Genomic DNA, 54,711 nt, shown 5'->3' with positions numbered 1-54,711 from the left:
TGTTGGTCCTATTTATGACCTTACAACTCACACAAGATGAATTTCTGCTCACAATCTTGTGTCTTTATTGGCTATAGCAAACCCCACATGGGTTATAAGTGTTTGCATGTTGCAACTGGGCGAGTGTACATTGCTTGACATGTGATTTTTAATGAACATGTATTCCCTTTCAAAGCAATTGTAAAGACCAAGAAAAATAAATAGGGAGTTTTGCAATTAATAAATTATATTTATTAAATAGATGAGACTAATAATAAGTTCTGAGTTGTATTTATATGATGTTAATAAACATTAATAACTAACCCTAGTGTAGTAAATAATTAATTATAAGTGTAAGTTTAATTGAATTAGATATTGTGGATTAAATATCAATTAACAAATGAAAGAATTAATATGTTATGAGGAGCTACCGTAATTTATAGGGAGTTGAGGCTTTAAAAATAAAAGATATCCCACCATTGCCACGTGTTGGCCTGTGGCTGGATGGGAGAAGATAAGGTTATCTTCTCCCTCACTTTTCAGCCACACACACACACTTACACGTCACTCTTCCTCTCCGTCTTTCTTTTCTTTTCCTCTCTGCTCTCTATTCTTCACGCACGCTCTCTTCCTCTTCCTTTCTTCTCCTTTTCTTTTTTTTCCTCTTTCCTCTATTCCGCACACCCCACTTAGCCGAATCTCTCCTCTCCCCATTTCTTCATTCTCCTTTCTTCTGCATACTATCACGCACATGGAGATATAGAGACCGTGAGAGAGATTGATCGAGTGAGAGAGAGAGCTCTAGTCGAGAGTGGTCGGAGACCCGAAAATCCATGGGTCCCGATGGTTGATGCTGTTGACACCGTGGAGCAAAGGCATCGGTGTTCAGTGGGTGGGTTGTCTTCGGTGACCAATTTTCGGACAAGACTTTCAGCAATTTTTCCGGTGAGTGAGGTAGATGTTTTTCGGTGAAATCAGAGGTGCTGTCCGGCAATTTTTTGTGTAATTCTCCAGTGGCTTGGGGGATGATGTTTGGTGGATGTTCAGACGAAAATCCTCAAGGTAATATACCAATTTCTTGAGCTAATTAGTTCACTATTAGCTTGACATTTTGGATTGTTATTTTGGTTGTTAAATTTGAAATTTGGGATGGAGTGGATTGGTAGTAGCCGAATGGGTCTTTTCCTTAGGGTACTTGTAGCAACCAGTTGATGAGTGGGTCTATGCTTACTTGTTTCCATTTTGGTTCTAAGGGTATGATGTTGGAATTTTAGTTAGGTTTCCAAACAGATTGGGTGTTGTTTCTCTTTGAGTTTTTGAGCTTTCGATGGCTGATGTTTATGGATCGATTATTAATGGGGTTGATTGGCTTGGTTTTGTGGGCTGAATATTTGTATGTGAAATTAGTGATTTTGTTAGTGCTATTTTGTAGAATAGGTGCTGAAATTTGGATTGGGTTCCATGGAGATTGGAACCGATTGGGTTGAGTTATGGAAGGGTTTGGTTAGTCTCTCATTGTGGCCGTGTATGGAAGTAATGCTGAAAGGGTGTTTGATTGATGCTTGTGGTTGGTTAAATTTTGCTTTTGGAGTGCTTTGGTGAGCTAATATGGAATGGCCGGATGATGTTTTCATTAGGTTGTTAATTTTCTAACGAGATGAAGTTTTGGAGTATTTTAATAGGTTGATTTAGAGTGATTTATAATGGTGCTGAATTGTTAAATGTGGTTTGAGTATTGGTTTGTTGTAAAGAGTTGAAGTTAATAAAGTTAGATCCTTTTGCGTAAAGGCAAATACGGTTAAAATTGAGAATAGATTGTTGTGACGTCTAATAGAATGAAAATGAGAATAAAATAGTTAAAGAAAAGAATAAATAAAAGTAAAGTGTAACAATGGAATAAGTAAATAAATTGATGTAAAAGAAATACAAAAATTGATAATCGAGTTAGTCAAATAAACATAGATAGCGAGTTAAATATTGAAATATTAACATAACTAATATCAAGGTAGAAGTCCTAAGAGATATGAACTAATAACAATAGGTTTAATACCTAGTTTAGAAGTCTATGCATATGCTTCAAGCCTTAGTAAACAGATATGTTACAAATAGAATTATAATCTAATCTAATAAAAGTTATTAAATAAGAATAAGGTTCTATAATTTAAACTACTTAGATGGTTGTAGCTAATAAAAGATAAAGTATAAAATATGAGAAATGATCCCTACACTCATTTCTCACAACAGCCCCACAACAAACTGATGTGGCTGGTAATATTTTATTGCTCTTTTTGTTTTGTTTTGTTTTGTTTTTGTAAAAAAATAATAAAATACTACCAGCCACGTCAGCTTGTTGTGGGGCTGTTGTGAGAAATGAGTGTAGGAATCATTTCTCATAAAATATACTAATAGTTGTATTTAAAGATTAAGAAACGAAATAAGTTACAAACCTAAAGCCTAAGATTAATATCATAGGGACAAATAATAGGTGGATAAAATAAGTGAATAACTAAATATAATATAAATTCAAGAATTGTATCAAACAAACATAGATAATAGTTTGAATATTAAAATAGACATAATATGGTACATAAGAGTAATTGACTAATAGCAAATTGATCCTAAGTATAATACTAAGCTTTGAGGTTTATGTTTATACCTTAAGCTCTAATAAATAAATAGGCAAAGTGTAATAAAAGAATGTATATTACAATATGTGATTATAAGTTAATTTAATAAGAGTTATTAGATTAACATGTTTTATAAGATTAAGGTCTTATAGCATAAATTACTTTGATGGTTAATAGTTAATAAAGATTAAGTTCTAAGTATAATAGTTAAAATGAGAATGTTGTAAAATGGTAAATTGTCCAAATAACCCCAAGACAACAAACATAAAATAGTAATATTATAGAAATACATGAATAGGTTCCAAAATCAATTAGTAATGTAATAATATGACTGATGTGTTTATCTATGTATAACAAAATACCTAAGTGTGTTATAAGGCTATGTTTAGCTTAATAAGCATTGTACGTGCATACGTATATACATAAACATACATATCCATGTATATGACTTAAGTATGTATGGTTAACTTAGTAAATAAGTAACAAGCCATTAAGGGTTAACAATGATAATAAGATATAATAATAATAAATAAACAAGATAAGATACAAACCTATAACTAATGATTAACCTAATAATAGTTTAGGATATTTAGCTAGTCTTAGAAGCGAGTGAAGCGACGTGTGAGCAGGTGGGTAGTTTATGTGTTGTACAGGTATAAGTTCAATAGAGTGGTCTAACGTTACCAATGTTTGCAGGATCGTGTCCGAATTGGAGACTTTAATTGGTTCTTCAATGTAGAGTTTGAGTAACTAGAATCCAAGCGAATATTCGAGTCAAAAGTCCAATGCAGCCAATGTGAGTATTCTACTCACTGAGAAGTATTATTTTCATATATGATGAATTGCAAAATATATATTGTTTTACAAACCTGAACCAACTGTATGTTGATTATGATCTGTTTTGGATGATTTGAGTACTTTTGAATATATTGAAATTATGATGATGTTTTGAAGTATGAATATGATATGTGATTTTAGAGTGAGTATATGTTGGAGATTTAAGTTATGCAAATTGTCTAAGAAATGATATGTTGGACTCTTTATGTTTTATAAAGGAAGCATGTGTTAAAGGCATGATTATGAAATTAAATATATAGTATTTAAGCATGAGCATTGAGCACGAAATATGAACGCATAAACAAACTATTGGGGGACCTACGCCCTATACGAACATACGCATGAACTATTGGGGGACCTACGCCCCATATGTACGTACGCATGAACTAGTATTGGGGGACCTACGCCCCATAGGAATTCAACAGAAACTTACATAAGCATGTATAACATTGTTTTCATGAGTGATTTTTTTATATTATGAGTAATTTTGCTAGACGTATTAGTATGCATAAGAGTCTCAATAGAAAAGAACTTATGTATATTTCTATCGGATGGTTGCATGATTTAAATGCCATTGTTTTCTAAGTCTCACTGAATCAAAAGTAATATAGTAGGTGATGATGTATGTAGTTGTTTCCAACAATGAAACTTCTACGTATAAGCTCAGCTGCGTAGTATGCTTTAAATGTTTTCTATTAGTCGGTGTTTGCTATATCAGCTATGGGGATTTTCAAACAAAAGTTTATAAAATTGGTGGCTGTTATAGTGTATGCATGACTAGAAAAGAAAAGTTGATTCTTTACGAAAACTCAGTGAATAGTATACCTCTGAGGTCTTAGTGTATTTATTTATGCTAAGACGGTGGGCTCATAATTCTACCTATACGGATGTGGCAAACCCCCACAACCGTATAGATGTTCCTCTGGCTGCAAGTATTTCGGTCGTAGTTGATGATGTTGTAGAAGTATGCTTGGGATATTATGACTGAAGCACGCCGCTACGGTTGTAATTGTCGGACCATGGGTTGTCCACTATTTTATAGGTTTGTTTATATCTTGTGATGCATGTGTCACTTGTTAATGTATAAAGTCATTTATGTTATGTATTTAATTTGAGGAAAGATTTAATCATATAGTTATTTAATGGCTCTTTGTTGTAAATATTTGTGATAGATGTTTAAGAGGTGATTTCTGCTATTAGGTTTACATTTCCCGCTGCATAGTAGATAGATGGAATACTCTGATTTACCAGGTACATATTATAGGGTATGTATCATATGTTGGCTTTGCGACATATCGTCGTGCCACTGTGAAGATCCGTTTGTATTTTAAGAGATTAATGTTTATAAAATATTTTGTATATAAAAAAGGGGGGGGGGGGGGGGGTCGTCACATCAATGGTCACCTTTGCATCTACCCCTGCACTTGCTCCTCTAGTACTTCTTGGAAATTTACGAATTCCAGCAGCTATAGCTCCGTGCTCAGGTTCTATGACGACAAAATTTCCTCAACTACACCCTGCTTCCTCAGGTAGCAGTCATGACACTACCATTCAGCATCATTGGTTCCCAATTTAGCTCAGTCCAGCCTCAATGAGCCATGGCATTTTGCAGCAAATTTTCCTGCCCTTGCTACTCAATCTAACAGAGATGAGCCACGGCATCCTGTTGCCAACATTCCTGCCCATGCTGCTCAATCAAACCAAGATGAGTCCAGGTCTTCTGCAGCTAACACTCCTGCTGCTACTACTTCTCCATCTACCATGGATGCACCTACTAGCCTACATCCCATGGTGACAAGAGCTCGGAACCAAATTCACAAACCAAAGCTGTACACTGATGGCACTACAAGGTACCCTCTACCCCATGCTTTGACAACCACCATTGCTTCTGCAGAAACAGAACCCACTTGTGTCACCTCTGCACAATATATATATATTGAATTATATTATCACTAAGCGAAGGATGGTAAAAGGGAAGGACCTAGATTCCATATAGAATTTTGGAGGCATCCAAGTAATTGCAAAGGCTCTAGATACTGATTTAGAGAATGGAATCCGTGGAGATGAGCAAGACATACGCACTCGACGCATAGCGAGCACACTTTCCACACCACAGGCTCCTAAGCAAGGCTTCTTTCAATTTCTCGTAACATCTTGCAACAGCTACAGTATTGTCCTTCTGTCCGTGTCCGCAGTGCTCTCACTTGGCTTTGGGATCAAGGAGGAAGGCTGGAGGACTAGTTGGGAGGCTGGAAGGAGTAGTCATAATTGTTGCCATCATCATTCTTGTACTTGATCCTTGGCTAGGTGACTTCTGGCTCGAACATTCACAGAAGACGTCACAAAAGCAGAAACCACTGGAATAATTAGTTCACGTCTTCAGAGGGGGTATGCCCACAGAAAGTATCCATCGGTGATGTTTTGAAGGGTGACATAGTCTGCTTGGAAGGGGGAACTCAGATTTCAGCTGATGGCTTGTTCATATCTGGTGAACAGCTTCTAAAACTAAACTATGATGGTCTAGAGTCCACCATCGATGATAGGAACCCATTTTGTTCTACGGCGCAAAGGTGATTGATGGAACTGGTCGCATGCTAGTTACATCTGTGGGCATGGACACCATATGGGGTCAGTTGATGAAACTGGTTACTCAAGCCCTCGACGACAAGGCCCCATTACTAGCTAAACTTGACCGGGAGAGCACTGGCTTACAAATTATTGGGCTCTCAATCTCTAGCCTCATCCTTATACCACCCAGATTTCAAGGGGAAACCAACTGCAAGCAAAGAGATAATGGATGCAATCAAGAGAATTGTCATCAAACCAAATGGGAAGACCAGTACCTTAACAACTTCACTTACTATGCTGCTGGTTGGAGTAATGAAAGGAATTCCTTTGGCAATTACGCTTGCCATCACTTATTGGAATAGGAAGATGCTGTCTGACAAAGCCTCTGCTCAAGAACCTTGGGCTTGTATCACCAGGAGTTCAATCACAACTATTTGCATTCACCTGCTGGAGGTTGACATGTTCTGGACAAAAAAGACAAGAAAAACAATAAAAGCTTGGACAAATGCTGGAGTTAGTGTCATACTTGTTTCAGAAGCTAATGTCTCAAGTTTGGAAGGCATAACTCTCGAGTGTGGACTGCTTCCCAACTCAACTAGATTGGTGCTTGAAGGTGAAAACTTTTGAAACTACAGCAATAAGGAGAGGATGAATGAAGTAGAAAAAATCAACGTGATGGGAAGCTCCTCCCCTTCAGACAGGCTCATCCTAGTGGGACATCCCGGCCCTAAAGGAAGCTGATGTGGGGATTGTGGTAATGTGGCAGTGAAATGGCCAGAGAAAGTTCTAGCATCATCATCAAGGAAGGCGATTTCAGTTTCTTGGTCACCATTGCAGGGTGCGGAAGATGTACTTATGACAACATTCGGAAGTATATCCAGCTTTAGCTTACCATGAATATCGCAGGGCTGTTGATAACCTCCATCACAACCATGTCCTTTGGATATTCTCCAATTTCGGCAATCCAATTGCTTTGGGCTAACTTCATCGTGACCCTTCTAGGTGGCCTTGCATTACTGACTTAGGGTGCAATGCATAGTGGTGAGTTAACCAGGGCTATAGCCTTAACCTTAAATAGGCCATATTGCCAGATAAAGAGCATAGACAAAGAGAGATTCATTGATTCTCAATCTTCAGGTAATTCCTTTCTACATTTCTTTATTTGAATCAACTTCTCTTTATGTTCTTCATTCTATTTTTCTCTCCTTTTACGACAGTACTATAGTTTTTTTTTTTTTTTTTTTTTTGTTACTGATTGATCTATTTGGTTTTGATATACTTTATTTGCAGAACTCCTATATATAGCTAGCCCACATGTCAACTACGAGCTCCGACCAGGATGGGGACCTCGAGTCTAATCTCATATCCATGGCAAATAAAGCTGATCAGGAGGGTTCTCTTGATTTTGACAGAGACTCATCATCCACTTCCTCCAGCTTGGATGAAACAAAAGCTGTAAGTTTTAATCGTCTCCCTAGGATTAATTTGTGTGTTGCATGATAGTGCAACTTTGGTTGGTCTTGAGTTTACACTCACTTACACTGTCACTTATAGTTTGGTTGGTCGTTCTAAACATGGACAAATTTTTTCAGGTTTTTTTTTTTTTCTCCGATTCTGATAAGGAATTACTGGTTTTGAATACACACTTTCCTTTTAGAGGCCGTTAACATGGGGTTGGTTGTGTTTGCTTATTGAAGCATTTAATGTGATGTTTCTGTAAAAGTATATGAGCCTTACTCACTCTCAAGAGATGCATTGAGAGAGGTGAGGTGTTTATAGCTTATAAAGTGCCCAAGTCATATATCTCTTGACGATGTGGGACACTTTAATACGCCCCTTCATGTGTGACAACATTAGTCAAACACGTATTTAACATCAGGAAGAAAATGCCTATCATCGTCCAAAGAACCTGCTCTGATACCATGTAAAAGTCCATGGGCTTTACTCACTCTCAAAAGACGCATTGAGAGAGGAAAGATATCCATGATTTATAAAGTGCTCAAGTCATATATCTCTTGACAATGTGGGACACTTTAATAGTTTCATATGCAATAACTTGCGTCTGAAGCTAACTGTTCTTTTCATGAAAAAGAAAAAAAAAATCATAATTAAGAATTGTGAGAAATTAAACATATTGCATTTAAGAAGTAAAAGAAGGATTTATAGACGCATCGTGTAACAACCCACCCCAACGACACAATATTGTTTGCTTTTGGCTTTCCCGAACCAGACTTCTCAGGACCATCTTGGTACTACTATCGCAGAAGCACGCTTAACTGCAAAGTTCTGATAAGTTCATGGTCATCACAGCTTTAAAACGAGTTGTGACAAGAAGTATGTGAATATACATATAAACACATCCCCATTCCTAGGTGATATGGGACGTCACAATCACCCATTCTTGGCACCCAGCATTTCCGCTGGCAATCCTCTTGGGATCCCCTAATTCTTGGCGTCCCAAAAAGTGCATGCTGGCGACCCTCAAAGGCTTGTGCACGCTTCCCCATCTTAAGCTGGGCAACGACTCTGATACCATTTGTAACGACCCACCCCCAACGACACAATATTGTCCGCTTTGGCTCCCATAAGCCAAACTTCCTAGGATAATATTGTGTCGTTAGGGTGTATTGTTACACATCGAACGTGTCTCTTTCAAGATTTGAACCCCATTTCTTATCAGTTTTCTTTTTCTTTTCTTTTTTAAATTTCAGAACCCACAAACAGTACTGCCAATTGTGGAAATTGAAATCTCTTTAGCAGTCCCTCGTGTTTTTCATAAATATGGATTCAAATGATGCAAAACTCCAACAAGCCCACGCTGCCAAGATTGCAGCGGAGAAGGGTTTGGATTCCTTACAGAATTTTGGAGGCGTCCAAGGAATTGCAGAGTCTTTGGATCCTGAATGAGATCAGAACGGACTCCCTAGCGATGAGCAAGCCAGCACAGTATCCCTAACACAGAGTCCTGAACCGGGCTTCTTTACATGTCTCCTAAATGCTAGCAATGATTAAACTGTTTGGCTTCTAGTCTTGGCTGCAGGGCTGTCACTTTTCTTTGGTTTCAACGGCATGACCAATGGTTTCTCTACGGGGTCAACACAATTGCTATTATCATCGTGATTGTGGTACAAAACTACTTAGAGCTCCACCTTTCGCAAAATATGTTAGGAAAACAAAACCCATCAAAAATGCCTTGAAAATTTGTAGTCAAGAGTGGGGGACACGAAAAAGAAGTGTCAAGCTCTGATATTTTAGTAGGTGATCACGTACGTAGTGCCCCTCGAGAGGGAGCCTCTAGTACTCCAAAGGTGCAAAGGCGAATCCTTAGAACTAGATATGGATCATTGTTCCACCATTGATGCTAATAAGCCATTTCTTTCTATAGTGCAAAGATGATTGGTGGCATGCTGGTTACAGAAGTGGGCACGAATACAACATTGGGTCAATTGATGAGTCAGGTTAGCCGAACCCCCGGCATGACCCCATTACCAGCAGAACTTGACAAAGTGAATACTGTATTACATATTATTGGCCTTCTAATCCCTATCCTCATCCTTTTAGTATTGTTTCTCCGTTTAAAGCTTGGAGATGAAGATGTTAAATCTAAGCTCCCACAGCTCAAGGGGAAACCAACTCCAATAATGGATGCGATCAGCGGAATTTTCATGAAGTCAAATGGCAAGTTCAGTACCTTAATAGCCACACTTACTATGTCACTGCTTGGAGTAAAGGGAGGAATACCTTTTGTAATCTCGCGCTACATTGACTATTGGTGAAGAAGATGTTGTCTAACAAGGCCTTGGCACAAAAACCTTTGGCTTGGCTCACCATGGGTTCGGTCTTAACTATCTGCATTGACAAAGATGCATGGCTAACACTAAAGCTATGAGCAGTACTATTTGACATGGGCTAGACAGAGACAAGCAAAGCAATAGAAGGTTTGAAAAATGCTGGAGTTAACATCGATCATACTGGTTTTAGATGATGAAGTGTCATGGTTGGTGATAAAGTCCATTGAGCTTTACTCTTCCACAAAAGGCACATTAGGAGAAAAAGAGACACTTAACATGCCTCCTAACGTGTGGCACTATTGTCCAAACAAGTGTATTGAATCAGAACGGCAGTTGGAGGGAAGGCCCAATCCTTTCCCTAAAGGCACCTTAAGGAAAGTGGTTTGCTCAAGGCTTATAAAGCCCACAACCCAGGTATACCTTGGTAATGTGGGACTCTTAATACACCTCCTCACGTATGGCACTATAGTCCAAACACGTGTACAATGGGAGGGAAAGCCTAACATTGTCTAAGGCCCTGAATCTCTGATACCATGTAAAAATAAAATATAAGGAGAAGACAGAGCGAAGAAGAAGAGGAGAACAAGAAACAGAAGAGAGGAAGAAGAGAAGACAAGGTAACAAAAGACTACATCTTTACTGATTTTGCTACTTCTTCAGTTACAAGAGTGAACAATATATAGGCTCATTAAGGGGAGCACATCCCGTGAATCATGCAGTAAAATATGGAGGAAAAGATGGAAATAATGAAGAGGAAATCAGGGATGAGATTCTGCAAGTCGATGCTGTCAGGCGGCTGAGGAAAATCCGGAGGAAATCAAGGAGAGGGAGTAAGCTGCTGGAGGATTTTCTGCTTATCTGGAGGATTCTTTGACCGAGGATATTTTATCCTCTAACACTTTGATAAGCATTGAATGTTTACATTCAAAGCCCCTTAATTTGCATATGTTAAACCTTAAAATGTGTTGTTAAATAATGTGTTATTATGTTTTAGTGTTTCATCTCTTTTTTAGGTCATAATTGGAAACAGGAGCAAAAATCAGCAAGTTAAGCCTCATGAAGACATTTGAAGTTCAAGTGCTCCTGCAGGAAGAGGAAAATCCATCAAGTACTTTTGATCGATCGAAATTTCCTTGCGTGAAAAGTCGATTGATCGATTCTGCAGTTGAACTTAAAGCGATCGATCTACATTCGATCGATCGAAACATTCAAGGCAAAATAAATCGATCGATCGACATCGGATATTTCAGAAAGATCTTCAGATGTCGGCAGATTTTTGTGTGGCATAAAATCATCCTCAAGTTGTGCGGTTCTAATCAAATGTGGTCACCATCATTTTGTGCGACTGAGAGTGATTGTTTGAAGTAGATGTGTTGTACCAAATCCTCTATAAATAAAGGAGGGACATGAGAGTTAGAAAAAGGAGAGTTTTTAGTTGTTTTTCTTAATTTTTGTTTTTGTGCATTCATGTGATGCACCCTTTTCTTCATGTTTTCCAGAGAGCTTAGTTTTAAGGTATGTTGATGTTGTAACTTATTTTAAATCTGTTTTTAGTAAAGTAAAGTTTGAATCTAGTTGATGCAAGTGTTCTTTACATTTTCCAGCAACTTCTTTCTTCTTCTTTCTCTTGTTTGTGTCATTTTATGTTTAATACAACTCTGGAATACTAAAATTCCAGAGTCTTTAGCTAGTTCTTTAATGCTTTTCTTAGATTTTCTTTCCTTTAATGCTTGTTTTTTTATTATTCTTAGTTGTTAGGTTAGATTCCTTCATTAAATTAAGTTGTTTTTCATCTTGTTGGTGTGATTTGTAGTTCCTAGACGTCTTAGAGAAATGGGTTCTTCTTCTCCTATAAGAGAATCCCATATCTCTATGAGTAGCTAATTTAGTTGTAGGGTGTTGATGAATTCTTTCTAAGTACCATGGTTTGATTGTACTATTCTTGGATTTCCATACAAGTGTAATGATTACATAGCCTAGATTTGGTTATGTAATGATGCTTATGACATAATTTATGTGAATTTGATGAATCATGCTAGGGAACATGTATTACTCTATACTCTTTTAGTTTAACTATTGCTTTGATGCTTTTCAATTCTAGTGTAATTTTATGTGGAGATTATGTGCTAACTTAAGATGATTTATACTTTTTCCACAGATGTGTATGCTTATTAAAAAGGTCTTATAGTCCATACTAGGGAGCATGAATCATTCAACCCTAGATTTTAGTTGAATGACTAACGTATAAGTAGATGGATTATCATTATCTTTAAATTAAAGTAATTTCATGTTGAGATCGTCGTGTGATTGACAATCATTACGCGCTCATATTATACTTGTGAAGGAAATCCGAGAGGAATATAGTATGCCATGTGTATGAAGATTGAGTGAAATCAATGCCCTATACTTTTCTTTTTCTTAAAATCTCTCCATTTTAATTGTTTTAGTTCATATTATCTTAGTGATAAACCTAAACAAATCTTCTTTTTCAAAATTAAATTAGGAAACGTCTTGAGTATTTCATAGCAAAACAACCTCCAATCCTTGTGGGACGATACCCTCCTTAGTCCAATTCTGCAAAGTCTCGTACTATTGCGGTTATAAAAATTAAAATCCACGTAGTTGTGAAAACCGATTAATTTACAAAACCAAAATTCTTATTTTTAATCATCAGTTGGATTGCTACCACACTCCCCCGCAAACTGATGGGAGAAACTTCTATCAGTTTGTCTGCTTCTTCTGATCATCATCATCATTTTTTATTTTTATTTTAATTGGCCGGGTCTTCAAATTGTACCTCAAAGCCAGAATTAGGGCCAACTATGGGCCAAGATGATAACCAACTATAGGCTGAAAATAGCCTGGGTTTTTAACAATACCAAAAAAGCTAGGCCTAAGTCTTTTTAACAATACCACAAAGTCAAAGATTGGCCAACTATGGGCCAAAAGAAAATAGCCAACAAAGGGCTTAAAATGAGCTTGGGTTTTAGACATTACCACAAGTAAGAGATTGGGCCAACAATGGGCCAAAAAGAGATAACTTTTATTTTTTACTTTTTTGCACACCGAGCAACTTCTAGCCTTCTAGATTTTCTGATTCCCTTTTTTTCTTTTTCTTTTCTTTTCTTTCTAGCATCTTCTCTTACATAGTACAATACAAAAAAAAAAAAAGAAGGAGAAAATGAAATTAAACAAATATAAAAACACGATAGTAACAAGAATCAAAAACCAAAGAAACTCCAAAAACTGGAGGATTTGCAGCCGCCAGAGGTGGAAAATTTGGCCGGAGAAGTAGCCGAAGAGGGGACCGGAGGAGACACCTGGACTGGGAACAATGGTGCGTCTGAGGTTGATGGAGGCGACTCGTGCAGTAAGTCGTTGGCGGAGACTGGAAGGTCAGAGATCTCATGGTGGTGGTACGACCCTCTACGACGGCGACAAAGGACTAGTGATCTGTATTTTTTTTTTGTGAGTGAAAGAGAGAAAATGGACATGAAAACTGAGATAGATTAGAAACTGGGAGAGTTTCTGTGTGGATGGAGTTGGGATGTTGGGGCTTGGGAGTGGCAGAGATGAAGCTCTGTTTTTAGGCAGAACCATGTGATGGGTGAGACATGTTTCATAAAAGGGCTAAAAGAGTGTGCTGCAGCGAAGAAGAAACCAAGATCGTGAGGTGTTAGCCAAAGTGCTCTGATACCATGTAAAAATAAAATATAAGGAGAAGACAGAGAGGAGAACAAGAGGAGAACAAGAAACAGATGAGAGGAAGAAGAGAAGACAAGGTAACAAAAGACTACATCATTACTGATTTTGTTACTTCTTCAGTTACAAGAGTGAACAATATATAGGCTCATTAAGGGGAGCACATCCCGTGAATCATGCAGTAAAATATGGAGGAAAACATGAAAATAATGAAGAGGAAATCAGGGATGAGATTCTGCAAGTCGATGATGTCAAGCGGCTGAGGAGAATTTAGAGGAAATCAAGGAGAGGGAGTAAGCTGCTGGAGGATTTTCTGTTTATCTGGAGGATTCTTTGACCAAGTATATTTTATCCTCTAACCATGATAAAGTCCATTAAGCCTTCCTCTTCCATAAAAGGCAGCTTAGGAGAAAGGGGGACACTTAACAGTTGGAATCCATAGCTCTCGAGTCAAATGTATTGGTGCAAATGTATTGGCTTGGTGGTCAAAAGCTCAAGGCTTCTAGGGTTTGATACCCGTGATGTTGCGAGTTCGAGACCCACCAAGTGCAAACTGCCTCTTAGGGCTAGCCACCTCAAGTAAAAAGCATGTGACTCAACGCCCCGTACTCTTAGTGGCTGGGGATTAGTCTAGGGATGTTCATGGACCTTTACACACGGACAATCTACTACTGTGTGTGGGACAGCTGGACCCGTGGTCTCGTCTACAAATGAGCCCTCTGGGATACCCTGAATCCTTGTGAGTCCTACAAATTCAATAGTTGATTTAGAAAAATGATGTACAAAAGATGTACAAGTGGTACGTAAAAATTATTTTTCAACGAAATGTCAATTAAGACCCGGCTGGAAAAAACAAAAACAAAAACAAATTTACTCCTTTAATTTTCATTCAATTTTAATTTAATTTTTATGTTTTTAATTTCAAAATTAAGTTCTCAAAAAAAAAATTTCTTCTAATTTTAAATAAGTCTCTATGTCAACTTATCATGTCAAAGTATTCATTTTATGATCATGATTTAAAAGGTTAATGTATTTAACTATGTATATGAAGTCAATATTGGTAGGCCTTTTAAAAATTTAAATAATGTGAAATTATGTACATCATTAGATGTACTAACTTTAAATTTTGATCATGATATAAATACTATCCATTTCATTTGAAACAAAGATGATCATATTACTCATTTAACATGTCATGTGCCAACCGTATGTGTCACGTAACACAATTATATGTTTTAAATTACAAATATACTCTAAATAAAAAAGTTAAAAATAAAATTTCTCATCTATAATAAATTAATATTTTAATGTTATTGTGTCATGTGACACATATAGATAGCGTATAACGTGTCAAGCAATAGTCATATAACACATTATTAATTAGTTAAACAGTAAATCGACGAAGATGCCTATTTAAATTTTTTTAAAAAAAATTAAAGACCTAATTATTGCGAAAACAATGTTGATGGTATTGCCTAAAACTATTTTTCCAAACTATTCTGATTATCAAATGACATGGACGCTCACCATACTCACTGATAGCTTGAACCACCATGCAAAGCCAAAAAACTTGTTTCCGCATGCTCGCCGCCATTGAGCTTCAACTATTGTGCTCATGTTGGAGACACAGAAATTGCGCAAATCCAAAAAAAAAAAAAAAAAAAATTGGTGAGGAATTGTAGTAAATCCAAAAAACTATGGAAGTTTTTGTGATTTTTGTTTTTTTAGGATTACGATCCCCTCAAATTATTTGTCAAAATTTGAGAGAATTTGGATAGGTGATTGTGAGATACTACTTATGAGACCCACCTGACCGGATAAGTAGTTGGGCAACTCAATTTTTATTAGGGGTGGGCAAATTATCCACCTACCGCTTACCGAACCGAACCGTCATCGACCGCCTACAGACTAATTTTTAGTTTGGTAGTCGGTATAAAATTTTGTTTCAAAAGTCAGTTCGGCAACCGAACCGCTTTTTAAGCGGTAACCGAACTGAACCTTCTTTTATTCCGGCCGATTAACCGAACCGACATAAAACGAAATGACGTTGTTTTAGTAATAATGAAATGTTTGATCTCTTCTTCTTATTCTTCTTATTTTTTTTATTTTTTATTTTTTCCTTTAAAAAAATCAAAACAACGTCGTTTCGTTACCTATGTTAACCGAATGTTAACCGATTTAACCGACCTCCTATTAACCGCATTACCGACTTAATTGACCGCTTATTAACCGCTTTACCGACTTAACCGATAGCCTATTAACCGTTTAACCGACAGCGTATTAACTGCTTAACTGACTTAACCGAAATAAATTCACCGACTGCATTCTGACAAAAGTCGGTTAACCGACCGAATTAACCGCCTACCGAACTGATGCCCACCCCTAATTTTTATTTGGTTAGGTGGCTCCCATAAGTGAAATCTCATAATCACATGCCTGAATTCTCTTAATGCTCCGTTTGTTTCGACGTAAAATGATTTTCGTCGTAAAATGGTTTCAGGGAAGTCATTTTTCTAGAAAATATTTTTCGTCGAAAGCATTTTTCGGTGTTTGGCGCGTACAGAAAATCACAAATATTTTTCATATTTTCATTCAATCATATTAACCTATAAAAATTAATTTTTATTCAAAACATATAAATATTAATATAAAATAATATAAAAATCATCGATGACGAGATTCGGTCACTGACCGACAAGATTCTGACCATTTTTACCTGATTCCAACTAATATAACTAGAATTCGAGATAAAGGCCGGAATCCGAACAGTTTCGTCGGAATCTGGAATAGTCGGATTCCAGCCATCTGGCCAGAGAGGCCGGATCTAGCCAGATCCGTCCGGCTAGCCAGCCGTTCTGGCCAGATTCGGCCGGGATCCGGTCTCTCTGGCAGAGCCGGTCGGGAACCGGCCTCTCTAGCTAGATCCGGCCAGGATCCGACTCTCTGGCCAGATCCAGCCAGATGGCCGGAATCCGGCTCTCTGACCAGATCGGGCCAGATTGGTCGCCGGAATCTGGGCTGACCGGATTCCGGCGACATTAACCGGATGTTGTCGGATTCCGATACCGGCAATATTTCGATGATGGTCGGCTGTTTGAACGTAAACGTCGACTGTGTCGTTTAAAATAGATCGACCGCGTCTGGCGTCTTCGGAAAAAAAAAAAAAAAAAAAAAAAAAAAAAGCGTAAATCATTTTCCAAAATTTACTAAGCATTTTTTGTCAAACAGAAATCATTTTCTGGTTGACTATTATTTTCGCCCCTACCAAACACCGAAAAATGTCGAAATCATTTTCCAGAAGTCATTTTACGCCGAAACAAACGGAAATTCGAATAAATAATTTGAGAGAGTCTAATTTGGGTTGGAGCTAAATTTTGACTAAAAAAATCATTAAAAACCATCTATAAAAAAAACCCAATCTATTAGTGGCCGGATGAAAATGGAGACGATCCGCATTGACTGCTTTGATCGATTGGTTAGATTGGCCCGTTTATAGCCCACTCCATAGTCCATTACAAAGCCGATCTGAACCCATGATGAGGCCTATAAGCCTATTGTCTTTTTGTTTATTGGCACACATGCATTGTTGCAGAGAGAGAGAGAGAGAGAGATGAACACTGACATCACAGCGTCGGCGAAGCCCTATGATAGATCGGAAGTCGAAGCCCTCCGTTCACTAAAGTTGTCAGCAACTTTAGCTCCCTAGCCTCTACTAGGTACCTTCGCTTCATCAACATCACAGGCATCTCCATCAACCTTTGTTGCCTCTCTGGCGAAGGTCGTCCAAGCATTCCCAATTTTTATTTTTTAGATAAGCATTCCCAATTTTAGATAGGCGATTTGATCCCCGCGCGGGTGCACGTGACAACCGCCTCCTTGTTAGTTGCGTTTTACTCCCATTTCATTGACTGCGAGAATAAGGCCCACATTACATTCGATCATTGGCCAGCCCACATATTTTGGAACTACATACCCAAGGCCTGTTTTGGTGAATTTGAATCCAGACCTAACACCTGGCAAGAGATTTCCTCTCTTTTCCAATACACAGCTTTTCTTCAGCAGCCTTACGTGTCTAGTGTCCTCAATATTCCCTTCACATGTAAATATTTGATCACTTCGGTCTCGTTTGGTTCGCGAAATAGGCCCCTGGAATGAAATGACTATTCTATAGGAATAACTATTCTTTAGTTTGGTAGGGGTATATTCCATAGAATAGCTATTCCCATTGGAATAACTATTCCCTTACGAAGAAGAATACATATTCCTCTAAAAAATTAGAGAAATAGCTATTATTTAGGGTAAAGACGACATTTTTCAAAAAAAAAAAAAAAAAAAAACTCATTTTTTTATTTTCTTTCAAATATTTTTTTATAAAAAAGATATAAAAATAAAAAAAAAATAAAAAAAAAAGTAAATCTAAAACCCAAAGTGGTTGGCCGACCACCCCAAAGCCACTATGGAGAGCCAGGGGTGGACGTCGCACCACTCCTGGAATGCCTCGGGGGGACCACTGAGGCGTTCCGAGGGTGGTACGACCATCCCTGGAGCAAGTGGGGGTGGCATAGGCCACTCCTAATTCTTGTCGGGGGTGGCTGGCCACCCTCGATGGGCTTTAGGGGTGGCCACAGCCAACCCCGGAGGCCACTCGGAGGTGGTTGTGGCCACCTTCGGTTCAACAGTGGGTGGCCAGCCACCCCAATGGGTGGTCAGCCACCCACTAGTTTATTTCAATTTTTTTTTTTTGGTTTTTTTTTAATTTGATTTTTTTAAAATATATATATATATAATGTAGGGTTTTTTTAGTAATTTTTTTTGAACTCCGATTAAAATGTGTGAATTATTACCAACCAAAAGAATAGGAATAGCCATTACATTCCATTACATTTTATTCTCAGGAATAACTATTCATTTTTCTAATGGAATGACCATTCCGCAAACCAAACGAGGCCTTCATGCATTCACATATTGAGCCGCTATGTTTATTGTCGCATACCTTATGGCATGTTTGTATGAGAAAAAAATTTAATTTGTTTTTAAATACTATTTTTTAAATATTAAATTCTCTATATATATATATATATATATATATATATATATATATATATATTTTTTTTTTTTAATTTTGTCTCAAGTTTTTTAAACCGTCCAAACATAATTTCAAAAATCAAACTCTCTTGGTATTCACAATTTTTTTAAAAATCGCACACCCAATCGAGCCATTAATTTGACAATACCTGCGATTATTCAATGTCGATTCCATATAACAATATCACTCCTTGCATTCCAAATATTCCCTCCCCCGTGATCGTCGGCATGCCCCGTAACTTGTATATAGATCTAAAAAGAAGCAGAGGACCACTGGTGATGTGTCTTTACTTTGATTTAATTGGTGTGAGAGATGGTCGAAGGGAGAGGTAGAGAGGCTGGAAGCAAGAGCTTGTTGGTGGTCAAGCAGACGAGCTGGTAGTGGCAGCCCCAGGCCTCTTATATCTTGCTTGCCGAAAGAAATTGTGACGGATTTTATGAAGTGATTCTAATAATTTGTTGGATAGAAATTGTTCAAAGAATTATAAGATTTGTGTGGTTTTTTTTTTTTTAAAAAAAAAAAAAATAATAATAATATACGTGTTCCTAGGCTTCTATGATATTTATGTGTAAGAGATAATGCACTTTATTTATTTATTTATTGTGCAAAATGGTTGTGTACTATAATTAGTGCCTAATCCATTATTTTTTTTTCTTATTTTCTTTATCAATATTATCAATAATACTATTATTTGGGGGCTTATTCCACTTGGGGCACTCTCCAGCTATGAAAGAATCACCTGGAAACTGCAACAAGAACTTTATCCATTTTTTGTAATGCATATATATATATATATATATATATATATATATATATAAAAGAAACTTCGAGGAAGGACAGAAATTTCCTACAAACCAATTTATAGGAAATTTCATATAACCCACATATAAGAGTGACATGTATCTTTTAAACATGTGAGAAACACTTTTTTTTTTTTTAATACTATTAAAAAAGTATGTGAGAAGCACGTGCTATTAAAACAACATGTGTTTCTCACATGCTAATGGACACATGTCAATCTTATATGTGGGTCGTATGAAATTTCCTACAAACTAGTTTGTAGGAAACTTTTGTCCTTCGAGGAAACCTCCTAGTAAAAACTTTGTTCAAAAGAGAAAATAATAATAATAATAATAATAATAATAATGAAAAAAGGAACTCCAATGAGCATCAATATGGTTAGCATAGACATTATACGTATGTTTTGAGTCAAGGATCGGAAATCCGAAGCGGCTTTCAAACCATTTGTATTTGCCACAACTACTTCGAGAACTTTGACCAAAGAAATACACAAGTACTCGAACCAGACCTTCGAGGAAACGTCCGGGAAGATGGCAAGCAGGGTGGAAAATTTAAAATGTTTCAAAAAATTATATATTTTTGTACATATTGTAAGTTCGTAACATATGTTTATTCAATAGATTGAATTGAAAACCCCAATCCCAGTTAGAAAGAAAAATTTATGGGGAACTCTAGTTACCGCTCTTGTAATTATTCCATGAATTTCAAAAACTCTCAATTTAGTTTATTTATCTTTAATTTTTTTTTTAAAAAAAAAAAAAAAAGAAATCCTGTCAAAATTCTCAAAATACTCATGTTTATATATATTTTAAAGATTCAAGCGTGAGTATTTTTGCAAATTCTATTAAATTCTAGACAATGCCTAAATTCTTGCAATTTTTTTTTCCTAATAAAGAATAGTATTTTGAGAATTTTGACACCTATCTATTAAGATTTAAAAGAAAATCCTAACGGAATGATGAAATTTAAAAAAAAAAAAAAAAAAACCCTGAAAGATAAATACACAAAATTGAGAGTTTTTTAAGCTTATGGAAGTAATTACATATGTGATGAAAGATCACGAGGTTAAGTAAAGTTTCTTTAAAATTTATCCTTATTAAAATAATGCTCTTCTCTTTTAAATTTCATTTATTCAAATCAGCAAAAACAGTGTAATAACTCAGATTAGGCCTTTCAACGTTGTGATAATTATGCTCCTAATTATTTTGTAGGATTTGGCTTAATTATTTGCTATAGTTTTTTCAACCCTTTAAATTTAATTCCAAGTTCTTTATGAAAAAGAAAGTAAAATTAAATCTGAATTGTTAAAAAACTACAACACATACTGTAATTTTTTTCACAATACTTAAGCCAAATCCTGTTTTTGCAAGTATATATATATATATATATCTTTTTTTAGGGAAATGGTAGAAAAACTTCAAAGTGCAGAACATGTGCACTCTCCCCCCCACCCCCTCACATGAGGGTGAGTTATTAGTTGCGTTTTTATCCCACGCGTTTTCATATATGCACGTATAAAAAAGGCGAGACGGCACGTCCGTTTCTTCAACGTAATTTCCCCACGAGGGATTGCCCCGCTATAAATACCGCGCGCCTTACATTCTAAAACATGCGTGCCCATCAGACAACCAGAATTTAACAAAGCGAACTCTCTGATCATCCTCACCGAAACCTTCATATTCACTTCAATATCTTAATTTCTATCAGACATGCATATACAGTAGTGTCTACATATTGCATATTGAGCTGGTGCAGAAAGCCCTGTATAATTTCTTGGCAAATTTTTTTTTTTTGGATGAATATTTCCGGGGAAATTCACACAAGCCAGATGTCAACCAACATCTCTAGCCATGATGGAGATCTGGAGTCTCAGCAAGCGGTTTTGCTAATACCCAGTAACACCCCAAGTACCCATTGGAGCAGGATTTATCTCATTCTTAGGGTGCGACTTCTCATTCTTAGGGAGCGAAATCGCAAATTGAGAGCAGATAGAGCCAACAAGGCTTCTCTTGCTCTTGACAGATCAAGTACTTCATCATCTACTTCTTATTACAGTATCATCAGCACCGATGGCACAGCAGAAGCAGTAAGTTTTCTGTCTGGTCTCTCCTGGATAAATTATTTCTATGGTGCCCGACTATAATTTAAGTTTGGTTGGTCTAGGCTTAGCCTTATACTTGCTTCAGCACTCACAGCCACGACAAAGAATCTGATATAATCTTAAGAAATTCAAGGAAACACACTTTTTAGTGCAATTTATGACTAACCCTACTGACCACCGAAGATGATTAATCTTGTCAGTTATCACTACATTTCTTTGCTAGGCCTTGCATGCATGTGCTTCTGTATGATTTCAGAAATTAACAGAAATGAAGAAAATCACAGGAAGACCCCATCGCCCACCAAACAATGACAATATTAAGATTAAAAAGATAAAAGAAAAACCACAGTCAGCAATGAACTCCATACACTTTCAAGACAATTTAGAAAAACAAAATTAAAAAACCCATTAAAAAAAACTTCACTTTTCTTATCTATCAAGCAACAAATACCCCTCCAGCGCATTTTGAAAGCTTTTTCTATGGGAGTTGCTACTTGACGAGATTCATTTGAAATCTTCTTTACGCTAGCTTGAACAGAAAAAGTTCCTTCCCCCAGGAGACTCATCTATGGGTGAGGTCAGAGCCATCCTTCTCGCCGTCAAACAGGCGGCGGCGGAGATAGGATCCAATAAAGTCACTTTTGAGCTAGGGAGACTCGCATGCATGTGATGGTGTCTGCATTTCTCAACCAGGGGCAGGGCCTACCTCTTGAGTTGTTTAGTGGCGCCTAGAACCATTTATCTCCGAAGCTCGAACTCTTCTATGTAGAATCCCCAATTGGTCTGTTCGTAAAGTTCACAGTGGGCTGCGCATAACCTAGCTAGCTAGATGGGATGCTTTCTATTAGAAATGAGAACAAAGGGAATTTGGGAATTTGGAATTGTATTCAATCATCGATCAAGAGTTTACAAAACTGCATATATACAATCTGCAGAAAAGAAAAAACTAACTAACTGAAGTAAAACTAACTAGTTAAGTTAACTAACCAGCCAGCTAATCTGCTAATCTAACACGTGTTTTACAGCTAATCAAACACGTGATTTACATGTGTAACTCAATACCTCCCTCAAGATGAACAATGGATGTTGAGAATGTTCATCTTGGATAACAAAGACTGAAAAACAGTAGAGCCAAGAGGCTTAGTAAACAAGTCAGCCAACTGATTAGAGGAAGTAACATGTAAAGTCCGAACTAAACCATGTTGGATTTTTTCTTGCACAACATGACAATCGATCTCGATGTGTTTAGTTCGTTTGTGATAGACCGGATTAGCAGCAATGTGCAAAGCAGCCTTGCTGTCACAAAATAAAAGAGCAGCTTGAGGATGCAAAATATGGAAATCTTTGAGAAGCTGGAACAACCAAGTAATCTCACAACAAGCAGCAGCCATAGACCGATATTCGGCCTCAGCAGAAGAACGAGAAACAATAGTTTGTTTCTTAGATTTCCAAGAGATCAGAGAATTTCCCAGAAAAACACAAAACCCGGAAACTGATCTGTGGGTGTCAGGGCAACTGGCCCAGTCAAAATCACAAAATGCCTTTAAATGACAAGGGGAAGAAGCTGGAAAAAACAAGCCCTGACCAGGAGCAGCTTTGATGTAACGAAGGATCCGAAATACAGAATCTAAATGAGGCTTTCAAGGGGCCTGCATGAACTGACTTAAGGTATGGACAACATAGGTTAAGTCAGGACGAGTAATAGTGAGATAGAGTAGCCTACCAATCAACCTGCGATAGGACTTAGGATCATCAAGCAACTCACCATCCGAAGCAGAAAATCTAGCATTAGAGTCCATCGGAAAAGCAGAAGGCTTAGCAGCCAAGTGACCAGTATCACTTAAGATGTCCAAAGCAAACTTGCATTGGCACAAAGAAATTCCAGCATTAGACCGAGCAATCTCCAAGCCAAGGAAAAACTTCAAAGGACCCAAATCTTTGAGTTTGAAATGAGTATTCAGAAACACAGTAAAATCAGTAATAGATTGTGTATCATTGCTTGCCAAAATGATGTCATCCACGTAAACAAGGAGAGCCATAAAAGAGGATCCTGTGGACTTAGTAAACAGAGAGTAATCGGATTTAGATTGTGTAAAACCATGAAGAAATAAGGTGGAAGAGAACTTTGAGAATCACTGCCGAGAGGCTTGCTTCAAGCCATAAATGGATTTGTTCATTTTACAAACCCGAGTGTCCCCCTTAGAGATGAAACTGGGAGGAGGCTTCATGAAGACTTCTTCATCAAGATCACCATGTAAGAAGGCATTATTGACATCTAAATGATGAAGATGCCAATTATTAATGGCTGCCAATGCTAATAAACACCGAACAGTGGTCAATTTTGCCACTGTAGAGAAAGTCTCAAAGTAATCCAAGCCTTCACATTGAGTAAATCATTTTGCTACAAGCCGGGCCTTATGCCTTTCAATGGAACCATCAGAATTGTGTTTGATCTTAAACACCCACTTGCAACCTATAGGAGTTTTGTTAGGAGGTAAAGGCATAAGGGTCCAAGTATTGTTATCCTCAAGGGCCTTGATTTCAGCTTGCATAGCATTACGCCAGCAAGAATGCTGAACTGCTTCGTGATAAAAAGTAGGCTCAATGGAAGACGAAACCGAAAGAACAAATTGTTTATAAGAATGAGACAATTTATTGTAAGAAAGAACAGAGGAAAGAGCATAAGGATTACCTGAAGAACTTGGAAAATAACATGGAGAAGAGTGAGAAGATGTGGCCAGTTGACAATGAAAATCCTGAAGATAACTAGGTGGATGTTTAATCCGGGAAGACTTTCTAAGAGAAGGAACAGAATCCGCAATGGTAGGAAGGACAGGAGACGGATCAGAAACAGGAATAACATGATGCAGATCAGAATTAAAAGAAATATCAGCATTAGAAGGTGAAGAAAGAGAAGGATGATTAGAAGAAAAAATAGTCTCATCATCAGAAATGGGAACAGGAAGAACAATGTTATGAAAAAAAGGATGAGAGGAAAGAAATTCAGGATGATATGGAAAAATGGTTTCATGAAATATAACATCTCGAGAGACAAAAACAGTATGAGTAGAGAGATCAAACAATTTGTAACCTTTGATGTTATAAGGATAGCCAATGAAAAGACAAGGCTTAGCCCGGGGATCAAACTTAGAATGATTTCTTGCAAGAGTAGAGGCAAAACATAGACAACCAATCACACGAAGATGTGAAAAAGTAGGAAGAACAGAAAATAGGCATTCAAAAGGAGTTTTATTAGACAAAGTAGGTGTAGGAATACGATTGATGATATGAGCAGCCGAGAGAACACACTCACCCCAGAAAAACAAAGGAAGATTAGCCTGAAATCTTAATGCGTGGGCAACATTGAGAAGATGCTGATGTTTTCTCTCCATAACAGAATTCTGTTGAGGAGTTTCAACACAGCTGAGTTGATGTATAATGCCATTGAATTGATAAAATTCAGGCATATGAAATTCAATACCATTATCACTTCTTAAAGTTTTAACTTTGGTATTGAATTGAGTTTCAATAAGATTGATAAAAGACACAAGTAAATGTCGGGTTTGAGACTTAGTAACCATTAGATGCACCCATGTGAATCTAGAAAAATCATCAACTATGGTGAGAAAATATTTAACATCATTGAGTGAATCAGTGGAATAAGGGCCCCAAATATCACAATGAATCAAATCAAAAATTTTATTGGATATTGAATCACTTACAGGAAAAGGTAAGCGATGTTGCTTAGCCAATGGACAAACTGTACAGCAATTATTGGTATTAACAGAAATGCTAGAATCATATTGACTAAGCAATTTTAGTCTAGAATCAGACAAGTGTCCCAAGCGAAAATGCCATACATCCGAAGAAACTTGTTTAACAGAAAGGCTATGAGCTAAAACATTAGGGAAAGTAAAGGGAGGCAATTCTGAATTGTTAAGGAGGTAGAATAGACCAGCATTTTCTCTACCCACTCCAATCATCTTCCAGGTCAACAGGTTCTGGATGAAGAAAAAATCAGCAAGAAAAATGAGACAACAAGAGAAAAATTTTGTGAGTTTACTTGCTGAAATAAGATTAAAAGAAAAAGAAGGAACACATAAGACATCAGTTAGAATTAAAGAAGAAGATATTCTAACAGTACCTACATGTGTAACCGAGACAAGCTGTCCATTTGGTAGTTTGACAAATTTGGAAATGGTGGCAGTAATAGTAGTAAAAAAAGAAAGAGAGCAAACCATATGATCAGTGGCACCCGTGTCAATGATCCACGGTTGATTAACAAGTCGAGAAGCAACTTGAAAAGTGGAAATTGAAGAAAAAACAGAATGTTGTGAATGGTTATTGAAAGAAGCAAAAAATGTGGAAAGGTTACCTGACATATTTGGAACCAGATGATTTTGAGGTATTCCAACCTGATTCACTGAGGAGACCACATCAAAATTTTTTGTTTTGATCATGGCAAAGCAATTGCTGAATTTGCTCTTGGATAAGAGGCAGGGGCAGCAGTGGATGAATCAGCCTCAGATACTTGATGAACAGAATGGTGTTCTGCAGCTTGCTGTCCTTTGGTAAATTTAAAACCAGGTGGGAAGCCGAGTAGTCTATAGCATTTCTCCATGGTATGACCATAAACACCACAGTGTGTACATGTGGGACGATCTTTACGGATGGCACTTGGTTTACCATGCCGAGGATTAGAGAAATTGGTAGTAGGTCGAATATGTGAAGATGGAGAAGAAGCAGGACCTTTTGTGAACAGAGCAGAAGCATTATTATGCATTGTGCTTAATGAACCAAATATTTCTTTTTGTCGTTCATGTTGAACAACTAAGGAGAAAACCTTGTTAATGGGTGGAAGAGGATCCATTAACAAAATTTGTCTCTTCACATGGGAAAAAGACTCATTCAATCCCATAAGGAATTGAAGAACATACTCCTGATGGTGATACTCGATAAGAGTCTTCAACACACCACATGAACATTTTCCACAAAGACAAACAGGTAAAGGACGATAAATGAGAAGCTCATCCCATAGTCCTTTGAGAGCAGTAAAATAACTGCTTACCGATTGATCCTCTTGAGACATAGCAGAAATAGCCTTCTGAATTTGGAAGATTCGAGGTCCATTTTGCTGAGAAAAACGGTCTCGAAGATCATTCCACATAGTTTCTGCAGAGTCAACTGAAATAACACTTGCTGCAATCTCCTTAGAAACTGAATTGATAATCCATGACAGCACCATATTATTGCAACGAGTCCATGCAAAGAAATCTGGATCAGAAGAGTGAGGTTTCGGCAAAGCTCCATTGATGAATTGAAGCTTGTTCTTGGCTGTCAAGGCCATGAACATTGATCGGCTCCATGTGTAGTAATTGTCGCCTGTGAGAAGTTGAGTAACTAGGATTGAACCAGGGTTGTCGCCATGGTGAAGATACAATGGATTAGAATCCATTGTAGAAAGTGTTGAAATCGAAGAATTTGATTCCATGGACAAGATGAAATCAGATTATAAGAAGAAGATTAGATGTTTGAGCGGAAGGAAAAGTTAGGGTTTAGGAATGCTTTGATACCATATTAGAAATGAGAACAAAGAGAATTTGGGAATTTGGAATTGTATTCAATCATCGATCAAGAGTTTACAAAATTGCATATATACATTCTGCAGAAAAGAAAAAACTAACTAACTGAAGTAAAACTAACTAGTTAAGTTAACTAACCAGCCAGCTAATCTGCTAATCTAACACGTGTTTTACAGCTAATCAAACACGTGATTTACATGTGTAACTCAATACTTTCACTCATGATATTAATGAAAGCATTCGCTTTACCTCACTGCCCATTGTCGATGTCCATATTAGCGATATATATTAACCCCCCCCCCCCCCCCCCCCCCCCCCCCTAGCTTAGGGAGGTTTTGTCTGCTTTCTTTTTCTGTTTTGTTTTGTGATTTTTTCTTTCCTTTGTTCTAATTCCTAGCAAAACTCATTTATCTATTCTACCCTACAAATAGACCATACTGGAACACAAGTACTTACAACGGCTAAACCACCTCAAATCCCTTCTCTTTTCTCTATATTTACTTCCGCGCATAATTTTTTTATTTTTTATTTTTTTGAATTATTTTATCAGTATGTATCTTCTAATTGATATTTTGCAGGATATTAAAAGCAAAAGAGGGGAGGAAATCTCGTCCGCATCAAATGAAGTTTCAATAAATGAAAATTTGGATGGGGCAAGTAATGCAGAACTCCAACAAGAAAACATAGCGAGAATGGTAAAGGAGAAAGACCTAAATTCCTTACAGAATTTTGGAGGCATCCAAGTAATTGCAAAGGCTCTGGATACTGATTTAGAGAACGGAATCCGTGGAGATGAGCAAGACATGCGCTCTCGACGCATAGCCAGCACGCTCTCCACAGCACATGCTCCTAAGCAAGGCTTCTTTCAATTGCTCGTAACATCTTGCAATAGTTACATTATTGTCCTTCTGTCCGTGTCCGCAGTGCTGTCACTTGGCTTTGGAATCAAGGAGGAAGGCTGGAGGACTGGCTGGGAGGAAGGAGTACTCATAATCGTTGCCATCATCATACTTGTACTTGATCCTTGGCTACGTGACTTCTGGCTCGAACATTCACAGAAGACGTCACCAAAGCAGAAACCATTGGAATTAGTTCAAGTCTTCAGAGGGGGATGCCCACAGAAAGTATCCATCGGTGATGTTTTGGTGGGTGACATAGTCTGCCTGGAGGGGGGAACTCAGATCCCTGCTGATGGCTTGTTCATATCTGGTGAGCAGCTTCTAAAACTAAATTATGATGGTCTAGAGTCCACCATCGATGACAGGAACCCATTTCTGTTCTACGGCGCAAAGGTGATTGAGGGAACTGGTCGCATGCTAGTGACATCTGTGGGCATGGACACCACATGGGGTCAGTTGATGAAACAGGTTACTCAAGCCCTCAACGACAAGGCCCCATTACCAGCTAAACTTGACCGGGTGAGCACTGGCTTACAAATTATTGGGCTCTCAATTTCTATCCTCATCCTTATTGTGTCGTTCCTCCAATTTGAGCTTGGAAAGGAAGATTTTGGCTCCAACCACCCAGATTTCAAGGGGAAACCAACTGCAAGTAAAGAGATAATGGACGCAATCAAGAGAATTGTCATCAAACCAAATGGGAAGACCAGTACCTTAACAACTTCACTTACTATGTTGCTGGTTGGAGTAACGGAAGGAATTCCTTTGGCAATTACGCTCGCCATCACTTATTGGAATAGGAAGATGCTGTCTGACAAGGCCACTGCTCAAGAACCTTGGGCTTGTCTCACCATGAGTTCAGTCACAACTATTTGCATTCACCCGCTGGAGGTTGACATGTTCTGGACAGAAGAGACAAGAAAAGCAATACAAGCTTGGACAAATGCTGGAGTTAGTGTCATACTTGTTTCAGAAGCTAATGCCTCAGTGTTGGAAGGCATAGCTCTCGAGTGTGGACTGCTCCCCAACTCAAATAGATTGGTGCTTGAAGTTGAAAACTTCCGAAACTACAGCAACGAGGAGAGGATGAATGAAGTAGAAAAAATCACCGTGATGGGAAGCTCCTCCCCTTCAGACAGGCTCCTTCTAGTGCAGTGTTTGAAAGAAAAAGGCCACAAAGTAGCAATTGTTGGAGGCAAAATAAATGACATTCCGGCCCTAAAGGAAGCTGATGTGGGGATTGTGATAGAGAGTTGTAGCAGTGAAATGGCCAGAGAAAGTTCTGACATCATCATCCGCGACGGCGATTTCAGTTTCTTGGTCACCATTGTCGGGTGCGGAAGATGTACTTATGACAACATTCGGAAGTATATCCAGCTTGAGCTTACCATGAATATCGCAGGGCTGTTGATAACCTCCATCACAACCATGTCCTGTGGATATTCTCCAATTTCGGCAATCCAATTGCTTTGGGCTAACTTCATCGTGACCCTTCTAGGTGGCCTTGCATTACTGACTGAGCCACTGACAGAAAAACTGATGGACAGGCCGCCACTGAGACAAAGTGAACCACTTATCACCAAGGCTATGTGGAGAAACGTAGTCAGTCAAGCTCTATATCAGGTTGCCATCTTACTGACCTTCCAATTCAATGGGCAAGCTATCCTGGGCATCAGCAAGAAGGTGAGTAAAACCATTATCTTCAATGGTTTCGTTCTCTGCCAAGTATTTAACCAAGTAAATTCAAGGGAGCTGGAGAAGAAGAATGTTTTTAGGGGCATTCATCGTAACCCATTTTTTTGGGTGGCGGTGGTTGTTATTCTGGTGCTTCAGGTGTCTTTTATTGAGATTGCACATTTCCTTACCGGCAACCCAAAATTGAATTGGTTGCAGTGGTTCGTCTGTCTTCTAATTGGAATGATATCATGTGCTAATGATTGGGCTACAAAGTGGGCAGTAGGTTGCATCATGGGTTGGTTTACCGGACCATTTTGCTCAAATATGGGAACCATTAGCATGACACCCTCTGCTCCCTCAGAATCTGCAACTCTTGAGCTGCCACTAATGGAAACTTGACACCAGTCTCATCATAGTTTATACTAATTTCTACTTTTAGTATACTAAAAAGGCATGTAGAAACATGACTACCAGCAGTTATATTTATGTTATAGTTGTATATATATATATGGATAAAGTTTTTCTCCAATCTGGGTGATGTAGGACAACCGGGGAGTGTAGGCACTCTGCTGGATGTCCGCTCGAGCGGATCGAGGTCGGTGCAGAACACTCCACTGGCATTAAATGTCAACTTAACCTCCGCTCGAGCAGAGGTCAAGCAATATTGAGCGCTCGACCACCGCTATTCCGGTGGTCATACAGAGTCAAGTACTGCTCGACCAAGATCTGCCAGCTGCATAATGGGAAACACCACGATTTGATCTGTTTACCAAATTTAGATGATTTTTCCAGCATTTTGGTTTTCTTTGATTGTTCTAAGTTTTCTTCTTTGATGATTCTTCCATATTAGGAGGTTTAATTTTCTTACCTTTTATTAAACTCAGAATCAAAGAGGAGCAGAGGATACAAATGACATTACCTGAGGGTTGATTGGCACACTGGCGTCTGTGTATAAGTCGAACGGTACTTCATGACCGGCAACCCCCTACGGCCCTACCCTATCTCTCTCTCTTTCTCTCTCTAAAGAGTAGCTGCAGAGCTTGACTTCGGTTGAAGAAGACGAGACTTATTGACTTAACGTTCGTACGCCTCGTGTGTCTGCGAGTGGTAGATAGTGCATGCGACTTATTGACGCCAAACCTTTCGTCCTATTAAAAGATCCGACTTAAAAGATTTGTTTTATGTAATAGCTTAATAGCTTTGGGCTGAGTTGGGCTTTTGTTGATGGCTTTTGTGTAATAGCTTTGTGCCTCATGGGCTGAATTCGGCTTCATGATGGACTGGCTTAGTGGCCTCGTTTAATTTGTCAAAGTAATTGCCCCGCAATCATGGTACCAACATCATTTGGCAGTAGCACTTGGGGTGAGGTTGATAATTTTTAACACGATTCATAAATTTGACATAAACTTAATATAAAATTTTAGATGATTGAACATATCTCTTTTTATTAAACATGACTTGATTTAATAATCACGTGTTACTCATGATTGGAAACTTTCTTCTTGAAGTAGATGCTCTTTCGGTGATTCATGCTGTGAATCAACCACATATTTTTTTTACTTGGTATTTTGCTCCCTATATTTCATATATTAGATTAGAATTCACCGTCTTTCAAAGATGGAATGCTTCGAAAGTTTCTAAGTGTGTCAATTTTTCGTACCCATGTTTTAGTTAAATAAGTTGTTACCCACCTTGTCTTCGGTAGCATTTCCGCAGGTTTTTTTATTCTCTCTTCCATCAAGATCAAGAATGAAAAAGATCCCTCCTATAACCTTTTCCTTATTCAACTAAAAAAAAATCCTGGTGTGACAGTAAAGGAGGCAATTTTTTGGATAATAATTAATAAATTAAGTAGTGCACTTGCCTTATTGAGGTGGGATCCACACACGTGGGTCCCTCTCATTATGTTTTGGTGATGTACAACTTGTAATTCTAGCATTTTGGTGGCATGTTGTATATGGCCCGCTCTTTAATCAGCCTTTAAAGCAGTTTATAGCCTACTTTAGTTCCTATCAATTATCATAAAGCATTACTCAGCCCATGAGGCCCAAACAAGCATCTAGTAATAGTGTTTCTCTCTCTCTCTTTTCCGTTAGTAGGCGGATTCATTTCTGCCTCTTCATAACGGCGGGGTACTGGAAAGTAGTAAAAGTACAGTTTCCCCATTCCACCGCAGGTGATGTGCGAACTTTCTCCGTCCGGCCGTTTACTGCTACTGTGCTACGTATACACGTTGGCATTCTAACCTCCTGATGTCTGATGATATATCCTTTAGACATGCATGCCGGTGACGGCAGTAGGCTACAACTGCTGCAGAAACAGTTGATTTTTCAATATATCTCTTCATATATAATCACTCAACCATAAAATATATGTCTGTATGACTACGTATATTCACTCGGACAAAGAACAATATTCACTTGTATTCACTCAGACAAAGAACATGTACGCCTGTGAATGACACATCTATCTTTGTCGCTTTTTTTTCTTTCAGTGGTCAAAAAAGTGAACCCTCCCATGAGCCCGATCAGACCCCAGTCACGTTCGTAAAGTCTCCTTGGGAGCTAGAGCGTAAGCAGAGTGTCATCTTCTTCACGCTTCTTTATTTGTTTTTCCAACTTCTTATCGCTTCCTTAATTCTCTATTATTATTGAGTACGTAAAGTCTCCTTGGGAGACCCTAAGCAGAGTGTGATCATCTTCTTATCGCTTCTTTAAATTCTCAATTATTATTGTACGTGTACGTAAAGTCTCCTTGACGGAGAAGTTTTTGATTTTGTGAAATTGGTGATGTTGGAAGCTGACTCAAAATTATATAATTTTGTATTTCACAACAATTAATTTTCTAGTTATAACGTCTAGTCAAAATTATATATGAACCACCATATATCGACTCCTCTATTCACATAATTCTATAATATATGTAAATTTTTAAATATAAGAAAACAAAAAATGACAACAATTAATTAGTCAAATCCTACTTTTTAATTGTCAAGTTGTTTTCTTTCCTTCAGTAGCATGCGCCTTCAGGCTATACTTTTGTTCAAAAGGTGAGAGGCCTCCTGGAAACCTCATGAGCAAAATCCTAAACAAGCAGGGTCATCATTTATCTCCTCACCAACCGCATCTGTAAAATTACCACAATTTTACAGTGGAAATGTGTGAGTCCACCACTCAGCAAGTATAAAATATTCTGACCACACATGTGTGATGTGAGCACCTCTTTTTCCTTTGAAAATCTCTATCTTAAATTTACTAAACAATAATCTTTGTAAGGTTTTCATAAAAGTGTTTACTTTTTAAAATTTCATAATCGTTTTGTAAATCAAGCCTAGAGTTTTGTTAATATACACTTAATAAATACCCAAAATGTTTTTCTTTGCATTTAATACCTATCAAACTCATATCTCATACCATGGAGTATTAAAATAATTTATATCAAGTTAATGAAAAATGATAAATATAAATATAAAACAGTATATATCACATTATATGCTTGATTCACTTAATAAATGCATTAGCAAGTTTATTTAAAACAGTATATATCACATTATATGCTTGATTCACTTAATAAAAGAACACTCAAAAACCAAACAAATGATAGCCAATACAGAAAGATGCATCGATGTACTCTTATAGCCAAATACTTAGAAACTATTGAATGATTTTGTTGGAATTTTCTTCTCTCACGATTGGTCTTCTTTGGTTCATTTGGTTGTCAAGCATTTAATGTAGCGTACCTTTTATTATAATCTTGTCTGAAGGTGGCATGTGTATTTTGAACTTATCAAAACATTGACAAAGAATGTGTATTTTTACAGACAAAACGTGGAGATGAATTAAACGAAGAGAGACTCGTGCTTTATCTTTCATTTTTTCTACTGACAGAAAGTTTATCTATAATAAATGCAAGACACACCTTCTTCTTTGATAAAACCTTGTAACAATTTTTTTTTTTTTTTTCTCACCAACTTTCATGCCGTGATAGCTGGCCTTATTTCTGCAACATTTACATCTTGATTGTGAATGTTGCGGAGAACTAACATTAAATACATCTCCATGCTTTGTTGACTTCTTTGATTTTTGAATTTTATTTATTTATTTATTTATTATTCATGTCATTTCTCTTCAATGGAGAGAGCTACAAAGCCAAGACTTCCTTTTCTAATAAGAACCCACGTGAACCTCTCTTCTTCTTCTTTTCCTTCAAACTTTCATGTCTACAAAGCTAAGCCTTAGCCTTGTCTCCTATATGTTTCCTACACCATTTTCTTTTATTTTTCTCATAGACACTTTTGTTGACCAAATCAAATGTTTATTTTTTATTTAACATTCTAGTATTATTTTCTAAATCACTTCAAAATATTATCTATTACTAGCTTTAACTACTAGCCACTAACCTTAAACTAATTAACTAACACTTTCTTTGATTAAAATAATTAATCCAAATATTACCATAATAAATACTACTTAAATTTAAATATTACGTTTTCATTAATTATTTATATTTACAATTATTTTATTCTGGGCGTTACAACATGCGGTGATGTGAAAGCTCTATTCAACACGCGTTACCGCTATAATGAGAGATATGATATTTTGCTATTCTAAGACACAATTCTTGACTACCTTACCTATGTGGCAAGGTGATCTGCTAACTAGCTTTAGGGTTTTTTTTCTTGGAAAAAAAAAAAAAAAAAGAAAGAAAAAAGAAAAAAGGGTAAAAGTAAAAGTTGCCACGTGGACAAAGGTGGTCAAGAGTTTTAAACTTGGAGTGTTAATGTTTTATCTCTCTTAGAGTTTTGGTTATTGTTTAACTATCAACCTTTAACAATTGAAGCCAACCAGAATTCCGGTTAAGGAGATCAAAAAGAAGAACTCTCAAAAGGTTTTGGGAAAGAAACAGATAAGTAAGTCACTTGTTGTAATTCAAGAGTGTGATGAGTACTGTAAATGTTTTGTGAGTATTAATGTCTTGTAATTCACGGATTCTTTGTTATTAGATTGATTTCTTAGTACTGTAAAGCTAGCTCACACGTGTTTATGTACACACAATGCATTTGGCAGCATGGGATGGTGTCAAATGCATTGTGTATACACTTGATGTACATCTAATTGATGTACAAATAATATATATCTTTTTAATAAATATGACTTGATCTAATAACCATGTGACAGTCATGCATGATTGCTAAAGTTAATGAAAGGAGTACGAAATAAGCGAGTCAATTAATAAGAATGTGAACTTTATCTATCAAAGCAATTACTGCAGATTAATTGTCTTTGTTTTCATCATCAAGATTCAGTTTGATGGATGGTGTGAATTCAGATGATCAGATGAGTAATTGCCTTGTTAGAATTATCCTAACATCAACATGCCTGGTGTGATAATGTGATAGAAAAGGAGTCAATTTTTTTGGGTAATAGATTAATCAAAGTCTTTTGATGGCATGTTATATATGGCCCGCTCTTTAATCAGCCTTTAAAGCCCACTTTAGTGCCTATCAATTATCAATTATCAATTATCAATTATCAATTATCAATTATCAATTATCAATTATCATAAAGCCGAACTCAGCCCATGAGGCCCAAACAAGCATCTAGTATTTCTCTATCTCACTCTTTTCCGTTAATCGGCGGTTTCTATCTCTTCATAACGGCGGGGTACTGGAAAGTACAGATGATGTGCGAACTTTCTCTGTCCGTTTTCTATGTTGGCACCAATAACTACACTCCATCTGACGTCATGGACGACATTTTAGACGTGCCGGTGACGGCAGTAGGCTACAACTGCTGAAACAGTTGATTTTTGAATATCATATTATCGTATCTCTTCATAATCACTCAACCATAAAATATGCATGTATGACTGTACGTACATTGACTCGGACAAAGAACATTCACGTATGAGAAATGTTAATGGTTCGTTTGGGGATTGAATTTTTAGTATTAGAATTAAATTTTAATTCTATTTACAAATATCGAGATAAAAAATTGTGTTTGGGTGTTGAATTTTGAGATTGAAAAATATTATATTTTAATGGTAAGAAATGATTAGAAGTTTAAAAAGTTGTGTATAATGATTGGTATTTTGAAAAGTTGTGTGAAATAATAATTTAAATAATAATAATTTATTATATATTGATTATTTAATTAAAATTTAAAAAAAATAATTGAAATTAAAATTAAAAAATAAAATAAAAAATGAAGCAAGGTTGGCAGCCACCCCCAGAGGAGGTTGGGGGTGGCCGCGCGACCTCCCCCAAGGGTCGGGGTGGCCGCGCGGCCACCCCCAGTACTCAAGAGAGGCCGCGCGGCCTCCTCCAAGAGGGTCAGGGGTGGCTGCCGGCCGGCAGCCACCCCTCTGTTTTTTTTTTTTAATTTCATTTTTTTTTATTTAAATTATTAATATTTTTTTATTTAAATGTGGGACCCACGCGTTTTTTGAGTCAACTTTTCCTGCGCGTGGGTCCCACCATTAATCTGAAAAGACAGCCTTGAGAATAATAGAATTCGGGTTTTTATTCGGGTTTTTTGCGGGTGTGATGCGGGTTTTCGAATTTTGAACAAATACCCGAGAAGAATAAGTTTTCTTCTCTGTATCCAAACCAACCATAAGAATTTGTCTTATTAGAGACAGAATTAAAATATAATAATAAATAATTTTTTTATCATATTTTTTATTAAATTATTAAAAATTCAAAATATCAACAAAGAATCACCAAAAAAAAAAAAAAAAAAAAAGATAAATGTTCTCACGGTTCATTCTCTCATTCAAGGCTGTCTTCAACTTTTTCTTATCACTTTTCATATTCACTTTTATGCAGTTTTCACTCACAGCCTACTCTTCTTCCTCTCTTTCTTATCATTGTCTTTTTTCTTTTTTTTCTTTTTTTTGTCTGATCGTCTCTTTGACTCTTTATGTGATGATACTCAAAAGTTCACAGTTTAAAATAAAAATCAGAGACAGAGAGACTCAAATATTATTTTTGGAATTAGAATTGAATTCTTATTCAATCGTTTTGGTATTGAATTTTTGAAATTAGAATTTAATTCTTATTCTAATTGTGAATTTCGAGGCAAAAAAATGTGTTTGGGTGTTGAATTTTTTAGATTGAAAAATATTATTTTTTAATAGTAATAAATGATTAGAAGTTTGAAAAGTTGTGTATAATGATTGGTATTGTAAAAAGTTGTGTGAAATAATAATTTAAATAATAATAATTTATTATATATTGATTGTTTAATTAAAAAATAAATAAATAATTTTTTTTTAAAAAAAAAATTAAACTTAAAAAAAAAAAAATTAAAATGGATTCAAGGGGTGGCGCGCCACCCCAGAGGTGACCGGGGGTGGCGCGCAGCCACCCTTCTGCTTTTTTTTAATTTCTTTTAATTTTTTTTTAAAGTTTTTTTTATTTTATTATTTAAATATGGGACCCACGCGTTTTTTTGGAGACAACTTCTCCTGCGCATAGGTCCTAGTCATTAATCAGAATGTCAGAATTGAACTACAAAAAAAAAAAAGGCATTTCTTGACATTTATTATGTGTCAAAAAATATGTATTAAATGTCAAGAAACAATTCTTGACTTTTAATTCTTCACATATCTCTAATGTCGCAGCTTTGTAGTCAAGAAAGTTTATTTCTTGACATATAACTTATGTGTCAGGAAAATTTCCTGACACATAAGTTATATGTCAGTAAAATTGATTTTCTGACACATGATATATGTGCAGGGAATTAATTTTGCTAGCACATAAATCATGTGCCAAGAAACTCAATTTTCTGGCACATATATATGTGCCACGAAACATAATATATGTGCCATAAAATCGTGTTTCATTGCACATGATTTATGTGCCACTAAACCTTAGGCCTCGTTTGGTTTGCGGATTAGACCCATGGAAATGAATAACTATTCCTACTGAATAGCTATTCCTTTGTTTGGTTGTATATTATTTAAGGGAATAGTTATTCCCACGGAATAGCTATTCCCTTACGAAGATGAATAGGTATTCCACTCATTTTTGAGTGGAATACCTATTCCTTTCTTGTGGGAATAAATAAAATTCGTCTTTTACCCAAAAACTCCAACCCTTTCAACATCCAAGTCTCTTATCCCTCTCTCTCTATGTTTCTCAACTCATGGTGTATTTGGATACGAAATTTTGAAAATAAAATATAATTCTGATTCTACTTTTTTCAAAAATAAATCATATTTTATTCAACTTTTTCTAAACAAATCATATTTTATTCAATTTTTTTTTTTTTTTTTCTAAAAAGTCAAATCTCAAAATTCGCAAACAGAATAAGAATTTAATTCTGATTTCAAAAATTCATTACTCAAATGCACCATCAGTATCTCTCTCCATCTCTGCAATTATATTATCATCCCCCTCTCTCTGTTTTTCAACCCAACTTAATTTGTTGTGGGTTAGTCTTTTTTTTTTTTTTTTTTTTCCTATGATTTAGCCTACAGAATGCACTTAGACGTAGCAAAACGAGTACCTCTTAATATCGGGAGGACTCCAATTGCCTGGCGGAGGTTTGAGAAAAACTTTGTAAGCAAAGAACGAATGTTTGTTGCTGAAAAACAAATAAAAAATAATAAAATAAAAAGGGCTTTGCAGATGATTTATTTTTTTTATGATGATTATGTTTTTTTTTTTTTCTTATAAATTATTTTACTTTGTAAGCAAAGAATAAATGTTTTTTGCTGGAAAACAAATAAAAAATAATAAAATAAATAGGGTTTTGTAGATGATCTATTTTTTTTCTTTTTATTTTTTTATGATGGTGATATGATGATTATATGTGTATGTGTGTGTGTGTGTTTTTTCCTTACAAATCATTTTGTAGCGTAATTGTATATGAAAAAAAAAAAAAAAAAAAAAAAAGCCATGAACTCTATGAAATTAAAAAAAAAAAAAGAAAAAAAAGAAAAAAAATGTCCTTAAGAATATAAATTATATTTTTATTATAAGGGTGTTTTAGGAAATTTGATTATAATATGATTCCATTCACCAATGTATTGCACTGTACCAAACAAAAGAATACATATGCAATGTTCTATTCCACCGTTACAACCAAACAAAAGAATAGGAATAGTTATTCCATTCCACCTTCATTTATTCCCAGGAATAGTTATTCATTTTCCTAATGGAATAGACATTCCGCAAACCAAACGAGGCCTTAGTTTCCATTAGTTTACTGGCACATATATCATGTGCCAGGAAAGTTGATTTTCAATTTAAAAAATTTGATTATACTGGAATTATTCCAATATAATCAATTTTTTTAAAACCTTATAAAATATATAATCAAAATTGACAAATAACCAAGGGAAAACATATTATATATTTAATTAATATAACAAAATAGCATCAAACAATCCCAACTATTAATTAAGAAACATCCAAGTACTATACTAGTTGTTACAAAAAATTAATATGATCAATCTCATAGTCATCAACAAGCTACAAAAGTATTTAGTTAGATTTTTAATCAATCCGGACTGTGTCTCCCCATTCCTGAAGGTGTATATCCCAAGTCCTTGCATTTTGTCTGCAAAATATTCCCCAACATGTATTCTCATTCCTGCATTTTCATATGTAGTTTATCATCAGTAGTTTATCATTCTCTGAAATATGACTTGTATGGAAGATATCGAGAGAGAGAGAGAGAGAGAGAGAGAGGGGTAACATACCGATGGAGTTCGAGGGAGGAGATCGAGTCGATGAGGGCAGCGCTGCATCCGGAGAGAGAGAGAGAGAGAGAGAGAGAGAGAGATCAGTACTGAGATGGAGAGATATGAGGGGGAAAAAAATTGAAAAAAAAAAAAAAAAAAAAAAAAAAAAAAAAAAAATGCTACTTACAGGAGATGAGGGAAAGATATGAGGGGAAAAAATTGGAAAAAAAAAAAAAACAACAAATAATGCTACTTACGGGAGATGAGGGAGAGATATGAGGGGAAAAAGAGCAAAAAGATAGGAAAAATTTATATTAATGCGTACGTGTGCATAAGTTAGTAAAGGAAAACTGATTGAATCGTGAAAACAAAATTAGAATTAGGCGGGCTTTTAATTTTGCCAAAAATATTCATGTCATATGTCTAAATGTCAGGAATTTAAAATTATATGACATTAAATTATAATTTTCTGGCACATATTTAAAAGCCACAAATTTTTTTACAATTTTCTTGACCAATAAAATTATGTGTCAAGAAAGTTTAACATTCCTGGCACATTGTGAAATGTCAGGAATTTTTTTCTTTTTTCCTGACATTTTTTGACAATGTGCCACAATAAAAAATATTATCCTGACATTTATATAAATGTCAAGATTAAAACGTCAAGAAAGGCATTTTTTTTTGTAGTATATTTTAATTCAATTCGGGTCAAATCTGGGTTTTAGGCGGGTGGACGGGTTTTAGAAAAAACCCGAATGGAATAATTATTCTTTTATAATGCCAAACACTCTCTCACCCATACATGTTCTTTATATTTTATTATGTTGTCATTCACAGGCGTACATGTTCTTTGTCTGAGTGAATATACGTGAAGGGGAATGCTAGGCATCCCAAATTTTTTTTCCAAAAGTTTGTTCTCAAATGATGTGTCAACACCTCATGTGATCTATCATTTTAAAAAATGTGCCACAATCTCATGGGATTGTGACACATCATTTGAGAACCAACTTTTGTGAAAAAAAATTTAGAATGTTTAGGCTTTCAACATAAGAAAAGCGTAGCAGCTCAGCCTCGACGACAGGGGATTGATTCCAATTGAAGAACTAAAGAAGAAGATTTGAGGAAGATTTGCGCGTAGAATAAGATTTGCTAGTACTGTAGTAGGGTGTAGAGGAAGATTTGAGACATGTCGATAATTCATGGTGTCTAATTTTGGCTTTGGGTTGGTTTTTTTAGTTTAATATCAGTCCAAATTTCAGAGTAACTTCCTTTTAAGGGTACTGGAAGGGTTGAGCTAAGCTGTCTTGAATTTTATTATTTTTTTTTATTTTTTCTGATGAACAAATATAATGGAATGAACAAATATAGTTTTATAGGAGCATTATTATAAGGAGAGAATAGAGTTTAAATTAAAAAATTACGTAGTTTATTTTTTTTAGACAGGCCCGCCCGCCCGCCCGCTCACCCGCCTTTATTTCCGCCGCTGTCTGTATATGGTCCAAAAAGTGGTCAAAAAAGTGACCGCATCTTTGTCATCTTCATTCGCATCTTTTAATATTTACAATTTAATGATAAGGTTTGTTTACTTTTTTAGTAACGACATCAACAAGATCTCCAATATTCTTCCTCCAAAAATTTCTCTATGATTATCGTTGACGTAAAGTCTCTTTGGGAGGCGTAAGCACTCCTCTGTCAGCAATGTTTTTGATTTTGTGAAGTATTAACATATTAGAAATGTTAGGCATGGATCTTTTTAAGTTATTATTATTATTATTATTATTTTTTTTTTTAAAACAAAAAACAAGGAGATGGATGAAATTAACATAAGTAGAATCTGTATGTGGGTCTTTAAATATAAAGAATATTCTCTTATGTGGGTCTTCAAATATAAAGAATCTGTTATGTTCAGTGTATTTTGCTGCCCAGCTACTGAAGCCTTTCTAGACGTGCATGCTCCGACCCAAAAAAGTCAGAGCACTTCTAGAAGGAAGCTACCAAGCACCACGTAAGAGAAAAATTGGTGGTAGGGAAATTAAGAGAAAGGAAGCTACCAACAATGGTGAGTTAACCAGGGCTATAGCCTTAACGACCTTAAATAGGCCATTGCCAGATAAAGAGCAGAGAAAAAGAGAGATTCGTTGATTCTCAATCTTCAGGTAATTCCTTTCTGCATTTTTTTTTTTTTTTTTTTTGGGATGAATATTTAATGCATTTCTTTATTTGAATAAACTTCTCTTTATGTTTTTCATTCTTTTTTTGTCTCCTTTTACGACGGTACTATTGTGTGTGTATGTTTTTTTTTTTTTTTTTTTTTTTTTTTTTTTTTTTGCTGATTGATCTATTTGGTTTTGATATACTTTTATTGGGACAAGAATTATAAAGACTCAAGGGACAAGAGTTACAAAATGATAATTAGATTTATTGTTGTTAATGTAGAAATAGAAGGTACTTATAATGTTTAGACTATTTTCTCTATAAATAGAGTCTCGTACACAATCAAATAGATTAAGAAAATATGTAGCTAAAAAAAGGCTTTGTCATGTGGACGTAGGTCATAGATCAAATCACCTTAATTCTATGTATCCATCTTTCTTATTTCTCAACTCTTCCCCAGATAGGTAAAACTACAGAGGATATGATGTTTAAATTATTAAGAAGTTTATATCTTATTTCAGTGTTACACGTTTTTCTTCCGACAACTTTTTACTTATGTTGCTATTTGTCTCCCCTCAACTAATCATTTTAATTCGATTGGAAAATATTACTTACTGAGCCTTTCGCTCACCCCTTACTTTCTTTTCCTTTTCAGGTTTTGAAACATATGGGTAGGTGGTCAGAATGCTTAAATTTTTGGAGGTCATCATACCATCCGCTATGTTACTTTTATTGCATTTATATTCTGTCAAACTGTGTTTTATGTTAGTAAGTGCATCGGGCACAAACAAAAAAAAAAAGAAAAAAAAGATTACTTAACTTATTAAGTTGTGTTATTATGTACTATTATGCTAAGAGCTTATACTTTTGCAAAAATATTATTTTCTCGTGGTATGTATATAGTAGTTTACAAGTACTATGGCTTCCTAATAAGTAACCTTGCGCCTTTGAAGCTTTAAGGCTAACAGACTAGGCTCTTTTGAGTTTGGGCGTTACATATTTTGTCTCCTGTGATCGTCAACATGCCTCGTAACGTGTATATAGATCTAAAAAGGAGCAATGGATTATTGGTGGTGTGGTTTTACTTTGGTTCAATTGGTGTGAGAGATGGTCGAAGGGAGAGACAGAGAGATCAACCGGAAGCAAGAGCTTGTTGGTGGTCAAGCGGACGAGCTGGCCGGTAGTGGCAGCCCTAGCTAGGCCTCTTATATTTTGGTTGCCGGAGGAAATTGTGACAGATTTTAGGGAGTGATTCTGATAATTTGTTGGATGGAGACTGTTAAAAAAATAATAATATTTGTGTGGGTTTTTTTTATAAAATAAAATTGTGTTCCTAGCTAGGCTTCTGTGATACTTCCGTACGTGTAAGAGATAATGCACAAATTTTTTTTTTTTGGGCAAAATGGTTGTGTACTACAATTAGGGCCTAATCCATTATATTATTTTTTTCACAAATCTGTTTTATTTTCTTTATCAATATTATCAATAATACTATTATTTGGGGGCTTATTCCACTTGGGGCACTCACCATAATGAAAGAATCAGCCCGAAAACTGCAACAAGAACTTTGACCAAAAGAGAGAGGAAAGAAACAAAACTCCTTCAAGAACTTTATCCATTATTTGTAATGCATAGATCGACGTTTCGAGGAAACCCCCTAGAAAAATATTTTTTTCAGAAGAGAATAAAAATAAAAGTAATAATAATAAAAAAGGAACTCCAAATGTCCCAAAAAATTATATATTTTTATACGATAATTCTTCTAAAATTAATTTCTTACTTAAAATTAACTTTAAGTAAGAGTAATGTTCAACACATTCTCACTTCTTCACTCTTAGATGGCTTTTAAAACTACCATTGACTTTGATATGGATCTTTGTTAGATTTTAATCTAATGGTGATTTTAGAGCATTCTTAGTAACATCTTAGCTATTTTGGTGAGGCAATTTGATGAAAACGCACAAAAATCACTCCTAGCAGCTTCATCAATTTAATTAAAAAAATTTGGTGAGCGAATAGTACTCACCAAATCATTAAAAAACTATAAAATTATCATTTTTTTCTTTTTCTTTTTTCTCATTTCTTTCTCACACAAATCAACACATCACCACTTTTTTCCTTTCTTTCTCTCATTTTCTTCTCCCAACTCTCTCACGCACTATTTTTTTCTCCTATTTTCTTCTCCCAACTCCTACTTATGAAATAGCAGTCCCTCCATTCGGAGTTGTGGAATTTTAACAAATTTTCAAAATTATGGCCGTTAGGAAAAGACAAATTTTAAAAAATATGACATTTAAAAAAAGTCAAATATTCAAAAATATGACTGCTAGGAAAAGACAAACATTTAAAAAAGATTAAATAGAGAATAATAAAGAAATTTGAAAAAGTATTATTTAAATGGCATAGTGATAGTGAATATAGTTAAAATTGTGAGGCTGTTAGGGATGCTTTAAAAAAGTGGCTCACCATAATAGAGAAAAGTAGTTTTCAACTATTTTGGTGAGTAAAATTTGGTAAGACTATTAAGAATGCTCTTAAAAGTTGCCTAAGGGTGTTGAGAAGTGAGAGTATGTGTAACATTACTCTTCGCATAAGGGCTGAAGTGCCCAAAAAAAAAGAATAAAAAAAGACAACAAAAGGCACAAGAATGCAATTGTTATAAGAATAAGGTTTTCTTTTAAAAAATTGATTTATTAAATTAATATGCATTCAAAATGCTAGAATCATATATATACTCTATTAAAAAAATGTATGTGATTTTTATACATATTGTAACATATGTTAATTCAATAGATTAAATTGAAAACCCCAAACCCTGTTAGAAAGAAAAATTTATGGGGAAACTTCATTGAACTTCGGTCACCACTTTTGCAATTACCCCATAAATTTTAAAAATTCTCAATTTAGTGTATCCATCTTTCATTCAATTTTACCCATCCATTAGGATTTTCCGTTAAATCCTATCAAAATTCTCAAAATACACATATTTTTTTAAATATGTTTTTAAAGAGTCAAGCATAAGTATTTTTGCAAATTCCATTAAATCTTAAACAACGCCTAAATCCTTGCAATTTTTTTTCCCTAATAAAAAATGGTATTTTGAGAATTTTGACACACATCCATTAAGATTTAACAGAAAATCATAACGGATAGATGAAATTGAAAAAAACTTTAGGATAGATACACTAAATTGAGAGTTTTTTAAGTTTACGAGAGTAATTACAAATGTGATGAAAGTTAAGGTGGATTAAGTAAAGTTTCTCCAAAATTAATCCTTATTACAATAATGCTCTTATTTTGAAATTTCATTTATTCAAATCAGCAAAAACAATTGTAATAACTCATATTAGACCTTTGAACTTTGTGCTAATTATGCTCCTAATTTACTAATTATTTTTGTAGGATTTGGCTTATGTGCTATAGTTTTTTTAATCCTTTGGCTTATGCTTTTCTCTCGCATTTCATTCTTTGTCGTTGCCGGTAGCCTTCACCTAAGTTCGCCAGAAGTCTTTGTCTGCTGGAGCTGGAGGTCACCTGACACTTGCCGTCGTGGTGGTCGTTGCCGCCTTTGCCATTGATTTTTCGTACGAGTCAAATGCCAAAAAATGTTTTCAACTGAAATAATATTTTTGAAAAATGATTTAGGCGGAATTATTTTTTAACAGAAAACATTTTCCGTAGGAATAAATAGTTAACAAAAATTGAAAATGACGTTGGGAAAAAGAAAAAAAGAAAAAAAAAGAGTGGGAAAGGAACGTACGGAAAACATGCATATATCCGAAGAGCGAGTATCGAATTTTAAATGTAATTTCTCTCCGCGGTGTTGCCCCCCTATAAATACCCTTTCACTTTCTAAAACATGGATGCCCTTCAGCCAATCTGAATTTAACAAAGCAAACTCTCTGATCCTCACTGAAACCTTCATATTGATCACTTTGGCCTTTGTTTGGTAAAAGAAGGAAAATTGGTAGTGGGAGTTGAAAGTGATAAATGTAATATAATGTAAAAAAAATTTGCATAGAAAAGTAAAAAAAATTTTGTATTGTAGTGAATTTTTTATTTAAATAATAAAAAAAAATTATTGATATGATATAAAATTATAATGTTTTGAAGTTAATTGTTTTTAGAATAAGTGAAGAGATAAAGAGAAAATTTTATTATCCTTGCCAAACAAGCTCTTTAATATCTTAATTTCTATCGGTCACATACAGTGGTGTCTACATATTGCATATTGAATTGGTGCAGAAAGCTAGCTGTATAATTTCTTGTAATTTTTTTTGGATGAATATTAATTGCCTGGGAAAGTCACACAAGCCAGATGTCAACCAAGAGCTCTAGCCATGATGGAGATCTGGAGTCTTCTCTTGCTCTTGACAGATCAAGTACTTCATCATCTACTTCTTATTACAGTATCATCAGCACCGATGGCACATCAGAAGCAGTAAGTTTTCCGTCTTGTCTCTCCTGGATTTCTATGGTGCCTGACTATAATTTAGGTTTGGCTGGTCTAGGCTTAGCCTTAAACCACCTCAAATCTCTTCTCTTTTCTCTCTCTCTCTCTCTCTCTCTCTCTCTCTCTCTCTCTCTCTATATATATATATATATATATATATATATATATATATTACTTCCGCGCATATATATATATATTTTGAATTATTTTATCACTATGTATCTTCTAATTGATCATATTTTGCAGGATCTACAAAGCGAAGGAGGGGAGGAAATCTCGTCCGCATCAAATGAAGTTTCAATAAATGTAAATTTGGAAAACATAGCGAGAATGGTAAAGGAGAAGGACCTAGATTCCTTACAGAATTTTGGAGGCATCCAAGTAATTGCAAAGGCTCTGGATACTGATTTAGAGAACGGAATCCGTGGAGATGAGCAAGACATTCGCTCTCGACGCATACCCAGCACGCTCTCCACAGAACAGGCTCCTAAGCAAGGCTGCTTTCAATTTCTCGTAACAATATCTTGCAATAGTTACATTATTCTCCTTCTGTCCGTGTCCGCAGTGCTGTCACTTGGCTTTGGGATCAAGGAGGAAGGTTGGAGGACTGGCTGGGAGGAAGGAGTACTCATAATTGTTGACATCATCATACTTGAACTTGCTCCATTGCTACGTGACTTCTGGCTTGAACATTCACAGAAGACGTCACGAAAGCAGAAACCATTGGAAATGCGGCAAATGGAATCTGTTGAAGTCTTCAGAGGGGGATACCCACAGAAAGTATCCATCGGTGATGTTTTGGTGGGTGACATAGTATGCCTGGAGGGGGGATCTCAGATCCTTGCTGATGGCTTGTTCATATCTGGTGAGCTTCTAAAACTAGATTATGATGGTCTAGAGTCCACCATCGATGACAGGAACCCATTTCTGTTCTACGGCACAAAGGTGGTTGATGGAACTGGTCGCATGCTAGTTACATCTGTGGGCATGGACACCACATGGGGTCAGTTGATGAACCAGGTTACTCAAGCCCTTGACGACAAGGCCCCATTACCAGCTAAACTTGACCGGGTGAACACTGGCTCACAAATTATTGGGCTCTCAATCTCTATCCTTATTCTTATTGTGTCGTTCCTCAATTTTGAGCTTGGAAAGGAAGATTTTGGCTCCAACCACCCAGATTTCAAGGGGAAACCAACTGCATCCAAGGAGGTAATGGATGCAATCAAGAGAATTGTCATCAAACCATATGGGAAGACCAGTACCTTAACAACTTCACTTACTATGTTGCTGGTTGGAGTAACGGAAGGAATTCCTGTGGTAATTACGCTCGCAATCACTTATTGGAATAGGAAGATGCTGTCTGACAAGGCCTCTGCTCAAGAACCTTGGGCTTGTCTCACCATGAGTTCAGTCACAACTATTTGCATTCACCCGCTGGAGGTTAATATGTTCTGGACAGAAGAGACAAGAAAAGCAATACAAGCTTGGACAAATGCTGGAGTTAGTGTCATTCTTGTTTCAGAAGCTAATGTCTCAGGGTTGGAAGGCATAGCTCTCGAGTGTGGATTGCTTCCCAACTCAAATAGATTGGTGCTTGAAGGTGAAAACTTCCGAAACTACAGCAACGAGGAGAGGATGAATGAAGTAGAAAAAATCACCGTGATGGGAAGCTCCTCCCCTTCAGACAGGCTCCTTCTAGTGCAGTGTTTGAAAAAAAAAGGCCACAAAGTAGCAATTGTTGGTGGCAAAATAAATGACATTCCGGCCCTAAAGGAAGCTGATGTGGGGATTGTGATAGAGAGTTGTAGCAGTGAAATGGCCAGAGAAAGTTCTGACATCATCATCCGCGACGGCGATTTCAGTTTCTTGGTCACCATTGTAGGGTGCGGAAGATGTACTTATGACAACATTCGGAAGTATATCCAGCTTGAGCTTACCATGAATATCACAGGGATGTTGATAACCTCCATCACAACCATGTCCTTGGGATATTCTCCAATTTCGGCAATCCAATTGCTTTGGGCTAACTTATCGTGACCCTTCTAGGTGGCCTTGCATTACTGACTGAGCCACTGACAGAAAAACTGATGGACAGGCCGCCACTGAGACAAAGTGAACCACTTATCACCAAGGCTATGTGGAGAAACGTAGTCAGTCAAGCTCTATATCAGGTTGCCATCTTACTGACCTTCCAATTCAAAGGGCAAGCTATCCTGGGCATTAGCAAGAAGGCGGTGAGTAAAACCATTATCTTCAATGGTTTCGTTCTTTGCCAAGTATTTAACCAAGTCAATTCAAGGGAGCTGGAGAAGAAGAATGTTTTTAGGGGCATTCATCGTAACCCATTTTTTTGGGTGGCGGTGGTTGTTATTCTGGTGCTTCAGGCGTCTTTTATTGGGATTGCACATATCCTTCTCGGCAACCCAAAATTGAATTGGTTGCAGTGGTTCGTCTGTCTTCTAATTGGGATGTTATCATGTGCTAACGATTGGGCTACAAAGTGGACAGCAGGTTGCATCATGGGTTGGTTTACTGGACCATTTTGCTCAAATATGGGAACCATTAGCATGACACCCTTTGCTCCCTCAGAATCTGCGACTCCCGAGCTGCCACTAATGGAAGCTTGTCTATCTCATGATATGATGATAATTATTTAGTATCTGTGTTAATTAGAATCTAATAAGAAATAATCTCTGATGAGTAAACTTTCACATGTTAAGTTACATGATTATTGAAAGTTTAAAGAAGTAAAGAATAAGCATGTGTAAGGTGGAATCACATTTTGTAAAGGAAGGTTTTAAGCCGTTTGGTCTAAGGAAAAGTTAATAATAGGGTACCAGACTAGAATGGAGTGCATCATACTAAAGTTACGGTTACATGAAGGTATGACCATCATTAAGTTGCCATGGTGAGTGCACCGAGAAGTTAATTAGCTAGCCAGGGCATATCTGCGGCGACGGTGCATGTTGCCTGATCCTCGAAGATTGAATCGTACAACCCCAAGCATACGCTGTGTAATTGTATGCAAGGCCAAATGGGTAAAACTACAAAGGATATGATGCTTAAATTATTAAGAAGTTAATTTACATCTTATTTCAGTGTTATTAATGCTTAGACTTTTGGGGGCCATCATATCATCCACTATGTTACTTTTATTGCATTTATATTCTGTCGAACTATGTTTTATGTTAGTAAGTGCATTAAACAAAAACAAAAAACAAAAATTGTGTTATTATGTACACTTTATGCATGCATTGGTAGTAGTTTACAAGTGGTCTGGGGTCTTAATAAGTAACTTTGTATCTCTGAGCCTTTAAGGCTAATAGACTAGGCCCTTTTTGGTCTAAGCGTTACATATTCCGTCTCATGTGATCATCGGCATACCCCGTAACATGTATATAGATCTAAAAAGAAGCGGCAGATCATTAGTAGTGTGTCTATACTTTGATTCAATTGGTGTGAGAGATGGTCGAAGGAAGAGGCAGAGAGGCTGGAAGCAAGAGCTTGGTGGTCAAGCGAACGAGCTGGTAGTGGCAGCCCTAGGCCTCTTATATCTTGGTTGCGGAGGAAATTGTGACGTATTTTAGAGAGTAATTATGATAATTTGTTGGATATATATATATATATATGGACGGTTCAAAAAATTATAAGATTTGTCTTGGTTTTTTTTTTTTTTTTTTTTAAATAATAATATAAATTTGTGTTCCTAGGCTTCTCTGATATTTCTGTGTAAGCTAGAGACAATGCACACTTTTTTTTTTCTTTTTTTTTGGGCAAAATGGTTGTGTACCTGTACTATAATTAGGGCCTAATCCATTATTTTTTTCACAAAACTTTCTTATTTTCTTTATCAATATTATCAATAATACTATTATTTGGCGGCTTAATTATTCCACTTGGGGCACTCACTAGGTAATGAAAGAATCAGCCCGAAAGCTGCAACAAGATTCGCAACAACTTTGACCAAAAGAGAGAGAGGAAAGAAAAAAACTCCTTCAAGAACTTTATCCATTCTTTGTAATGCATATATATATATATGATCGAAGCTTCGAGGAAACCGGCCCCTAGAAAAAACTTTGTTCAGAAGAGAAATAATAATAATAATAATAATAATAATAATATTAATGAGAAAAAGAACTCCAATGAACATCAATTTGGTTAGCATAGAAATTATACGTAAGTTTTGACACGTACAACCCCTACCACAACTTTTACCAAACAAATACACAACTCCTACCAGAATTTCGAGGAAACGTCCGGGAAGATGGCAATTAATTAAGCAGGGTGGAAATTTTAAAAATGTCCCAAAAAATTATATATTTTTGTACGATAATACTTTTATAATTTAACTTTTTACTCTTATAAAGTTTTCTAGTTCCGCCATGATGATGGAAAGTACTGTAGAGATCGCTGCAACTCCGTACAAAGCATTCGCAGAAGGCACGTACAAGCTAAGAACGCAATTTTTATATAAGAATAAGGTTTTCTTTTAAATTTAGTTGATTTTTCTAAAATTTAATTTATTAAATTTATATGCATTCAAACTGCAAGTTAGAATCATAAATGTATGTGATTTATATGCATATTCTAAGAGCATTTATATTGAGCTCTTTAATTTAAAAGTTTCATCAGATTTTGAAGAAAAACCCAAATTTCTGTTATGCATCAATCTCTTCAAACTTTTTTCAAAATATTTTTTGTCAGAAATTCTCTACAATTCCTTGCCCTATCTATTTTTTTATCATTTTTTTTTTCTTTCCCGCTTCTTCCTCGGCACCCGTTTTCCTTTCATGGTGGCTGGCTCGCACAAGTGAAATGAGCTAGTCCGGATTTGCCATGATTCCGATAGTGGGGTTAGTTTTATCGACATACCCTTTTCGGATTTGAGCCCAAAAAAGAGTTTTTTTTTTTTTTTTTTTTGCAATCTATTTAATTGTTTATTTTGTTTTTGTCTTTGCACTGTGAGCTTGCCCCGGATTTTGGGTTTTACGTGAATAGGGGAAGTAGGTGGTGGTACTCATGCTTGAGATGTTTGAATTATCTTTGGTTTTCAGAATGGCAATCATTTCATGTTTTTCCTTTAATTTGTTGCATTCTGGTACGTGCTTGGATCCGATTGTTGGCCGTGTAGGAGTGAGTGTAAGCTCAAAGTTCATACCGTTTCTTTGGAAATGGATATGACAGGCATGGGCTATTTCAGTCAGTTTTGGGGATTTGGCATGTGGGTTAGATATATAAGAAAATTGTCTATTCTTAAGTTCTGATTTTTTATGAACTGAATTCTTGATCTGGATGAAATTGAAGTTGTGATTTTCATGATAGGTAAGTAGTTGCTCCAAAACCAATAAAAAATAATATTTAGTTAAAATGGAGAAATTTTTAGAGAGTTTGATGTAGGAAGCTAAGATTTTTAAACTTGGGAATTAAAATAAAAAAACAAATTGTTTAGTTAAAATTTTGAATTTTCAGTTTTTAATTTTGTTAAAATTTTCAAAATACCATTTTTTTTTTTTATTAAGATTCAGGCATGAATATTTTTGCAAATTCCATTAAATCTTAAACGTACAACGCTTAAATCCTTGCAATTTTTTTTTCCCTAATAAAGAATGGTATTTTGAGAATTTTGACACCCATCGATCCATTAAAATTTAATAGAAAATCCTAACGGACGGATGAAATTATAATAAATAAATAAACTAAAAGATAAATACATCAAATTGAGAGTTTTTTTAAGTTTTTTAGAGTAATTACAAATGTGATGCCAAAATTTATTCTTATTACAATAATGCTCTTATTTTGAAATTTCATTTATTCAAATAAGCAAAACAATTGTAATAACTCATATTAGACCTTTGAACTTTGTGCTAATTATGCTCCTAATTATTTTGTAGGATTTGGCTTATGCTCTTCTCTCGCATTTCATTCTCTATCGTCGTCGCTAGCAGCCTCCACACATTCGCCAGATCAAGTCATACGTTGTCCGTTGGCGTTAGAGGTCACCTGACACTTGCCGTTGCGGTGATCGTCGCCGCCTTCGCCATTAATTTTTCAAAAAAAATTCAACTGAAATAATTTTTCTGAAAAAATGTTTCGGTAGAAGTAGTTTTCAATAGAAAACATTTTTTATGTCGGAACAAATGAAGCCATAGTTAACAAAAATTGAAAATGACGTAAAAAAAAAAAAAAAAAGTGGGAAAGGAAGAGAAACCAATGCAGATCCGCAACAAGCGCATATCGAATTTTCAATGTTCCCTCCTCGAGGTGTTGCCCCCGCGCCCTAAAATACCTCCTTACGTTCCAAAACATGCATGCCCTTCAGCCAACCAGAATTTAACAAAGCGAACTCTCTGATCGATCCTCACTGAAACCTTCATATATATTCACTTCAATATCTTAATTTCTATCAGTCACAGACTCACATACAGTTGTGTCTACATATTGCATATTGAGTTGGTGCAGAAAGTGTAAGATATTATCTTCATATATGGCCTATATGCCACATATATGGTGTTTATTATATTTAATAAATAAATAGTATATACTGTATTACAGTTAGGTAATTTAATTAATTAAATTATCGTAATGGAATCGATTAATTGATTTAAAATCAATTAATAATATTGTTTCCTTGATGGGAGGAACAATACGGTATTTACCATATTTGAGGGTCCCTGACCTAGCCTATAAATTAATAGCCTGTATACACCATCAGTACTGTAATACAGTAATAGGCATAGGTTAGAAGATCCCTCAAATAATCTTTTCTTGTTCTTCAGATGGATCGTAGAAAAGCTTGAGCAAATATGGCTAGAGGTAAGCCTGAATTCTGTCTTGTTTGTTTTCCGCTGCGCATGTTAGTTTAAGTAATATGTTGAATATTTCTAACATGTGGTATCAAAGCCACTTCTATGCTATTTTGCTTAGCAATAAGTTTTTGTTGAATCCATAATTTCTGTGAACATAGTCTGTTTTTTATTGTTCATGTTCGGTTATTAAATCATAGTTTTGTGAACATATTTTTGTTCAATCCAATAGATGTTTTGTGAATACAATTAAATTTGTTGTTCACATACGTTTGAAAACTCATAAATTTGATATGGCAATTTTTTTTTATTATTATCACTATTCTGTGTATTGTGATATACTGCTTATTTTTGAGTTGTCGTAATCTTGATATGGGTATTTTCATAAAGGGGTGGCGGCTAGGGTTCCGATTTTTAGGGTTTTCAACCCATCTGGAACATTACGGGTAGGGTTGGTTGGTGACCGGGTAGGGTTTCGACCCATTAAGGTTTCTGGATTGGATATATTTTCGGGTAGGGTTTTTTAAAACTCATGCAGTTTTGGGCCATTTAAGTGGGCTGACCCAATTTGGGCCAGCACTATACATAGGCCCAGAGGCCCGACCCGATTAAGTGGGTTGACCTAATTGCCCAATACAGTAGCCCATTTGGAGTCTTGTGACCCCAAAGCCCAACCCAATATAGTAGCCCATTACAGTAGCTTTTAAATAAAATTAAAAAAAAACTAGTAGGCTCATGTGTGGTTTAGAACTTGGGTTGACCAAGTGTAAAGGGCTAAGGCCATTTACTAAACCATTGAGCCATGTATTTTATTATGTTCTCATGTTGCAATTTTATTTCTCTTATGATTTGCATTGATCTGTATTAAAATTATTGTTTCTTTAATACATAAATTGAGGAATATTTTTTAATTGTTAAATTTATATTGTTTAAATATAAATTGCTTGATGCCTAGACCTAAGAATAATTAACAATACCATATACGCTGGTGTGTTTACAGTAATATCCAAGAATGCAATGTCTAGAAAAGTTCTGGCTAGGAAAGTCTTGGGATTTAAGTGTGTCCAAGTGACCCCCCTCACTTTCCTGGGAACTCACCTGGTTGCATCTTGGAAAATGCTGTTTACCCCATTTAGGTATTAGTTTGTTATATTCCTGGGGCTATTAAGGGGGCATCTATAAAGTTGTTAGATGTTAATGAAGTCGCAATTATCATAATGATTTTGGGGAGCCACAGCATCCCGATTTTTAATGATAATTACATCAGAATTACACATGATTGTAAATTCTTCTCTTGATTCACAGTCTACCGGTTTCCGGTAGCTGCTTTAAGCTAGAGTTTCCCCTGTCTTTGTGGTTAGAGGTTCTTTACCTATAGCCGCTTCTCTCCGCCTTCGGTCTTGGTTTCTCTTCGCCTTCGGGCGGCCGTAATTGTCTTCTTTTCTATGTATTTGTTCTGTTCTTTGTAACTATTTGGATGTTTTCCGGGCGCTTGTTCCGGCAATGAAGAAGGCTTTTACGTTCAAAAAAATAAAAAAAATAAAAATAAAAATAAAAAAATAAACTATATCCTTTTAATCAACATGCATTGGAAAGAGAAAACCTTCATTAGACAAAAGCCCTTTAGGAATTTTTTTTTTTGCTAAGTAAATTGAAAGAGGAAAGAAGTGGATAAGGCCTTTAGGAGAGTTATTTGTTAAGGAAAAAATTACAAAATAATTGATTAAGCCAACTCTTTGGTCCTTTTCAGTTTCTGCAGAATGGTTGTCCTTCACTTAAAAATAAATTAGGTACTTTGATGAAATAATCAACACCAAGCAATGTAAACAGTATTTCCTATAAGCGCTCAAGGATTTTGGGCGCAAGGTAAGCTATAAGCAACAACAAGAAGGTTCAAATGACCACCTTAAACTTGGAAGGCTTGACTAAATGGAAAATCACGATATCTCCCACCAGAA

General features: G+C 36.0%; 1 protein-coding gene, 1 long non-coding RNA gene and 2 pseudogenes across 3 annotated transcripts; all 4 read left to right on the top strand.

Moving 5' to 3' along the window:
• Positions 1-564: 564 nt before the first annotated feature.
• On the top strand, positions 565-4,603 carry LOC133867848 (uncharacterized). Its single transcript, XR_009900216.1, has 3 exons — positions 565-1,041; positions 3,303-3,402; positions 4,358-4,603. It is a non-coding gene; the product is annotated as an uncharacterized LOC133867848 (long non-coding RNA).
• Positions 4,604-4,878: 275 nt separating this feature from the next.
• On the top strand, positions 4,879-7,596 carry LOC133867847 (calcium-transporting ATPase 12, plasma membrane-type-like; annotated as a pseudogene).
• Positions 7,597-21,018: 13,422 nt separating this feature from the next.
• Positions 21,019-30,666, top strand: LOC133868788 (calcium-transporting ATPase 12, plasma membrane-type-like). 2 transcript variants are annotated; one of them, XM_062305801.1, is made up of 3 exons: positions 21,019-21,477; positions 27,653-29,656; positions 30,535-30,666. In XM_062305801.1, exons 1-3 carry the CDS (start codon positions 21,187-21,189, stop codon positions 30,571-30,573), a joined length of 2,334 nt encoding a protein of 777 aa, XP_062161785.1. In that variant the 5' UTR covers positions 21,019-21,186; the 3' UTR covers positions 30,574-30,666. The 2 variants fall into 2 exon arrangements, with proteins under 2 accessions (XP_062161785.1, XP_062161784.1); XM_062305800.1 differs by lacking the exon at positions 30,535-30,666 and having other exon boundaries at positions 27,653-30,049.
• Positions 30,667-45,812: 15,146 nt separating this feature from the next.
• On the top strand, positions 45,813-48,607 carry LOC133868175 (calcium-transporting ATPase 12, plasma membrane-type-like; annotated as a pseudogene).
• Positions 48,608-54,711: the final 6,104 nt, after the last annotated feature.

The sequence above is a fragment of the Alnus glutinosa genome, chromosome 5, assembly GCF_958979055.1.
Source record: "Alnus glutinosa chromosome 5, dhAlnGlut1.1, whole genome shotgun sequence".
In the NCBI taxonomy this organism is placed as follows: Eukaryota; Viridiplantae; Streptophyta; class Magnoliopsida; order Fagales; family Betulaceae; genus Alnus; species Alnus glutinosa.
This window is presented reverse-complemented; position numbering and strand designations above follow the sequence as displayed.

Bases quoted from the DNA above. Each gene is read 5' to 3' on its own strand.
- LOC133868788 (XM_062305800.1), top strand. From the start codon at position 21,187: ATGAATATTTCCGGGGAAATTCACACAAGCCAGATGTCAACCAACATC. The intron at 21,478-27,652 runs GTAAGTTTTCTG...GATATTTTGCAG, and splicing joins CCGATGGCACAGCAGAAGCA to GATATTAAAAGCAAAAGAGG.